Source organism: Nicotiana tomentosiformis, chromosome 2 (assembly GCF_000390325.3).
Source record: "Nicotiana tomentosiformis chromosome 2, ASM39032v3, whole genome shotgun sequence".
NCBI lineage: Eukaryota > Viridiplantae > Streptophyta > Magnoliopsida > Solanales > Solanaceae > Nicotiana > Nicotiana tomentosiformis.
In genome coordinates this window covers 186,445,293-186,515,979 of record NC_090813.1, presented here as the reverse complement: position 1 = coordinate 186,515,979, position 70,687 = coordinate 186,445,293, and the positions used below count along the sequence as shown (strand labels likewise).

The 70,687-nt window shown below is 37.1% G+C and overlaps 8 protein-coding genes and 1 non-coding gene across 9 annotated transcripts; 6 read left to right on the top strand and 3 right to left on the bottom strand.

The window, feature by feature from the left end:
• Positions 1-3,264: 3,264 nt before the first annotated feature.
• Positions 3,265-4,029, bottom strand: LOC138906257 (uncharacterized). The gene is made up of 2 exons (XM_070194789.1): positions 3,673-4,029; positions 3,265-3,606 (listed from the first exon to the last, which is right to left on the bottom strand). The coding sequence occupies exons 1-2, from the start codon at positions 4,027-4,029 to the stop codon at positions 3,265-3,267; spliced, it is 699 nt and encodes a 232-aa protein (XP_070050890.1).
• Positions 4,030-9,231: 5,202 nt separating this feature from the next.
• Positions 9,232-12,339, top strand: LOC104097351 (large ribosomal subunit protein eL14z). Its single transcript, XM_009603909.4, has 5 exons — positions 9,232-9,370; positions 9,494-9,595; positions 11,415-11,544; positions 11,670-11,782; positions 12,105-12,339. The coding sequence occupies exons 1-5, from the start codon at positions 9,368-9,370 to the stop codon at positions 12,159-12,161; spliced, it is 405 nt and encodes a 134-aa protein (XP_009602204.1). The 5' UTR covers positions 9,232-9,367; the 3' UTR covers positions 12,162-12,339.
• LOC117277021 (small nucleolar RNA SNORD34) lies at positions 10,503-10,584 on the top strand. Its single transcript, XR_004507287.1, has one exon. It is a non-coding gene; the product is annotated as a small nucleolar RNA SNORD34 (small nucleolar RNA).
• A 979-nt stretch (positions 12,340-13,318) lies between the features above and the next one.
• Positions 13,319-18,503, top strand: LOC104097350 (vacuolar protein sorting-associated protein 2 homolog 3). Its single transcript, XM_009603908.4, has 11 exons — positions 13,319-13,496; positions 13,999-14,043; positions 15,493-15,527; positions 15,720-15,770; positions 15,871-15,975; positions 16,071-16,142; positions 16,556-16,627; positions 16,739-16,819; positions 17,159-17,194; positions 17,314-17,369; positions 18,245-18,503. Exons 1-11 carry the CDS (start codon positions 13,463-13,465, stop codon positions 18,294-18,296), a joined length of 639 nt encoding a protein of 212 aa, XP_009602203.1. The 5' UTR covers positions 13,319-13,462; the 3' UTR covers positions 18,297-18,503.
• A 2,764-nt stretch (positions 18,504-21,267) lies between these two features.
• On the top strand, positions 21,268-26,030 carry LOC104097349 (uncharacterized). The gene is made up of 3 exons (XM_009603907.4): positions 21,268-21,817; positions 24,350-24,543; positions 25,672-26,030. Exons 1-2 carry the CDS (start codon positions 21,455-21,457, stop codon positions 24,509-24,511), a joined length of 525 nt encoding a protein of 174 aa, XP_009602202.1. The 5' UTR covers positions 21,268-21,454; the 3' UTR covers positions 24,512-24,543; positions 25,672-26,030.
• A 306-nt stretch (positions 26,031-26,336) lies between these two features.
• LOC104097348 (casein kinase 1-like protein 10) lies at positions 26,337-32,535 on the bottom strand. The gene is made up of 14 exons (XM_009603906.4): positions 31,919-32,535; positions 31,729-31,769; positions 31,245-31,314; positions 30,783-30,931; positions 30,585-30,680; positions 30,292-30,362; positions 28,556-28,617; positions 28,386-28,449; positions 28,195-28,279; positions 27,882-28,008; positions 27,678-27,751; positions 27,528-27,588; positions 27,302-27,435; positions 26,337-26,874 (listed from the first exon to the last, which is right to left on the bottom strand). The coding sequence occupies exons 1-14, from the start codon at positions 31,992-31,994 to the stop codon at positions 26,614-26,616; spliced, it is 1,371 nt and encodes a 456-aa protein (XP_009602201.1). The 5' UTR covers positions 31,995-32,535; the 3' UTR covers positions 26,337-26,613.
• Positions 32,536-50,340: 17,805 nt separating this feature from the next.
• LOC104097347 (uncharacterized) lies at positions 50,341-58,447 on the bottom strand. The gene is made up of 14 exons (XM_018771223.3): positions 58,208-58,447; positions 56,767-57,058; positions 56,196-56,370; positions 55,421-55,504; positions 55,101-55,342; positions 54,387-54,603; positions 53,829-53,908; positions 53,444-53,528; positions 53,140-53,271; positions 52,917-53,030; positions 52,384-52,431; positions 51,945-52,029; positions 51,345-51,401; positions 50,341-50,632 (listed from the first exon to the last, which is right to left on the bottom strand). Exons 2-14 carry the CDS (start codon positions 56,961-56,963, stop codon positions 50,601-50,603), a joined length of 1,548 nt encoding a protein of 515 aa, XP_018626739.1. The 5' UTR covers positions 56,964-57,058; positions 58,208-58,447; the 3' UTR covers positions 50,341-50,600.
• A 2,228-nt stretch (positions 58,448-60,675) lies between these two features.
• On the top strand, positions 60,676-61,214 carry LOC138906256 (uncharacterized). The gene is made up of 2 exons (XM_070194788.1): positions 60,676-60,800; positions 60,917-61,214. Exons 1-2 carry the CDS (start codon positions 60,676-60,678, stop codon positions 61,212-61,214), a joined length of 423 nt encoding a protein of 140 aa, XP_070050889.1.
• Positions 61,215-61,433: 219 nt separating this feature from the next.
• On the top strand, positions 61,434-63,490 carry LOC138906255 (uncharacterized). Its single transcript, XM_070194787.1, has 5 exons — positions 61,434-61,817; positions 61,950-62,013; positions 62,061-62,524; positions 62,782-62,943; positions 63,038-63,490. Exons 1-5 carry the CDS (start codon positions 61,434-61,436, stop codon positions 63,488-63,490), a joined length of 1,527 nt encoding a protein of 508 aa, XP_070050888.1.
• Positions 63,491-70,687: the final 7,197 nt, after the last annotated feature.

Here is a 70,687-nt window from a genome sequence, read left to right as displayed (position 1 = left end):
ATATATTGAGGACTCAACTTGCCCTTCTTCCCGAACCTCATAACACCCTTCATAGGCGAAACTCAGAGTAGTACCTTTTCTCCTACCATGTAAGCAACATTGCGAACCTTCCGGTCGGCATAACTCTTATATCTAGACTGCGCTGTGCGAAGTCGATCCTGAATCAATTTAACCTTTTCTAAAGCATCCTGAACTAAATCAGTACCTAATATCCCAGCCTTACCCGGCTCAAACCAACCCACCGGAGACCAACACCGTCTCCCATATAAACCCCCATATGAAGCCATCTGAATGCTCGATTGGTAGCTGTTATTATAGGCAAACTATGCAAGTGGCAGAAACTGATCCCAAGAACCCCCAAAATCTATAACACAAGCATGTAGCATATCTTCCAATATCTGAATAGTGTGCTCGGACTGTCCGTCCATCTGAGGGTGAAATGTTGTACTCAACTAAACCTGTGTGCCTAACTCCCGCTGCGCTGCTCTCCAAAACTGTGATGTAAACTGCGTGGCCCCGATCTGAAATGATGGACACTGGCACACCGCGAAGGCGAACAATCTCGCGGATATGAATTTCAGCCAACCGCTCTGAAGAGTAAGTAGTCCCAATTGGAATAAAATATGCGGACTTGGTCAACCGATCCACAATCACCCAAATAACATCAAACCTCCTCAAAGTCCGTGGGAGTCCAACTACGAATTCCATGGTGTTACGCTCCCATTTCTACTCTGGAATCTCAAGTCTCTGAAGCAATCTGTCGGGCCTCTGATGCTCGTACTTCACCTGCTGACAATTTAAACACTGAGCTACAAACCCCACTATATCCTTCTTCACCAATAATGCTACCTCAAGTCATGATACATCTTTGCGGTGCCCGGATGAATGAAATACCGCGAACTGTGGGCCTCCTCAAGAATCAACTCACGCAGTCCATCTACGTTTGGTACACATATCCGACCTTGTATCCTCAACATCCCACCATCTCCAATAGTAACATCTTTCGCATCACCGTGTTGAACTATGTCCTTAAGCACAAGCAAATGAGGGTCATCATACTGACGCTCTCTGATGTGGTCATATAAGGAAGATCGAGACACCACACAAGCTAGAACCCGATTGGGCTCCGAAACATCTAATCTCACGAACTGATTGGCTAAGGCTTGTACATCTATTGCAAGCGGTCTTTCACCAATAGGAATAAATGCCAGGCTGCCTATACTCATTACCTTTCTACTCAAGGCATTGGCCACCATGTTGGCCTTCCCGGGATGATATAGAATAGTAATATCATAGTCCTTTAGCAGCTCCAACTATCTCCGCTGCCTCAAATTTAAATCATTCTGTTTGAATAAGTGCTTAAGACTTCGATGATATGTAAATACCTCATAAGATACACCGTAGAGATAGTGCCTCCAAATCTTTAATGCATGAACAATAGCTGCCAACTCCAAATCATGAACATGGTAGTTATTTTCATATGGCTTCAACTGGTGCGAAGCATAAGCAATTATTCTACCCTCCTACATTAAGACACACCCAATACCAATCCGAGAAGCATCACAATATACAGTATAAGAACCCGACGATGAAGGCAAAACTAGAACTGGAGTTGTGGTCAAAGTAGTCTTGAGCTTCTGAAAACTCTCTTCACACTTATCCGACCACCCGAATAGAGCACCCTTATGTGTCAATTTAGTCACAGGCGCTGCAATAGACGAGAAACCCTCCACAAAGCGATGATAATAACCGACCAAGCCGAGAAAACTTCGAATCTTAATAGCTGAAGATGGCCTGGGCCAACTCTGAACTGCCTCTATCTTCTTCGGATCCACCTTAATTCCCTCATTGGACACTATGTGTCCCAATAATTCCACCAAACTAAGACAGAACTAACACTTAGAGAATTTGGCATAAAGTGTCTCCTCCCTCAACCTCTATAGTACAATACTCAAATATTGTACATGTTCCTCCTGGCTACGTGAGTACACCAATATATTATCAATAAATACTAGGACAAACAAATCAAGATACGACTGAAATACACTATTTATCAAGTGCATAAATGCTGCTGAGGTGTTGGTTAGCCCAAAAGACATCACGAAAAATTCATAATGACCATAACGGGTCCTGAATGTCGTATTTAGAATATACGAATCCCGAATTTTCAACTGATGATACCCGGACCTCAAATCAATTTTATAGAACACCCTCGCTCCCTGAAGCTGGTCAAATAAATCATCAATACATGGTAAAGGATACTTGTTCTTGGTTGTAACTTTGTTCAACTGCCTGTAGTCGATGCACGTCCACATAGTACCATTCTTCTTCTTCACAAACAGAACCGATGCACCCCCAAAGCGACACACTAGGCCTAATAAACCCCTTATCAAGAAGTTCCTGAAGTTGCTCTTTCAATTCCTTCAACTCAGCTGGTGACATACGATACGGAGGAATAAAAATAGGCTGAGTGCCCCGCACAAAATCAATACCAAAGTCAATATCCCTGTCGGGCGGCATACCCAGCAGGTCTGCATGAAATATGTCCAAAAAGTCTTGCACTACCGGTACAGAATCAATAGTAAGAGTGTATGAATCAACATCTCTCACAAAGACCAAATATGACAAACATCCCATCCCAACCATTCGTTGGGCCTTTAAGTAAGAAATTACCCTGTTGGGAACAAAATCTGGAGAACCTCTCCACTCGATCCTTGGTAACCCTGGCATCACCAACGTCACGGTCTTAGCATGACAATCCAGAATAGCATGACTTGGAGACAACCAATCCATACCCAAGATCACATCGAAATCAACCATACTAAGCAATAAGAGATCAACTCTAGTCTCCAATCCCCCTATAGTTACCATACACGACTGATACACACGGTCCACAATAATAGTATCGCTCACCGGCGTAGATACACAAACAGGTGAGACTAAGGACTCATGGGACATTTACAGACAATGAGCAAAATAGGATGATGCGTAAAAATAAGTAGAACCAGGGTCAAATAAAGTGGAATCATCTTTGTGGCATACTGAAACAATACTTGTAACCACTACATCTGAAGCAACAGTCTCTGGCCTGGCAGGAACATCATAAAATCGAGCCTGGCCGCCACCTGATCTACCTCCCCCTCTAGGGCGACCTCTAGCTGCCTGTGCCCCACCCCATGCTGGCTGGACGGGTGGTGAAATAACTGGTGCGGGAGTCGCAGCCTGACTCCTCTACTGAACTGAACCTCCCGACATGTGGGGACACTATCTCTTCATATGACCCAACTCTCCACACTCAAAGCAACCCCTCACTGAAAATGTCGGCAAGTATTGAGGTGGACCTCGAGAACCAGAATAACCTGGTACAGATGAACCTTGAACTGATGGTGCACGAGACGAACTCTGAGCTGGAAGTGCACTAAGAGAAGACTGACTCGGTCGAGCACTGTATGAACCATGGCTAGCTGATGCACCATGATGAGCTAGACGGGCCATCTGAGCGGGCCTATAAGGTCGACCCCTGATGTGATAGGACTGTCCCCCAGAAGGAACACCGCCAGAATTACCTGGACCACGAGACCTCTTGGCCTCCTTCTCCTCACGCTCCTGAGTACGGACAATTTCTAGCTATCGAGCACTGTCAACCACCTCGTCGAACTTAGTACCTGTTACATTCCTCAAAGTCATAACAAAACAGAACTGCTGGTTGAGGCCATTAATGAACCTCCTAATCTTCTCCCTCTCAAAGGGAACCAACCAAACTGCATGACGAGCCAAATCTGAAAACCTCATCTCATACTGGGTAACAGACATGTCCTCCTGATAGAGCTGTTCGAACTGCCTGCACAGTTCCTCTCTGCGGGTTTGTGGCACAAACTTCTCAAAAAAGAAAATGGAGAACTCATTCCATGAAAATGGTGCTGCACCAACTTGCCTACTCCATCTGAAGGCTGCCCGGTCAGTTGAAAAGTAGTAAATGAGACCCCACTGGTCTCCAGAATACCCGTTGTATGAAGAATTTGCTGGCATCTATCTAAGAAATCCTGAGCATCCTCTGACTCAGTCCCACTGAATGATAGAGTACAGATTCTCCCAAATCTCTCTAGTCTCTTCTGCTCCTCATCATTCATAATAGGACCCACCTGGGCCTAATCAGCTGCAACCGGCTGAACTGGTAGTGCCCCCGGTATCTGAAGTTCCTGCACTACCTGCTCTGGAGTACGGGCGACGTGGGTATGAGTACCTCCCCCGGCCTAAGAAGTGGTTGGTGCGGCCTGAGCCAAAACCACCTGAGCAAGGCCAGTGCAACCCGTCAATATCTGGGCTAAATCTTCCTGAAGGCCTGGAATCACAATAGGCATAGTTGGTGCTTGAGCTGGTCCCGCCGACTCAACTATATATGGAACCTGCTCTTGAGCTGGAGCAACTGGTGGTTCTACAGGTGCTACTCTAACTGTTGTACAAGCTGCACCTCGACCTCTGCCACGGCCCCGACCTCTACCACAACCCCGACCTCTCGTGGCCCTAACTGGTGGCACTAGTTCTTGACCATCCGATCCGGCAGTACGTGTCCTCACCATCTGTGAGAGAATATAATAACAAAAATTTAGTTTTCGGAATCAACAAATTCGCATGACAGAATACAAGAAAGTGAAATTTTCCTAAGGGGTTGGCAGCCTCTCGAATATAAGTACAGACATCTCCATACCGATCCGCAAGACTCTACTAAACTTGCTCATGACTCGTGAGACCTATGTAACCTAGGCTCTAATACCAACTTATCACAATCCAAAATTTTGCATATCGTGATGGCGCCTATCTCAATACTAGGCAAGCCGATAACTTCAATAAATCACTGCAATCTATTAAGTTTGAAGACATAATATTTAGATTTAATAGAAAATCCCACAAAACTGATACAAATACACTCCCAAAATCCGGTGTTACTGAGTACATGAGCATCTAAATGATAACATAATCTGACTGATAAAACACTGTCTGAAAATATAGAACAATACAAATAACTGAAAGGAAAGAGAGCCAAGGTCTGCGGACACCAAACAGCTACCTCGATAGTCTCCAACAGATAAAACTCTGAAATCTAGCAGTCGTTGTATCCGGAAGTACCTGAATCTGCACACGAAGTGCAGAGTGTAGTATGAGTACAACCGACCCCGTGTACTCAATGAGTAACAAGACTAACCTTTGGGGTAAAAGTAATGACGAGCTCAACAAGTACAGTCCAATATAGAAATAACAGTACAAAAATATAGGCATGTTCTCAAGTTCAACAGATAAGCTCAATACAAGTAAAATAGATCAATTCTGCATGATATGAGGAGTATGACATCTCTATATCTGCATGCCAAAATACATGTTGTATGTGATGTACCACAATGGAAACATTGTGTACTCCCACTCTCAGAATACTCAATCACTCAGTACTGTATATGGCCAATCCAGCCCAGGGAAGATCTATCCCCAAATATATATCACTGACGGTCAACCACTCAGTATTGTATAAGGCCAATCGAGCCCAGGGAAGATCCATCCCTCAATATAGATAATTAGGCAAGATCCATGCCAGGAAAAATCCATCACAAAAATATAAATGATTCGGGCAAGATACATGCCCAGGGAAGATTCATCCTTCAATATAAAATCAACCGAGGTCATTGTGTGGGGTGCAAACTCCAAAGGGGCTCCTTCAACCCAAGCGCTATAATAGCCAGATCTAGGCATAAATAAATAAAATATGTTACGGCGTGCAACCCGATCCCATAAATATCACTCATAATCTCCAGTCTCTCGGGCTCACAATGACATGAAAATCAACCCAACATAATGATATGATGTATCAATGAATGACAACAGAGATTGAGATATGATGTGCAAATAATAGATGTGACTAAGTACAAATTACATTTTTAAACAATTAATTCAACAGCAACACGACCTCTTTGGGTCCTAAAAATATCGTCACATAGGCTAAACATGATCTTTAATATGAGTCTCAACTCAATTTCTCTAACACGTGGAGGATATGTGGATAATGACATGATTATTTGATTATGCAACTCTACCGGAATCAATTAAGTCACGATTTATATGGTGCATGCCCACACGCCCGTCACCTAGCATGTGCGTCACCTCCATACAGTTCACATAACACAAAATTCAGGGATTTATACCCTCACAATCAAGTTTAGAAGTGTTACTTACCTCAAACCGTGCAAATTCTTTATTCCAATAAGCCTTTTCCTCACGATTCGACCTCCGAACGCCTCGAATCTAGTCACTATAATTCGATACAGTCAACACAAATTATAGGAATCAATTCCATATAAAAATACTAAGGACTCGTGTGGCCATAGATTTTGCCAAAATAAATTTGGGTTTTATTTGGCAAAGACATGTTTGGCCATAGATTTTGCCTACATTTTAGCAAAATCCCAAATCCCAAAACCAGCTCAATAGCTGGTTTTTGGCCAAAATATCACTATTACATTTTTTAAAAATTGCCCAAAACTTTTATATTTTATAAAAGAGCCCACAATTTATTATTTTGTAACAATGTTGCTTCGTCTTCTTGGTCACGTGATAGTATATCCTGTAGTTCATTATAAAAATAACAAATTTGTATCAAATTTATTTATATTCAGGACTATGGTTTGCGATAATATAATGAATGTTATTGATAATGGTATTGTTGGGTATTTGTGATAGTTTTTAGAACTTGTGGGTATAAGTCATGTTTCATATTTTTCCAAAATAAATTTGGAAAATATGTTTTGAAAACTGATGTCCAAACACATTTTCATCTTCAAACCAAACTTCACCCAATTCAGATTTTTCAGAGCAAATTTGGTAATCTATGGCCAAACGCTAGCTAAATTTTCCAACAAAAATCCGAAATTCAACTCAAAAATTATCAGTGGGGTCCACATCTCGGAACCTGACACAAGTTACGAAATATGAACGCTCATTCAACCACGAGTCCAACCATACCAAAATTACCAAATTCCGACATCAACTCGACATTCAAATCTTCAAATCTTATTTTCAAATCCCTAGGCCCAAATCCTCGAATTTCACCTCAAAAACACGTAATCTAGTCGAAATACTCAATGATAATTCAATATTATTGACTAACAATGATCACAAGTGACTTACCTCAAGTTTTTCCGTGAATTCCCTCTGAAAAATCGCCCAAAACTGTGTTGAAAGTCTAAAAATGACAAAAATGTCGGAACTCCTCTGTTTTATACACTGCCCAGTGCTTTCACACATGCGGCCAGCTTCCTCGCTTCTGCGAGACTGTTTTTGCGGTCCTGTCTTCCGCACCTGCGGACCTTCCACTTCTGCGGTCCAAAATCCGCTTATGCGGAGTCGCATGTGCGACATTTCCATCGCTTCTGCGAAGCCAACTCCCCTTCCCTTTTTCCGCTTCTGCGATTGACCCATCGCACGTGCGATCCGCTTCTGCGGTCCACCTGCCCGCTTCTGCGACCACTGCCCTCCTTAGCCCAGGCCACATCTGTGACCATTTTGTCGCTTCTGCGGTTGCGCACCTGCGGCCATTTCCATCGCAGGTACGATTGCAACAGAGCTGGGAAAATTCCAAAATTGCTTCAAGTCCCATTTTTTTTGATTCGTTAACCATCCGGAATCCACCCGAGGCCCCCCGGACCTCAACCAAATATATCAATAAGTCTCAAAACATCATACGAACTTAGTCGAGGCCTCAAATCACATCAAACAACGCTAAAACCACGAATCACACCCCAATACAAGCATAATGAAAACTAACGAATTCCAACTTCTACATTCCATGCCGAAAACCTATCAAATCAAGCCCGATTGAGTTCAAATTTTGCACATAAGTCATAAATGACATAACAGACCTATTTCAATTTCCAGAATCATATTCCGACCCCGATATCAATAAAGTCAACTCCCGGTCAAACTTCCAAACTCTCAATTTCCTATTTTCGCCATTTCAAACCAAATTTAACCACGGATTTTAAAATAAATATATGGACATACTTCTAAGTCCGAAAATCACCATACAAAGCTATTGGAACCATCAAAAATCTATTTCGGGGTCGTTTACACATATTTCATTATCCGGTAAGTTATTTCACTTAAGCTTTAAATATTAGAATTAAGTATCCCAATTCATTCTGAAACCTCCCCGACAAGTCACATAATTATAATTGAACACAAGATAAGTAGTAAATGGGGAAACAGGGCTGTAATACTCAAAATAACCGGCTGGGTCGTTATAACGACATAGAAATTTTACAGTTCTGGTAGTTATAATTTCTTACAAACTCTATTAGAGTTATAATCAAATTTATTGTCTTTGCTTGTATTTAAAATTAAATTATAGAATTTCAAGAATTTAAAAGAAAAAAATAAGGTAGAATACTTACTTTAAATCCAGAATTTATTGACGAAGGAAGTTTATGGAACAATTGACAATCATTATGCTCAATATTATATACTAATTAACATCATCATGTATCCCAAAGCCTGTGACCAAAGCAGATGCCTCTACTCAATCGGTTAGAGTCTCGTGCTGATAACGTGTTATAAAACAATAAGAGAAGAAGAAGAGTATTGAAGAGAAAAGTAAAGAGAGAATTCTTATTGATTTAGGATTAATTACAATGGAATAACTCTTCTATTTATAGGGGAAAAGTGACTTAGCCACCAAGTAACAAACCATAAAATCTCTCTAAAATATAGACATTCACCTTAAATACAATTCTATTTATAACAAATATATTATAATTTTAACTAGATAGGTCAAACTTCTTATCGCCCCTCTTACTTCATTCCGCGAGTTGAAAGTTCAACTTCCACACAAATTTAAAGCTGTGAACTGTCAAAGCTTAACTTCCACCTAGATGTTTCAAACTTTAAAACTCAAGTCTAAAATTTGATTCTAAAAGTTAATTTAGCTATATTTTAAATAGCGGGTCCTAAAAGCGACTATTTATGCGCTTCACCTAATTTTATGGGCAAAGATCATTAACTTGCGGCCGAAACTATTTGTATCCGATAGCCACAAAAGTGTATAAAATTAATATATTTTTTATATATAACATACATAAATATTTATATATATAAAAATATATATTTTTCGGCTATTATTTTGAGAACGATTATACAATGTCATTTTTTCAATTTTCTTCGACGGGAGTACATCAATCTGGGCCTAAGCCCATTTGATATGACACTACAGTAACCCGTTACCCGAAGCACAAAAACCCTAACTATATCCCTTTGTCGGAAACCCTACACTTTCTCCTTTACCTCTCACTCTCCTCCGCAGCTTCACAACTCCTTCAGATCACTGAAAATGGTGAGTTTCTCTACATTTTGTGTCATTCAACTTCTCTAATTCACTTCTTCACATCTATGCATTTTCATTTCTTTGATTTTATTTATTGAAATTTGAAAAAAATTGCTTGATTTTATTGTTTAGCCGTTCAAGAGGTTCGTTGAGATCGGAAGAGTTGCGCTCGTTAACTACGGGAAAGACTATGGGAAGCTTGTCGTCATCGTTGACGTCATCGACCAAAATAGGGTACATTTGATTACTTTTTCAGTTTTGTTACTTGATTTTAGCTGAATGTTTATGTTTAGAGTTTAAGTACTCTTTTTAGAGACTTATTGTAGTTTAAATTTGTGATTTAGTGAACCTTGAGGTGGCGTTTTGTTTTTAAGTTTGCAACAATTGAGTTTGCAGACTCAGTTTGTTTGAGTTTATGCTAATATATGTTTGCTTGAGCTGTTTTAAGATTTCCAAACTCAGTTTCCAGAATGGATATGGAGGATTCATATAGCTGACTCAAACTACTTTGGCTTTAGGTGTAGCCGTTTTAGCTTTTTTACTTTCTAGCTGTTTGAAGGGGAGCATTGGAGCAATAGTAAAGTTGTGTCTATGCGGCCTATAGGTCACGGTTCGAGCCTTAGAAGCAGCCACTAATGCTTGCATTAGGTTAGGTCACACTCCTTGGGTTGCGGTCCTTTCTCGTACCCTGCTGTGAGATGCTTTGTTCACTCGGCTGCCCTTTTACTTTCTAGCTGTTTATGCACCAGTTTGTGCACACCTTGAGTATTCCACCGGGTAGCTGCCACATCCCATTTACCCGCTGTATCTGTCCACCTAGGCTTAAGTAGATGTGAAGAAGTCACCTAGCATTTTTTGTTTGAACACTGGTTTCCAAAGTTTCACCACTTCATTGACGGCTAGGCACACCCTTGGATGCTACATCCTAGCTATTTATAAATGATATGCTCAAGACTTATGATGAAATTGGGCGAACTGATATAGAGGATTCATATGGTGTTTCCCAACTATCTTGGTATTGAGTGTAGTTGATAGCTTAACCGATTGGTCTTAGCACAGATGCAAGGTGTCTAGTCACGTCTTTGGGAACAATACATTAGATTTGTCTTTTACTTTTTCAGTTTTTAATGAAGGATCTGTATATGGCCTATGATGGAATATGATAATATGCCTACATTGTCTGATCATATTAACTTGATTGAGGAATATTGTCTGAGGCCTTGTATTATGGATTCGAGAAGAGTAATCTGTGACTGTGTAACTAGAAGCTCCCACCTCCATGACCATTTTATTATTGAATATCTGCCTTTGTTGCCAAAGCAGTTAAAGTGTATCCTTGTTTCATAAAGTTCTGCCGATTTAATGTAAGGGAGTGTCATTGTTGTAATGTTGTTGGCTCTGTTTTCTGTTATAATCTTGTACCAATATCATAGGGTTGTCACGTTTCTGGTAGTATAGCGTAGACGATTATGTTCCTTTTGGATTGAGGTGTAGATACTGGGGGGTGAAACTTTACTTTTCAAATATGAAAAAAGTCAAGAAAAGTGATGAACCTTTGCCTCTACACGGTTGTTGAACTCGCCATTGATGGGTCCAGTGATTATATCTGTTTCTGTGTTAATGTAAGAGCGAAATTTTGCTATGTGGGGCACGATTCGGTACCCAAAATGTGAAAACGCCATTGTTTGCTTGTCCTGAACTCATCATCTGATGAAATGTTTTCATTCCCCAAGGGCACATCTTATTTTCTTAAGCATTTTCATGCTTAATCAATCTCAGCAGTTAAAAGAAAAATCTCAATTGCTTCTTGATTTGTTGAGTTTAGTTTTAATTTGGACAGATGGTAGCCAATGCTTTTTTTTTTTTCTTAAAATCCCTCCCGATTAGGAGGATCTATAGTGTTTCCACACTTCCCTCCAGCATGACTCGAACCCAAACTCGAACCCAGGACAGATGGTAGCTGGTGCTTAATTGAGATAAATTAACTTTGGAAAATATGATGAAAATATGAATCTTATCTATCCTAATAATTTTGCTCTCTTTAAATTGATAGGCTCTTATTGATGCTCCCGACATGGTGAGGAGCCAGATAAACTTCAAGAGGCTTTCACTCACAGATATCAAAATCGACATCAAAAGGATTCCAAAGAAGAAGACCCTGGTTGCTGCTATGGAGGCTGCCGGTGAGTGGCTATAGTTTCTCTTCTAGACGATATGGAGCAGATATTACTTTAGCAGTTCTTTGTCTATCCTATATGTTAGAAAAGTTTACAAGGTTGACTATTTTCATTTGCTTTATGTCCTTCAGATGTGAAGAACAAGTGGGAGTCCAGTTCATGGGGAAGGAAGTTGATAGTGCAGAAGAGGAGGGCCTCACTCAACGATTTTGACAGGTTTAAGCTTATGTTGGCAAAGATCAAGGTGCGATTGCATATGTATTCAAGTTAACTTCATCTAACTGCATTTAGCGCACTCATACCAATAACTCAGTGGACTTTATGAGAAATATGGTTTACATGAAAGGGTTAAAAGAATGGTTTTCATTAATTGAAAAATCAAAATGCATATGCCAGGCTTGTGGTAGAATGTGTTTCTTACTTAGTCTCGTGCCAAGTATACTCCTGAAACAAATCTGCATGTTCTTGTGTAAACAATCCGAATATTGCTTGGCTTACTTTTAATTGCATAAGTATTTTATCCTTGCGGGTTGTATCAATCTGATTCATGGGTGTTGATATTGCAGAGGGCCGGTGTCGTGAGACAGGAGCTTGCAAAGCTTAAAAAGGAGACCGTGGCTTAAGAACTTTCTGAGTAGCCACATTGGTTTAGAACAATTTTGGAAGTTGTATTTTTTTTACCTTGGGGAATGTATTCTCAATGAAAGAACCCCTGTTCTGTTTTTCGTTTTCCTTGGTTTCTTCGATTGCTTCGAAATTATCTTTCTAATCTATGATGATGAACTGAGGATTTCTTGCTGAGTTATTTCAAAATGTTTGTCATAGATTATTACAAGTAATGAGTGTGTTAGCCAAGAATCTGAAAAAGCGTTTTATCTTGAGGCTGTCTTTTTAACACAATCATATGATAACATGTCCAAAGATCCTTATATGGTGCTTGGATTTGGTTTCTTTTGGAAATCAATATTGAGAGAAGGTAGTGTTTGGATTTCAGATTATGTCTGTTTCTAGAAGCGTTCAGCTGTAATTATTGAAAAATAAAATCTTCTTTGCATAACATTCAATTTCTGGGAACATTTGTAAGCTGAAATAGTATAGTTGGAACCTCTGAAAATTAGTTGAATTAATCATTAATTAATGAAAATAGCCAACTAGTAAAGAAAATCGGGACGAAAAGAACAATTAACTTTATGATATGTTGTTTCAAACACTGCAATATATTTGTTTCTGAAAAGAAATTATCAGCACCTACTGTTTATTCTAAACTTGTGGATGTGTGATACATATCATTTAATCACGGTAAAATATATGTATTCTAACTTTTAGAGCTAAATTACGTGATTTAATATAAATTTTTATGCGGCGATAAGTAGTTTGTCTCTTAACATTAAGATTCAACTTTATCGTAAACTTTTTATGATATTTCAGTTTTTTTGTTTTATTGCTCTGCAAAAAATAGTACTTCTACTATTATTCTCTAATCACTAATTAAGTGGGAAAGAAATGCAACCTTGAACTTTATGGCTACATTAAGGTTAAGATCAACTACGTTATTAACTTTTTATGATGTTTCAATTTATTTATTCTTACTCTGCAGAAAAGGAAAAAAAAATTCCACCATTGTTCTTTGACTAATTAAGTGGGGGGAAAAGTGCAACCGTGAACTTAGTGGCTATTTTTTGTAAAACCCAAAACTTATGGGGCTTTGAGAAAAATATTGAAGTCTCCTCTCTCTCAGCGTTGACTTATTAAATTTATCAAAGGCACAAATTCCCAGGTAGCTTCCCTTCTTCTGTTTAACCGTACAGTGTGTATATATATAGCTCACCGCGTATATACATATATTTTCACTCCTATATATATCAAACCCAGATTCCCAATTATCCATACATCTTCCTCTGTTACACTGTTGGCTCAATCAACAATGAACATCTTTTCCAAGAAACCCAATGCTAAAGGTTCAATTTTTAAGTTCTTGATTTTCATAAAAAATCAAAATTTGAAGAACCCCTTTTGTTTATTCATGTAATTGCTACCTTAGAATACACAATTACACATATATGATTTTTTTCAACACATATAGATGATTCATATGTAGAGGATTCATATAACAAATAGTGACTGGTTTGGGATTGAGGAGTAGTTAATTGATTGATTGTTAAGTTCTTGATTTTCATAAAAAATCAAAATTTGAAGAACCCCTTTTGTTTGTTTCTTTATTGCTACCTTTAGAATACATTTAGATGATTTTTATGTATAGAGGATTCGCATATTGAACACTGCCCGGTTTGGGATTGAGGCATAGTTGATTGATTGATTGTAGGTTACTTGAATCAAATTTGAGCATTAATTATTCTTCATGGAATTGACATTTGATCTTCTGCTGGATGTTGAGCATCCACAAAATTGAGCTGTGATTATATTTACCAAGTGTGCAAGTTTGAACTTTTCTTTTGGCAGAGGCGCTTCGGGAGAGTAGAAGAGAACTAACCCATGCTACCAGAGGTAAACAGTTTACAGTTTTAGCCCCCTCCCCCCTTCCCCTGGCATGAAGTACATTGATCTCATAGGTGGATTCAACAAATAAGCACATGGGCACCCACTGTCTCGAAATCAAACTATATGGATTCAGAGGTGAATTCAGGATTTAAACGTGATGACTTCAAAGTTTTTTGCACTGAACAGATTGGGCTTTGAAATTATGGTCCAAAATATTTACTTGTTAGAATTTTAGTGTTTTTTTACAAACATACACACACATTATGTTCGGTGTAGAAATAGCATGTTTGGTTGAACCGGCAGCTAATCAGCTACATTCGCCATTGTATCTATATATGCATATAAAAAATTCAAAGAAAAGTTTTAAAATATGTTAAGAGGTGCACACTGCCTTTCAATATTCGTCTTTGACAGAGCTAGCTTTTTGATTGCTTTGTAATCATACACTCTGGATGAAGCTACAAACGGAGGAGTCTTGCAGTAGATTGATGCATGGCCAATGTAAAAATAGTCAGGCTATGATCGGAATACTCTAAATACAAAGAATTCATAATGTACACTAACTAGTTTGGATTGAGACATAGTTGATATGGTATTAAATTGTTGGGTCATTGGTACTAGATGATATTGTTGGGGCTTTGTGAAATTATGCCAATTATAATTTGGATATTTGATAGAAAGTAATGTTAATTCCTATAGACAAGGAAAGTAATGTTAATGAAAACCGAAGGTATACAAGTGACATAAACAATGACTTTATGGGCTTAGGGAGTAAATAGAGTAAACCACTAGTAAGATGTTCCCATTCTTATTTAGAGATCTCAATATCCACCTACCCGAGAGCCTTTGAAAGCTCTTATTAAACTAGTGAAGGTCCATTTTATTTCTTTGTTCGAATGGGCCTGATATATCTAGTAAGATGTTCCATTCTTGCTAATAATAAATCCCAAATTGCTAAATTCAAGATCAGACAAGATCTTTCTAGGGTGTAAAAGACGTTCTTGATCTTTGTTTAGGTTGGCTTAATGTATTCGTTTATCAAATTCATTATTGTTTCTTAGAGAATTATGGAATAAAATGAGAGTGTTAAACAGTGATTCATTTGACTATGCCATCCATTCTACTTGAGTGACTTTATAAGCAGTGCGCCTTTATGTTAGCTTTAATAAGTTTGGAAACCGGATGATCATATTCAAAGGTAGGTAAAGTATAGTAAGTCTTGCTTGGGCTGCTCTATGGCTAAGTCGTTTTCTTAAATAGGGAAGTGATTTGATGATAAATCACTGGTAAGCTGTAATTTCTTACACATCAGAAGACACACAATTTCTGTGAATAGAGAAGGAAGCTTAGGAAGACTATCACATTGGTATCCACAATTTCTGTTCTCAATGTGTGAAAGGGCTTCTTTTAAGTAATTGGCGAGTAACTCATGTTAGTTTTAATATTGTGATGTAGGTATTGAGAAGGAAATTTCTGCTTTGCAATCAGAGGTATGTCTTGAGCTTCTTCCTGTTGCTAGCCTATTCTTGAAAGTATTTTGTGACTGTTCGAGAGACAGAAATTTATGCAATTTTAGAGCTTATACAACTTTTTTCCTTTATATCGCACTTCCTTTTACTTACTGTTCTGCATGCGGCATAATATCTGTAAGAGACATTTTGATGTATTTCTTGGTGAGACAGGAAAAGAAACTTGTTGCTGAGATAAAAAGGACTGCTAAAACTGGAAATGAGGTGGGTCTGAAGTGTCAGCATCGGACGCTTAATTAGCTGTCATAAATTACCTCTGTGCTTTGTAACTCATTTGTCATCTGTTTTCGCTCTGCATTTTTAGACAGCAACAAAAGTACTAGCACGTCAGTTAGTCAGGCTTAGACAGCAAATAGCCAACTTGCAAGGTAGTCGGGCTCAAATGAGAGGTATAGCGACTCACACTCAGGTACTCTACCAAGTCATTTTACATGCTTACTGATTTCAGTTCTTCTGTCCACTTTCTGTGAAATGAATTTGAAAAGCTTTTTTGCCTTTTTGCAGGCAATATCTGCCCAATCTTCGGTTGCTGCAGGCATGAAAGGAGCCACTAAAGCTATGACTGCTATGAATAAGGTTTAATGGCCATTGGCCAAATATCATGACATCTAATTTTAACTTTTCCATTTGATTGCAAGAGAGAATGAAATATAATTTTTTTTTTTTTTTTTCATTTTTGGCCCAACAGCCCAAAATAATTACAGGCGGTAGCCCAAATATACAAAACATTCAACTTCTTGTTCTCTTGAAACCTCTTGGCTCCTTGCAGATAAATTAAAAATGTGGATCTACAAGTTTGATTCTCTCGTGTTTCTTTACTCCTCTTTTCGTTGTCCATTTTGCTCCTCCTCTCCCATTGCCTCCATTATTTGGTTTACTTTCATATATTGCTCGTCAATTTGTTTTTACTCAGTGAAACATGATATTTGTTTTCTATGTTATGTCATCTTCTTGATTCCTTCTCATAATTATCAGTTGATTTTTTGCAGCAAATGGCCCCTGCGAAGCAAGCGAAGGTGATGCAAGATTTCCAGCGGCAATCAGCTCAATTGGATATGACGGTAAGACTGATTGATTGCACACTATCTGTTAAATCTTAAAATAAAATCATATGTCCTTTATGTCAACTCATTGTTACAAGTCACATCAATAGTTGGTGTTTGTATTTGTAGACTGAAATGATGTCAGACGCCATAGATGACGCTATAGATAATGATGAAGCGGAAGAGGAAACTGAAGATTTGACAAACCAGGTATGCTCTTAAAAGCCCCTTTCAATTATGATTTATGACTGGAAATAGTTAGTGGGTGTGCTTTGCTTTATGCTAGCTTAGTAGTTGATTTAATTGAAAATATCTATAAAGTTTTGATTGTTCAGATAACATTCTGGTTTTCTTCAGGATTGATGTTTTCTTAATAAAATGTGTTAGCCTGGACTCTTCTGATAATGGAACTAAGATTGAATGTAAAATTTTATTTTTAGGAATCAAACAATTATTAAAGTGCATTTAACTGTACATGTTAATATCTATAACACACGGTCACAGCTAGTTATTGTTTTCTTACAAGTTGATTTGATCTTATATTTGCAGGTCCTTGATGAAATTGGAGTCGATGTTGCCTCACAGGTTGTTTTTAATTATGTTTCATAGTGAAACAACTAGTCTTCTTACTTACAAGAAGGAAAGTAGTTTGACATCGGCAACTACCGTGTTAAATTGACAATCCCATGTTTTAATCTTGACAGCTGTCAACAGCTCCCAAGGGCAAAGTTGCTGGAAAAAGGACCGAGGAATCAAGCAGGTTCATTCTCATTTTCTTTTGATATTGTCTACTTGTTACTTTATTGCCCTTTTCCTTTACTCGCATGTTTTTTCAAGAGATAAACTTATGGAGCCAAAAAAACAAGAAAAAAAGAAGCTTAGGGCGTTGGTTTAACAGTAAAGGTTACGCAGAAGGATATGTGGTAGGCGCACATAATGAGTTCGGATTCGACTGGTGAACTAAGTTTGGTATTTACATGGAGAAGGATAGAGGGAAGGGGCTCAGTATCCACCGAGTTTTGAGGCAAGAAACAGCATATTTCGTGGGTTATTCAAAAAAAAAAAAAAAAAAGCCACAGAGCCAGGTTTCACTAACATGTGTCTTCCACTAGAAATTGCCGTGGCCTTGTTACCTTCTAGATCGCGAGCCTAGTTAAAGCTGTTCTAGTCTTCACTTGGTAAAAATGGATACTATTAACTAATTTATGAAAGCTAAGCGCACTTTGTTTCTTCACTCATAAGAAAACTTTTCTTATATTAAATTGATAGGGGTAACGGTATGGGGCGGAGGGAGAATAGAAGCTATGTGTTCGAACAAATTATTAATTTAGAACCCAACAACTTAAAAGATTTAGAATCTCGGATCCATAAGCTTCAAATCCTGGCCCCATCTCTGGAAATAGTATAATTTGCTTCAAGTACTACAGTATCCTCAAGCAAATTATTAGACATTTTGAATGCACTGCTCGCTGACAGATCAAAGTACGTGCATTTTTCGGTTCTTCAATTTTCTTCTCTTCCTGTAAATAATCGTATTAGTAAGAAGTGCATTTTTCATGTTCTGCGATGAGCTTATTCACTGTAATCTCATTAACTCTCTCACATAAGTTTTTTCTGGTGTCTTCGTACTGGCAGTTCGGGGATTGATGAGCTGGAGAAGCGATTGGCTGCACTTAGAAATCCTTGATCTCAGTATCTTGGACTAGTCCTTATGTTGTTGCCTCCAACATGAAACAGGAATTTCCATAAGTTGTGTACATAATTTTGCTCCAAGAATGATGTGATGCATCAATCCTTGGTCTTCTTTGAGGTGAAGTGTCATAATTGGTCGTCCGAAAGCTACAAACAATGTATTAGTTGTTTGATAAAATCTTGGCATGGCTTTCTTCTTTCATCTCTTGTCATGAAATTTCTTTTCTGTAGTCTGCTAGTAAAAGAAAAAGGATAGCCCGGTGCACGAAGCATCCCGCGTTTACGTAGGGGTAGTGTGCTAGTGTGTGTGCATTTTTTTATGACAGTGATGTTCGGATCAACTTGTCCACTCCTCGATTATTCACCGGGTATCTGCCATAGGCGGACCTATGTGTAGAGAAGAGGGGTCATCGGAGTTCATTAACCTCGCAGAAATTCTTGATATATATGTGCATATATGTTGGGAATGGTCATATATTTCGCCTAGATCCCTTAAGATCAAAAGTTTGATAGGACACTGGTTGAGCAGTCCGCTCATGTGCCCCCACCACCTTCAAATCCGAGGTCCACCTCTGTTATATGCTACCTCGACTAGCACATGTATCGAGTAATTATGTCACAAATATTTAGATAGATGGGAAGAAATCACCTAGTTTAACCACCTCAGAATCAATGTCATATTTGCGAGACTAAAGTTGAGATTCGCTTGTTTAAAATTTGAAATAAAAAAATGTTTTAAAAGAACAAGTTATGATATGAATACATGTTATCCAACAAAAAAAGAGAGAAAAAATTGGACAAATCCTGAAGAAAGAACTAGTGCAGGTAAAGAAAATAGTAGGGCATGTAATTGGAGAATAAGAATTTTGATGATTTATAATTGGAAATTGGTTGAGACACAGTAAAAATAGCTGTTTTGTTGCCAAAAGTTACTTCAAGAGATTATTTAGTAAAATTAATTTTGCAAATGAACTAGGAAAATACCAAAAGTGAATTCAAATGAAAAATATGTGGTGAATAAAAAAGCATTAGGGTGAACAAGAAAAACAAAAGCTCGAATTTTTCATCTTTTTAATACAAAAATTAACCAAATTGACACAACTAATATGTTTCTGACAAAGTAACCAAAATGATATAGACATTATTCACTATTTATCATTTGCTTAATCAAAAAATGTAACGGTGAAAATTTGACGGAATGTGGCAAATATCAAAGTTAAACGTGACAGACAGAAGACATTTAAATAATCGTTACCCTAAATTACGACTTACAACAATAGATTTTCTATCAAAGTTAAATGTGATTGACATAACTTATAGTTACAAAATTACTTTAAGTTGCAATTTACGACAATAGTTATTTTCTATCAAAATTAAACGTGACATGCATGTATGGGTCAAAATCTGCCTTAGTGGGATTTAGCATAAAGCGGTATCGTGAAAAACGATATGGTCAGGGTCGATTAGTAGATAACGGGGCTCGTAGCCGAGTAGCCAATAACGATCGATGTCGAGTATCAAGGGCAGTGCTAATGACTAGTTTTTGTAATAAAATATTCAGGAGAATATTCTATTGAATATTCTTGGTGTCTGTACTTTTAGGGTTGACTGAGGAATGTACCATATAAATAGAAAAAGAGATAGGGGGAGAGGGATATGTAATATTCTCTGATAAGAACATTATTTGAAAAGCATACTTTCTCTCTAGATAAAAGATATTCACTATCTTTCTAAAGAGATTTGATTGTCTACTATTCCACACATTTTCCATTAGATCCGAGAAGGGTCCCAATATTCTAATATTTATCTATCATTCATCATTATCAGAAAGAAAAATCATCCACCTCATTCAATATTGGGTGAATCATTCTCCTAATTTACTTTAATGCTATTTATCGTTATTTATTGTTTGATATTCCCCCATAATTAATGATCTTGAAATATTGAATACATCACATTTAATCTTCTCTCAACATTGCTCTTGCGTTATTTGTGTTAATCGATTATAGATCTGAAATTATTATCATTAACTAGGTTTAGCCATTCGTCATACAAAATTAATCAGTTTAATCAAAATTCTATATTTTTTGGTCAAACAAGACAAACTTCAAGTTACGACTTATCACAATAGACATTTCCTCCAAATGTTAGCTTTTTAACTAAAAACTACTAATTTTTTAATGAAAAAATGAAATTGTATAGCCGCTCATAAAATAATAGCCGATATATTGGCGAGATCCAATGGCGAACAACTGCCCAAAAGAAAAGCCGCCTGAAAGTCCGTGCAACATTTCCACGATATCGTTATGATCAATTAACGAGACTTGGCCGGGAAGTGTTATATATATATATATATATATATATATATATATATATATATATATATATATACACACATTATGTATGTTATATATAAAAATTATATAGATTTTATACATTTTTTCAATTACCGAATATAAATAATTTATGTCACGGGCTAAAAATGATAATACCCCTAATTTAAGGTGTTACACAGATGAGAAGCAAAAGATACATGTATTAAGATGGATGACTTCTAGTTTGGACAAAAAGAAATTTTGGCCAAGAGTAATCTTTTTCAAAGTTAAGGCATTTAACCAAAACTCTTAAAATAAAATAAAAGTACTTTTGAGCGGAAACAAAAGTTGTTTTTGAGAAGTTAAAAAAATAACTTCCCAAAAAGAACTTTAAAAAAAATACTTTTTAAAAACTTGATCAAACACTATTTGTTGTTCAAGTACTTTTAGAATTGATTGGCCAATCACACTATTTTTCACCAAAAATATGTTTTTTAAAAATCACATTTGAAGGAAGCCATGACTTAATCGGTAAAGTTGTTGTCATGTGACCAGGAGTTCATAGGTTTAAACCGTGTAAATATTCTCTTGCAAAAATGCAAGATAAAACTATACATTATAACTTATAGTCCAACTCTTTTCCGGAACTGCATACATGACTGCCCTTTTTTTCCTTTTTCAAAAGAAAAAAAAGTGTTCTTTTTAAAAAAATTTGGGAGCCAATTTGGCGGCAAAGTCTATTAATTTCTAGTTTAATTTTTCATTTCCGCATATTGTACGTGAGCCTAGGGTTTGTGATTGAAAGTTAATACAATCTGCCCCAAATTCTTTGTAATAGATGGCTACAAAGGTTTTCGAATGGGAAATCGTAAACGACGATGGCTTTATCTACAAGCGGAGAAAGCCGCAGCAGCTGCCAGTTTCGAGTTCTATCACCTCCGCCTCCGCCGCCCCGGCGCAGCCAAATCCGGCGGTGGCTGAACTGAAAAGGAAGAAACGGTTTCTCTTAAGAATTTCAGAGAAGTTTAAGAAAGAGATTGAAGAGTGGGAGGTCTGGGAGAAAGCAGTGAGCGACTTGAAAGCAAAGTTGGATATCCAACAGCAGCAAAGTAGTGATCCGCAGCCGCAGCCACAGCCACAGCCACAGCCGCAGCTACAGTCATCGTCGGGTTTAAGCTTAGTTGATCAGCTCCTCTCTCAGGTATTTGCTTGCTTGCCTTTTCGTCTCTTTCACGAGTTGTAGGGGTTCACAGGGACTTCAAGTTAATAGATACTAATAATTATTGAGTTCACACTCAAATATTTATAGACGTTTAGTGGATAATAGCCCTGTTGTTCCAAGCGAGAAATTCAGAAACAATCTTATTTTGAATCGGTAACTGAAATTAGATTCAAAACTAATTGAGATTTAACCACTTTTTAGGTAAAAATAATATTTGGACAAACATACCCGCGTTTCACAGAGTTGTAGGGTTTTCTACCGCGACTTTAAGTTAATAGATTCCCTCCATCCCAATTTATGTGTCACTTTTCGAATTTTGAGAGTCAAACTAGTTTTTCTTTGACATAAGAAAAAATATTAAAAAAATGAGTTCTTCTTTGACCGCTAAATTTTTATACGCCTTTTAAATATTTTAAATTATTAATTATTATGACTTATAATATGTTTTATGTTGTTTTTAAATATGTATATCATTATTTCAAAAAATTTAAAGATTAGTCAAAGTTCCTAATATATTTTGACTCTCGAAATTTGTGCCATATAAATTGAGATAGAGGTAGTAATAATAATTGAGTTTACACTCAAATATTTATAGATATATAGTAGATAACAGTCCTATTGTTCCTATGAGAATTTGACACCGACATAAGAGAAGATGCACTTTATAAAAAAATATATTATTATAGTATTTTTAATAATAAAAAGGGGTTAATACACATACATGCTCTAGGCAAAAGTTACATTGTTGATCCGTCTTCGGTTGTCTGGCAAAGTATTGGTTAAAAGGTGATTATGTTAATTGCTTTTTGCTAAAAGTGCAAGCTAAATTAACTACTCAGTACTCGCCCATTTCACTTTATTTGTCGTAGTTTGTCTTGATACAAAATTTAATAAAGGAAGAAAAACTTTTGAAGTTTGCGGTCTTAAATATGTCAAAACATTTGTGTGACTAAAACTTTTGAAACTTGTAGTCTTCAACATGTCATATCATTTATGTGGCTATAAAAGCTTCTCACTAAGGAAATATAGGAATGTTGTATTGAAATACTATAATTAATGCATTTGTGTGACAAGGTGGGTTGTTCTGATGGTAAGCACCCTCCACTTTCAATTAAGAGGTTGTGAGTTCGAGTCACCCCAAGAGCAAGGTAGGGAGTTCTTGGAGGGAAGGATGCCGAGTTTCTATTGGAAACAGCCTCTCTACCCCAGGGTAGGGGTAAGGTATGCGTACACACTACCCTCCCCAGACCCCACTAGTGGGATTATACTGGGTTGTTGTGGTTGGTTGTTTTCTGGTATTTTAAACTCTGATTTTGTTTGGGCTCCAGGTCCTGTTGAATATATTGGCAACGGAAAATACTAATAGATTGTGCAGATTCAAATGTTGATTTTTTAAAGTTTTCTTTTGAAAGTAGAGTTAGTCAAAATACTAGTATATTTTTTTGTAGGAAATAAGAATTATGGAAAAGATGTCTGAAAAAATTAGTGACCAACAGTATTGGCACTTTTGAGATGCAAGAGTAACATATTTCATGAGCTGTCAGATTTTCTCTGTTGATAAAATGGCAACCCGGAAGATTCTGTTTGTTTTGGTAACCCGAAATAGCAAATAGCAACCCGAAATACTAAGTCTGATGCTTAAAAGAGCTGAAAGAACAGGGTGAATTAGGTTTCAAGATTGAAAGGAGTGGTAATAAGAGGATGATCATTTCAGATAACCTTTATGCTGATTACACCCTACTATTGTGTGAAGCAGATAAGGAACAATTTCTCCATCTTAGAGGAATTCTGTTAGCTTTTGAAGCTGTTTCAGGTTTATAAGTGAATCTTGCCAAAAGTAGTCTGTTCAGTGTTAATGCAGACAGTAGTACTAATGAATGATCTGTAAACTATGGTCAGAATGTCAAATTGAAGGTTGGAACTTGTTAATGGAAAAATAAATCAGGTTGTGGACTGATGTTTTGTTGGGAAATGAAGATTGCTGGACAGATTCCCTATTTTGTGTAGTTTAACTATAAATAGACAATGTACAGTTGCTGAATGTTATACTGGGTCAGGTCAGAATTTCAATTTCAGGAGAAATTTCAATGATTGGGAAATAAATGAAGTCAGTCAATTATTGCTTTATTAGGAACCTCTGATTCTTGATGCCAATAGGCTTGACTCTCAGATTTGGACAGCAGGTAAGGATGGCAAATTCTCTGTTAAAAGCTGCTACAATATGTTGTAGAAACAAACTGCTACCTTTTTTGGGGAAAATATGATCCAAATGTATTATGGTAGGGTGGTTATATTGAGAAACTGAAATGGAGGGTAGATGTAGCTTATATTCGATATTAAAGGGGCAAATATGGCCCTTAAGATTTTTTTTAAATTTTTTTTCTTTTGATTTTCTGGGTGTTTCAGGGATGTAACTGCAACAGCTATGCTGCAACTTTTTATTTTTGTACTTTAATGAAATTCCCTTATATTTCATTAGCTCTCTAACTTGGTTATTATCACTTAACTTAGGCTGAAGCTCAGGAAGATGTAATTCGCAATATGTCAAATTTCTGTGATGTTGCTGAAGCCCTATGCACTGCAGCAGAAGAAAGAGTAAAACAATCTGTTTTTGATCTTCCAATTTGGGCACATTCGCCTCGCGGTCTTATAAAATCATTAGGTGAAGAATAACTACGAGAATGACACTAGAGAAAACAGTTGAGGTGAAAATCCTTCCCCTGAGCTTGTTTTACAACAGTAATTGTTTGGCTAAATTTACACATGCAAGCTGATTGACAAGAATTTTTCATTTTCTCATTATATTTTTCCTACTTTTGTTTTAGCCTGTGGTGCTTGCAGATTGAGGCATCTTTACTATTCTCATAACCCTTTTTCTGAAAAAATGAGTGCTTTATAAGTGTTCCTTTTTCCTTTCCAAAATCCATATTTTTTTGTGAAAGCTGGAGTAGGAATTGACTTCTTATATGTGCTATTTGGATTGAGTTTGTTTTTTGGTAATTTGGTGGCTTACTGTTGGAGAACCAGTTATTCCCCTTGTTCCAGAAATTTTTACATTTGTTTAGCAATTGGTTTCAAATTGTATCTACGTGTCATGATACAATTGATTTATATAAGAACCTGATAATGGAAGGATACTAACATAAAGCTAAAACTTGCCTCAAATGTTAAAAAGAAAGGAAAAGTGTAGAGATTGATTAATTGAGCATATCAATGCTTTGGAGTATAAATCAAAGGCAACCGTGAAGCAAACTGAATTAATTTGAATTTGGATAGGGTAATGGTGTTAGGCCTTGCAATTGTTCAATGTTATGATTTGATCATCTTTCAGTTGTTTAAGCCTAAAGAGTTACCCCCCACCAAACCACTTACTGACTTCCTATATCTATCGTTTAGGCAGCCTATCTTCTTCTTCCATTAGCATTTGAACTTGCTTAGGATTGAGACGTAGTAGTTGTTGTTTCTGTTCTAGCATTTGAACGTAGCGTCAAGTGAGATAACCACGTAGAGGTTGGTTCATTGGAACATAGTTATTGATTTTCTGTTCTAGTATTGATTAAACATACAGAGGAGTTTGGTTACCATGTCAGAGCATATGTCACTATTTTTTAGGAGGAAAATGGTTTGTAAATCAAAAAAGTCTTTCTTGCTTCACTCAATTAAGTGAAAAAAATAGCCTTAATTGTAATTGTAAGAACCATTCTTACTGTGCATCTTCTGGAAGATTTAATATAGATAGATAATTTCAATATCATATGGAAGTTGTGACGAGTTGTAGGTATAATTCAATATTGTACTATGACTGACAATGTCCTGGAAATTTGACGTTGCAGTTTTGCTGGCATTCACAGAATCTAGCTAAGTTGAATTGTATTGCAAGTTTGCTAAAGTGGTTGCGGAGCTCAACTTGGCAAGCTTCATGAGTGAACCACCTAAAGAACTAGATACAACATGTTTCTTAGGTGACTGATCGAGCGATAACAACCAGGAGGTTGGCTGGTTACAAACACAACTTTGTCATATTTTGGCATGTTTATATTAGTTACATATTGTTGTACATATTCTGAATGAATGCAAAACTAAATGGAAGTTCATCAACTTTGCGTTTGTCTTGTGCTTTTGTGTAGGATAGTTAGTTGAGAGAATTACATGATAACTCTTGTATAATATTGGGACAGTTTTCATGTTCTGCTGATTGTTTCCCTTAGACTGTATTTCTTTCAGTTTTTGTTTTTTGTATTTTTAGGTTGACATGTCTCTACTTTATTGGTTGGGTTGCCACATCGCATTTGGTTTTTTGAACTGATTGTTGGTTTAGTGTTAAGTAGGCACATTTCTTACAAAAGTCAGGTGTTAAATAGGTCACACGCTTACTTAGTTAAGGTTCCAGGGGCAGCATATGTATTCAGCCAAATTATAACCATCACAGTTTAATTTCCATAACGAAATTCCTTCTCCCAAACAATCTAAATACTTGTATATGAGTTAAAAAGATACATTCATGGTACAATAATAATATTTATTACATCTATCCGAGTGTACATGTGTAAAACTCTAGCACTTTTTACTCATCATTTCTTTGGATGAGTCTAAAGGCTTTTACAATGGCACAGAAGCTCTAAATCAAAACCAAAACAAAGGGATAATGGAAAGTTGGATAAGCTTTAGTTGTCACATAGAACATTTTCAATATACAACACTTAAAAAGACATCCGTAAATAGGATAGCAATGTTCCAAACAAACAGGAAATTCTCTCTTTACAAGTGCATGCCTTTTACTTTCTGATCGAAAGGAACTCAAAGCTCCGAAGAGGGTCATCACGTGTCCCCTTACGTGAGAATGGTGATGGTTTTGGTTCGATGCCAGGATGAATTCTTTGTGTGGTAGACACGCGGCCATTGCTTGACACTAGTCTGCTCGAGCGACTATCAGTGATGGTGGGATCACCAGAGGAGCTCGGTCTGCTGCTAGAAATGGCAGCCCTTTTTGAAGAGCTTCCATTTCTCGAGGTACGGCCTCTTTCCGAATCAGGTTGCTGCAACATACAAGCAGATTTATTGGTACTACTTCTTTGGCAAGCATATAATCCAGTCAACAAAATGCAGTGACGGAACTAGGAGGTCTAATAAAGGGACTAAAAAGCATGCAAGAATACAACACCTGCGATTCAGAACTGCAACCTAAAGCAATTTTTTGCCACCTTTGGCTCTGCACTAGAAGCTTCCCTTATGTCAAGGGGATTCTATATATATATATATATATATATATATATATATATATATTATATAAAATTGTAATAAATGAGAAGCTCTAAACTATTTATTCACACATTGGCTAGTCATTGTTTTTTTTTTTTTTTTGAATACACAGGTCAGCTAGTTACTAAACTGAGCAAGAACAAATAAGGCAACTAAAACAGCACCAACTCCAAAATACAATTGAAAAGAGGGAATGATCAATACCACATCTTTAGATGAAGTCATATCCTCTGAAGTCTTATGTCTGGAATGTTCCCCATGCCTTCCCGTACCCGAAGCATTCCTTCTCGAAAATGCTTCAACAGCACCAGAAAACCTGTCTCGAATATCTTGTCCAACTGGATTACAGAAGCAAAACATGTCAAGCGTCAATTGACAATAAATTGTCAGTAGCAATGGTGCCATTTACTACTTCGTTCAAATATAATACCTGTCCTTCCTGGTCTTTCAGCAGATGGCCCAGCATTTAGTCCGGCACTTCCACCTGGATTCTGGTAACAAGACAATGCATGACTATCGTTCATAATAAGCGAGAAGAGTGAAAAGTAATAATCGAAATGAAAGTTTGACAAGCACTAACTCGTCCTCTAGAACTGGCACCGATCTGAGGATACTTCAAAATGGTCCAATCAAAAACATAGTCAAATTGATAACCTGATGCAATGTCAAAGATTAAGGTTAAGAGACTAGAATACATATCAAATAAAAACAAGAATCGAGTAGTTACAAACAGACAACCGTTGGACCCAAATTTGTAAAAGAAAAGAGCAGTAGTATTATTTACCTTCACGGATAAACAAGTCTCTGAAAAGCCTCTTCAAATATGAATAGTCAGGTTTATCCTCAAATCGTAATGACCGGCAATAGTGGAAGTATGATATAAATTCTGATGGATAGGATTTGCATAACACCTGTTACAGTAAAATTGAATCATGTGTTAATTGCCTCATTGCTTGTAGTGAAGAATTTCCATCATAGCTCGACAAGATAATACGACATAAGGATGGCTGGAGGTGTCATGACAGACGCTCTCGTAATTTACAAAAGGTGATGATGGTGTCACATAACTAAGACCCTCTGATGATCATAACAAGTACCTCTATTGGAGTTAACATCTTCTTCTCACTGATTTTGTCGTATTTCTGCTTCTTGGTACCAGCTTTCAGTCCTTGCCATGGAAGGCTAAAACAAGAAGAAGGTGTCGGAGGTCAGCGAACAAGTCTACAATTTACATTAGGAAGAAACAGAGAGATGCTAAAACGAAAAGGTGAAACCCCTAAAATCCAACCTTCCTCTAAGAAAATACATAAGCACATAACCCAGAGATTCCAAATCATCTCTTCTGCTTTGCTCTGTCCAGGAAAAAGAAAAAAAGAAACACAACAATTTATGAGTTATAATTGATTCTAAAGCTTCAGTAGTGCCCCTAGTTTGACAACCTAAATAATATACACCTACCAACTCCAAGGTGTGTGTTGACACTGGCATAACGAGCTGTGCCGGTCAGATTCTTGTTTTCTCTGGAAAAATATTGAAAAAGAAAATGTATCAGCGGCAGTCCAGATACAAATTCATAATTGAAGGAAAGAAACAAAGTGTATAACCAAAATTAGATCGACATAAGATTTTATGATTTGAAGGTAACACAATCTAGTGGTGACAGTCAGTTCAAACAATCAACGGTTGCAAAGGCCATCAATACTGAAGAACTTTCTGAAGGTTCTTCCTTTTAACTAATACTTGGAAGCAAGAAAAAGTTTTGGCTACAACAATGTCAATGGGATACAGTGGGAGATGAATTGAGTTTCATACTCTGCTAATCACTACGGACAAGGGCTGCGCAGGAAATAGCGATCATACTAACTGCACTACCATGAATATCCTTCGTCCCTTATCTCCTCGTCTTCGAGGAAGGGTCTTTTCCCTTCTCATTTTTTTTGGTGTTCTTGGCTTCGCTTCTCTATTACTACAATCTTTTGGTCTAAATTTTGATATCTTATTGGGGCGCTTATACCAACGAATTCTTGTTCACTTGGTTGTTAGTCGGTTCGGGTGGTATTCCGGAGGTTTCCTACTTGCAATGGTTTTTGTGGGTCTTGATCTGGAAAATAAGATGATGATGGCTCCTTCGGGGGCCTCTGGCTCAGGATCAGGTGAGAGCGCTGGAGGAAGGGGCTTCAGGTGGACTGATTTATTTGGAAGCAGTTCCCCTGGTAATTCCGAAGCCAGTCTCAACCAACCGGCCCCGGACTCTCCCAACCCTGGTGAACCCGCAGCGCCTATTGCTGAGGTTTATCATCCGTTACAGGAGGACGGACAGAGGCGTCGGGAGCTCAGTGATCGTCTTAGCATAAATACTATCAAGCGTCCCTTGCCCGAAGATATTTATGAGGCAATAATTGAGACCCAATTCCAAACGGAGCTTAAGATAGAGGAAGCCCTTCGTTCGGACAGGGTTCAAGAAGATTCCATTTTAGAGAAAAGGCACCAGATTAGGGGGGTGCTCTTCTATCCTAAAGGTAGGGCATTCTCATTGGATACGTACTTGGACCACCTTAAGCAAATAGAGAACCAGGGGACCCACCGGAGCCTGCCTTATAAAAGGCTTATGGATGAAATTTCTAAGGAGAAATTAGAACTGGCCTTTGATGGAATAAAAAAAAGGAGAGACTGGTAGAGCTCATCTTTGTCAGCGGCATTCTCCCTTCTATCTATCTTGAATTGAATTATGGAGGTGCAATTTATTTGGAGGAGGTGGGTTCGAGAAGAAAAGCCATGTACTATTATATGGTGTAATTCTAGATCTCATTCGTATTCCAGTGGTTTGGGCTTAGATGTGGCCTTTCATTCCTTAGACACACACAAAATAATGCTGTACTAAGAAGTCATTTGCCAAATATTTCCTTGCTAATTTTTCACGGTGGACAAAGAATCTCCAGAAATGTTGACTTCTCCATTAAATGTCACCATTGCTTGTAATTAGTCCTAAGCAGGCCTTTCACCTAAAGTGAAGAAAGCAACAAAAACATTTATGCCTCAATCCAAAGCTAGTCCGGGTCGGCTATGTATATCTTCATTATCCATTTTGCTTCATTGGACCCCCTTCATTCCACAATGTTCAATAGTTTGGGTTCTCTAACTCTGGATTCTCTCAATATATAAAGTGAAAAAAAAAGGAAAAAAACAAACAGTACCTGTATGGTATATGCTTGTGAGTCTGTAGGTCCCTATACTTTTTGGCAAGCCCAAAGTCGATCGCGTAAACCTGCCATTAGTGTGTAGAATCAGTTTTATTGCAATATAACGACTGTCATATTCTGCAACATATCCTTTTCACTTGAAACCCTTACCTTCAGCACTAATATTTGGTAAGAGTATCACAAACATTGAAGCACAATAGATAGAATTGTTTTATAGTTTTATAAAGTAAATGTTCGCTTTAGAATTGCATTTCCTATTCAAGAATAAAAATAGCATGAACAAATACCTGATTTGCTTTGCGACCTAGGCCCATTAAAAAGTTGTCTGGCTTTATGTCGCGGTGAAGAAATCCTCTTGAGTGCATATACTCAACTCTATTAATCTGAAAATGACACAGATCAAGATTATTACGTAAGACCCATACTCAATAGTTATAAAAAAAGCTAATCTATGAAAAGAAGTGCCATGACAATGAACTACTTACTAGTTGATCTGCAAGCATTAAAACTGTTTTCAAAGAGAACTTCCTATTGCAATAGTTGAAGAGGTCTTCCAAACTCGGTCCAAGAAGGTCAATAACCATTACATTGTACTCGCCCTCAACTCCAAACCATTTGAGGTTGGGAATCCCGGCTTCATAATTAATGGAAGAGATAAGTAGTCAATTTTCTATACATAACATTCCCATCCCAAAAGTTCTTTGATTAGACGAAACACATAGAACTAATTGGTTGCCACTTCCACTCTACCAAATATTTTCAAATCAGAACAAACTTCATGTAAAGCGGACAGAAAATAGCCTATTAAGAAATTAAAAGGGCCCATTCAAGCTAATAATTAGCGAAAAAGGGGTCGGTGAGTATGAACTTCCAACAAGTAGCATATAAAGCAGTTGCATCATTATTAGAAAGCTGGGGATATGTAAAGGACATGAAGAAAGACTTACTTCCTCCTTGGAGAAGCATATATATTTTTGACTCGTAATGAAGTTGAGGGTGCTTCGTCTTGACAGATTCCTGATATTTGTGGTAATAAGATGAGATGAACAGCTCCACTAAGTAGGAAAGCAATCTATTATGTAAGATTTTAGATTTAGGAAGAGCAAAACAATAATCATCCGTAAATGCAATGCAGAATCAGGAGAAAAGTTGTTCCTTAACATTTTAGTGCTATTACCCTAATAATATTAAAAAGACGAGCTAAATGTCATATCAATAAAATACAGCTCAATCTCAAGTTAGTTGGGGTCGACTATACGAATCATCTTTTCTTTGAATGAGTATGAATCATCTGCATTTATTCCCCTATATTCCGGTTCTCTAAATCTAAAGGTTCTCTAACTTGCACACAAATCTCTATATAGACATAACACAACAACAAAGAAACAACTTAACAGTATGAAGCAAACACTAAGAAGCAAAAGCCATTACCAGCTTAATGGCAACTTCTTCTCCATTCTGTATGTTCACACCTGAACCAATAAAGCAACAACAAACAGAAAAACATAAGAAACACAAAAACAATAGATAAAAAACTACACTAAAAACACAAAGAAAAATCAAAATCAAAGGAAATGGAGTTGACCATAGAATCAAAATCTACCAAGTGACATACACATACCTAAATAAAGCTCACCAAATGACCCACTACCAATCTTCCTCCCAAGCTTAAACTTCCCACCCACAACATGATCCATGTTGATCAAAATTCAACAACCCCACTTCAAAATTTTCACCAACAACAATTTTCAACAGCCAAAATAAGAAAAAATTACTCAGATTTTCACCCCACTTAGATTAATCCCCCAAAAAACCAAGAAAATCCAAGTATCAATAACCCCATCAAAATCAGGAATCCACTGTCAAAGTTCACAACTTTGAATTAAAAAAAAAAAAAGGAATAAAAATCCTATATTCACAAAGAAAGGCCTAAAAATATTGATCAAGATTCAAGAAAATTATTTTCCAGCTACTTCCTTAGATAAATACAAACACCCATCATCTAAAAATACAAAAAAAAAAAGGAATAAAAATCCTATCTTTATGAGCAAAATCACCCCATTGATTAATAAAAATCAAAATCTTTCTGCAAACCCAGATGTAAAAACTAAAAATTTGTATTTGGGTTCTCTTCTTTTTTTCTGCCTTAAAGTTTCTGTTTGACAGATGAATCAAAGAAGGGTCAAGAATTCTCGGCAATGGAGAAAAAGAAAGAGAAGGGACAAATGAGCTAAGATTGAGGAGAGAGAGATTTAAATAAAAATAACAATTAATTTTGTGGGAAATAACATTTAATTTTGTGGGAAATAACATTTAATTTTGTGTTGTGGAAAAAGCAAGGAGGATAGAGAGAGAGAAGAAGGATTGATTGGATTAATAATATTTTGTTTGTTTCTTCTTCTGTTTTTATTTGTTTATTTATTTCTATATTGTTGTTTAATATATATTTAAAAATATATAAAAATGAAAAATTATTAACAGGGAATACTACATTATGTGAGTGATTTATTTAATTAATAGAGTGCAAATGATGATTTGATGAAAGTTTAGAGCTTTGTCTTCTCAATTTGTCTGCCGCCTAGCACGTCTCTTTATGCTCTGAGAAAAGAATACATTTTTTAATGTTTACACCAAACTATATATATATATATCACATAATTATTATTAAATAATATATATTTTCACTTAGATTTAAAATTTAATTTTTAAATTTAAAATTAAATTGTTTGATTGTATAACATCAAATTTGAGTAAATATTTACCATCACCCGCCACCCACTTGATCCATTCATCACTAAAAAATGTATGCTTAAAATGTATCTTCCTTGAACATTTCCCTTTTCTTGATTTTAAACTTTTTCTGAGCATAAATTTATTTTTATATTACTTCATTCGCCTTATTTTATTCTGCAGTATTTGACTTAAGAAATAAGTTTACAACTTTACTGTTAACTTATACAAATGTTATTTTAGTGATCCTGTAAAAATATTACAGTTAGAAATATTGATTTAATAGAGAGGATATTACATCAAAGTTTAAAATTTATATTATGGTAAAATATAAACGAGATATAGATTAAGATACAAGTAGAATGGTAACAATTTCTTAAATGTTTAAAATGAGAGGAACATACAGATGTATACATATGTAACAATCTCACCACGTACTGATTTTGAATCCTGAATTCATATATACTAGCAATAGTAATGTGATCACTTTTGGTGATATATATATATATATATATATATATATATATATATATATATATATATATATATAAAAGTATTAGATAGTCTGTTATTACAATTTGATTTGCAAGCTGTATTAAAGTTTTTTTTTATGTCCTACGTTGATAGTTATTTAGCATTATCTTTTGTAACGAAAACGTGACTCAATGTTACCTAAGTATCATAAAAATTACTAGCTATTTTTATTAACCAAAAAAGTAACTTTAACTTGGTCTAAGTAGAGACAGTAGAAGGACCAAGACAATATTATATGTGTCAAAAGAGTTAGGAAAACGTGGATATAACAACTGCCCAACAATCTCATTAATTAATACTTTGATTAACTGTAGCAGCAGCAATACATAAATGTCCCAAGTCCCAGCTGGTGATTTGTATAGTGTTGTCATGTCTTGCAAGAAATGCATTATTAGAAATCCTAAAAATGTATCACCACCTTTAGATCTTGAAACTTGATAAGTAATACTGCTCCCTTACGAATTAGAAAATGCTTTGTTGTGTCTTGATTGCAGTGGCGGAGCCAAAATTTTTACTAACGGAAGTTAAAATTGGAGGAAAATATTTTTTATATCACGATAAGGGAAAATATTTTTCAAAACTCTTTACAAACCTTCCTCCCATTCCCCATCCCCACCAACCCCTACCCACCCCACCCACCCCAACTCCACCTCCACCCAACCCCGCCATAAATAGAAATAATATTAATAGTACTTTCTTTTCATGTTGTAGATAGATTATTTATTTTTTTCATTTTAGCAAATGAGTATTTTCTTTTCATGAGATAAAAAAAGTTTTTTTTCATTTTAACAAAAAAAATTACTCTCTTTTCATGATGTAGAAAAAATATTTTCTTTCATTTCAACAAAATGGTGTAGTAAACAGTATTTCCTTTCATTTCAACAAAATGAGTACTTTATATTCAAAACTATACATGAGACGACACTTGTCTATGAGCCTCTAAAGAAATATAAGTGCTGGAACATTGCCGGAACAGGTCCCCGACATACCCATAATGCCTATAACAAAAATGCATACCAAGAACACGGCAAGTCCGGATAAGGGATCTCGCCAATAGCCGCTGAACTGGGCAGCCTATTGTGGTAGGGGAGCCTCGTCTACATGTCTATCAGGGCCTGCAGCACGACATGCAACGTCCACATACAAAAGGGACGTCAGTACGAATAAAGTAATGAGTATGTAAGGTAAGAAGCATAAATAAGAATAGTAATATAAAGAGGGATAGAGAATAGACAACATGTAACATCTCACTCCCTCTAAGGGCGATTAACAAGAAATGCATCATATATATATATATATATATATATATATATATATATATACACCTTTAAAAACATGCGCCTTTGAGGGCAAAATCATCATCGTATCGTACCCGGCCTCGAAGAGGACTCGATAAAAATGTACCTGGCCATCATAAGGCTCGATAGAATCGTACCCGGCCACGTGGAGCTCGGTAAAACTCAACTGATCAATGGTTGTACAATAAGTGTCGTACCCGGCCGACTATAGTGCGGCTCAGTAGAGTAATATATATATATATATATATATATATATATATATATATATATATATATATATATATATATATAACGCATGCTGGACTCATGGGATCCCGTTCTAAACTTGTCGGAGTGACGTAAGGTCGGTAACCTCCGTATACGTTATTAGAGCTAATCCGTCATTATGAATCTTATAGGAATCCGGAAATACCAACAATATTTGATACATACGAATAAGAGGATCAACATCAACATCAATTTTTCCATAAGAAAGGGAAACAATGTGAGTTATGAAAATGTTGGGTATTTGGAGGGGAGGAAGGGAGAGCACAATAAACATGAGTCCGGAACCAAAGTGTGGTTGTTTTGAACTTAAACGACAAAAATAGGTGAAAAAAATTGACTACCATTTTATACGCGCTATATTTGAACTCAAAATCGGCGGGAGGTATAGCGCATATGTAGGAAGCGCTATATTACAGCGCCTCCTATATATGCGCTATACCTACTTAAAAAAGCGGGTCATCTCCTTCCCTGACCAGAAACCAGCAGCAAACCCAAACCCCCAAACCAGCGTCCCCCCCTATTTTTAAGCAAAAAAGCTCCATTGGAGCCCACCCATCCCACAAAAAGTGTATCTTCTCTGTATTGTAGCAATCTAACACCGGATCCAAGGCGTTGTCGTGTAGTGGATCTCGTATATTACTAGTTTCGGCCCCCAAATCATCAAATTTTCACATTTCAAAAAAGTTAAAATCGAGATATTCCGACTTACTTTTTGGTAAAACTCATATATATAAAATGCTTAGTAGTTATTTTTTACTGTGGTCTATGTCTTTTGTGATTTAATTAATTTATTATTTTTTATCCGGATTAGATTATTTATGTGCTAAGAAATTAGTAAAAAAGGATAAATTATTATTTTATGAATAATTAATGTTATATGTGACTTTGTGGAGCTACTCAGGCGCAAGTTTATTTGTATTACTATTATTTCAATTTATTTTTATGTCATTGATTAGTCAGTAATATCTAAAGTGTTTATATTTTTTTAAAGATTTCGTCATCGCCCGTCATGGAGGCCACATTGTGCGATACTGACTTGTCGGAGACGAATGATTGTATTCAGGAGCCCGTTGAGACCATGATATGACCATTAATTTTTTTTTTTGCTAACACGTATGTTAGTAATTTATATTTCATATACCAAAATATCTTATTATTTTTTAGGTTATCGTTGGCCCAACAGACGCTTCTACCGAGTCTGCCAACCTTGCTGACGATCATGCTGCAGTGCATCCTCCGATAAAGAGGCGACGTGATGAGGATGATCCTGATAGCATAGCCGGGCGGGATATGATGCGCCTCAGGCTAGCCAATGCTTTAAAGCATACGTGATGTGAAACTCATTGATATGTATTATTAGTTGTATATATGACATTAAATATATAATAACAACATTATTTATGTTTTACATAATTTGCGCATGTGTGTTTTATTTCTAGGGTTATTTATTAGTTTAACACTAAAACACAAAAAAACGACAACTTAACATAAATTTAAATTCGTTACCAATTAAAGATAATACATGACACGTACAACATAAAAATAAAATACTACACTAAACGCATCCATGTGTTTGTTTAGTCACTATCGACCATTATTCTATGCTTCAACTACTTAAATTTCTTTTCAACCTATTTTTTTTTCTTCTTTTGCCTCTTTTAGTTTCTCTTTTACTGTCGCACGTTGTTTCGCGTGATAATGATTCTTTTGGGTACAAGTAGGTCCAGCTTTTTCAGGTCGACATGACAATACACATAGCACATATTGGTGAGGCGCTATGTTTCGCGTGATAATGATTCTTTCGGGTACAAGTGTGTCCATCCTTTTTAGGTCGACAACCTTTTCAGATCGATAATTTTTTCAGGTCGACATGACAATACACTTAACGCATATTGGTAATGCGCTACGTTTAATATACAAGTTCGTGCAGTATAGTTCTTCTTAAGTTAAATAAAGAGATCAGTATTCAAAGACCATTTGAAGAACCATTACATCATCCATTTCAGAAATGCCACTTACATTTAACAAGTGATTTAAGAAGAGGCAAAAAGATAAAGGTAGTTCAAAAGATCCACATAGAACATGTCATAACACAATCGATCCTTACCTTGAAAAAAAAAATGCTAGGTTGCTATACAGATTTGGTTGATGACAAGTGGTATGGTATTCTACGTCCCTTGAAAAAATAGGCCTATTAATACACACATTGATCTCAAAGTTGCAGGGCACATTATTGAGGGCGAAGCGCATTCTACTGTTACACCCCATGTTTTCGTACGTGGAAGTACGCCATAAGTAAATTGATATAAGCTCGGAAATGAGATGTTACATTTCGCATTTTCGTACGTTAAAGTTTCGTCGTAAGTTAATCGACGTAAGTTCGGGAATGAGACTATTTTGAAATTATAAGCATTATGCTATTTCAAACAAGTGACGAGTAAATTCGTGAAGGTGAGAGGATAAGCAAATCGAAAAAAATAAATTTCGTCGAAGTTTGACATTTTGGGATAAAATACAGTCCAAACTATAATACCCGATATTTATGGACTTGTGCCCTACAAGGTACCACATGACCATGATAGTAAGGTGTATAAGGTATGCTAAAAGTAAGTAGTATTTTAAGTAATTTGAGATAATTCTTAATTATGTGCATAATTAGGTTACTTAATAATTTTGATGGGATAATTAACTAAGAATTAAAGTCTTTGGATTATGTTTAAGGGCCCCAACATGGCAGCCAAGAAACTTGGTTAAATATGACTCTTAAGTCATAAAGTAACGTGGCATCCTTAGAAAATTATATGGATTAGTCATCTTATCATGTGGGGCCCACCTAAAGGTTAAATAACCTTTCTAATTCACAATTGAATTGCTCATTTCTTAAGAACAAAATTCAGCAAGGTCTATGAATTGCAATGGCAACGTGAGTATTTCAAAACATTTCATACAAAGTAAACATTTCTTTAAGCCTTTGCACGTGAATTACATAGATGCATTCACTTTAGCAATGCAAGCTAATGTTTGCTTACGCCCCCTTAAAAATTAGAAGATACAACATCACGTTGCAGAGAGATTGCATACGTGATTTACAATGGTCAGAGCTGTAATGTGATATTTTGCGATTCTAAGAAAGTACGGTGTAATCTTTCTCGAGAATATCATATGAATTTTCCCCTACTTTGATCTGCCATTACGTGTTTTCCCAAAAGACGCGTGTTAGAGGAATTGTCAAGAGAATCGGCTCAGATATGTTAAGGCTATCCCTTCTTTCTTTTGGCATGATCCAAATGATACAAATGAAACGAGCAAAATACGCAACTTTTATAAATGACTCTATTCATATAAGTATTAGGGGTGTCTATATTCTTGATTCCCCATGTGAATTATTATTATATCTTCTGTTCATGGGTCTCAGAAAAATACGTATTTGATAAAGTTTATCCGAAAGGCATATTGATTTTATGACATTCCGAAAGATCTTATTAACGTATTTCTCATGCATTGCATATATTTATACATGTATATTGACTCATGACCAGACGGCGTTATATACGCGTATATTATATGTATATGGGATATGAAAAAAGGTTACGGTGTTATATACACACCACCACCTGATCAGGTGGTATACGTTGATAATTTGCCCACAGTGGCCGAGATGATATGATGGGATGCCCTCAGAGGCTTGATGATAATATGAACGTATATACCTATGCATGGCATGATATTTATACGCATATGCATGGCATTATAAATATGAAATAATTTACAGAGCTATTCAGACATACGCGTTGAGTCTTGTACTCCATGTGTTCTCTCATGTCTATTATTTACTGATTTTCATTCCTTACATACTTGGTACATTATTTGTAATGACGTTCATTTGCCGGGGGACGCTGCGTTTCATGCCCGCAGGTCCCGATAAACAGGTTGAGAGCCCTCCAAGTAGGCTATCAGCACATCGGAAGATGTGGGTGCGCTACATTTGCTTCGGAGTTGTTATTTGGTCAGTATCATTAGGACATGTATTGATTGGTATGGTGGGGCTCTGTCCCGACCATTATGATGTTTATGTACTCTTAGAGGCATGTAGACAGATGTCAGGTATATGAAAGATTGTACGGTCTTGTCGGCCTATGTTCAATATAAGAGTGCTCATTTTGGCCTTATATGCCCGTATGTCTTAAGTATAAGTTGGTATTTCATGTTGTATTTTACTTGTCTCACGGCAGCCTCTCCAGCTCAGTTATCTATGATAGTATGATACGAAAAGATACGTTATGTTGGTACTCGGTTGAGTAAGATACCGGGTGCCCATCGCGACCCATCGGTTTGGGTCGTGACAAAAGTGGTATCAAAGCAGTTCTGTCCTAGGGAGTCTACAAGCTGTGTCTAGTAGAATATTGGATGTGTTGTGCATCACACTTATAAGCAGGAGGCTACAAGGCATTTAGGACTGTCACTCTTTCTTCTTGCTCTAGATCGTGTGGTAGAGCTCAGTTGTAAGAACTCAATTTCCTAAACTCTATCTTATTCATAATACAACGATACCTATATCCAAAAAGACGGTTGGTAAGAGATATAGCTGTGGAAGAGTTGAGCCAGAGGAACTCAGTTTTTGCATCATGCTTATGATGGATAAATATGATATATTCAACAGATCATGTGTGTACTAAGATGTGTAAGCTTCTTGATAAGGATCCCTAAGGCAAGAATGTCTATCCACTCTTACGATAAAAAAGAATAAGAGAATCAATCGGAAGGTAGACACAAGTTTCAGCAAGTAAAAGAAGCAAGATGAAAAAGGGTACGGGCTACCCAGCTAATAAAGATTATCGCAGAGAAATATAAGCATTTTGAGTTACCTTCAACAATAACAGAGATATGTACAATTGGCCACACCCATCTCATTTATGCCCTATGGGGGCTAACAGAATTAGTATAAGAGAAGGCAGGATGTCAGGATTTAGCTGGGGTTAGGGTAATCCAAAATGGTGGATGAATTGTTAGCATTAGCTGACATTTCCGAAGGATATTACAAATGTGCTAATATATCTCCTTGTAAGACACCCTGAGGGTGTACTCTAAAATAGTACAGCTAGATATGAACACTACAAAGACATGCACTGGAAGCCTTGAAGGGATAAATATTACCTTAATGTAGCTCATGTCCCTAGTAGAGAGAGAATGTTAGGCAACCCGAAAAGCCAGTAGATGGAGCAAGGGGAGCTAAAAGCAAAAGAATGTCTTATTAAAGTTTTCAGAATAAAGTGATAGACATAAATGTTAGCAGGGAAATAAGAGAGAGTTAATGAAGCATTATGAGTAAGATGTGATACATGGATGACAACGGTAGACCAAAAAGATGATAGTATTACAGAGTCTATAGTCAAGTGAAGGAAAGGACGAGAGGTGACAGGCCTTGAGACAACAAAAGAGTATAGGTCGTAAATTCATATCCTCATTTCGAGAAATAAGTTCTTGAGTCCAACGTGATTACCAAAAGGAAAAACTAGACCCCAGAGTAATAAGAAATCAGCATGGACTGATGAACAATATAAGCTAAACATGAATTAGGGACTGAGTGATTTGATAATAGTTGGCATTATGAGAATTTTAGATTTGCGTCCCGACGATAATGGAATGGACGACAGAAGAATAACCTTTGAAGGTCATTTAGGAAGATGCTTCCCTAAAGCAAGCAAGGTGAGCAAAGTTAAGCTTAAGGGACTGTATGTGCCAGTTACACTAAGTGTCACCTTCGCGAGTAAGGAATTTCGTTATCCTTGGTACAAAAGAATTACCGCGAGTCGAGTAAGGATCATCGATGATGTGAAAAGATACCAAAAATGAGAAGGTAAAACATCCATACGTAGATCATCGTAGCACTAAATCTTAGTGATCCCCTAAAGGGGGGGGGGGGAAGAATATGGAGTGATGTGGAATTAAGTAGTTCTAGTAACTATGGAATGGTAAAGGAAGAATGCGGAAAAAAATAAGAAAGAAATGAGATTGCACTTATCCAAATCCTACAGATATGCTACGATTCTGGAATATTATGCAAACACGACGTCAAGGAGAGGAAGTAAGGGTTCCTGCTAGAGATGTTATTGATAAATAAGGAGCCAGTGCGAGACGTAATTTAAGACAAAGAAAATAATTCAAGAAAGATTACAGGGAATATTGATATGAGAGTAAGCCAACGAGTGGTTAGTAGTTGATTCAGAAAGAGCCTAGTCATGGCTAGACAAGAGGTTACAGGCAAATCAACAGATCGTGCAAGATAAACATAGTGAACCCCTAACATAGTGAATCCAGTCTCGCAGATAATGATATCGTGACCCTTGAGATATATTCAGATAGGAGTTGGGGTAGTTAAAGGTAAATAAAAGAGAATGTCACTGGGAAGACAGTCAAAACTTCAGTTCATGAGCAACCCTACAAGTACGAGGGTGTGGAAATAAGTAACTACGGATAATTATAGGCAAGGAAGAACATCAAAAATTCCGTCAAATATACGATGTAATAAGCTCGCAGCTTTACAAGAGTCAGAAGGTCTTCCCTAAGTACTACAACGAAAGACTAGCTGAAGAAATAAGGAAGAAGGCTTCAACCTAAGTACAGTGACCTAAAGAGGAAATGGTCATGTAAAAAAAAAGTCTCACTACAATATTGTATGCACTCCATAAGAAAGTGGCACCTACCATGGCTAATGAACGGGAAGTAAAATCAAGAGTAGGATTCGAGATCATATGAGTTGCACGAAAATAATTATTCGATCAATGATCCAGAGTTAGTTACATTATGAATGCACTTAAGATTTCAGAGTATCATCCATGCAGCATATATGTTGACAATCATACAGCCGTAGAAGACTCTGGTATAAGTTAAAAGAAAAAATTAAGCCCAGGTCATAGACAAGAGATTGACTTGTTAAAAGATTGTATCATGGATATTCCATAGTGCCCATAAAAGGCTAAAGTAATTGCTAATACCAGAAGCCGTAGATCGGAAGATAGCTTAAGCCTACATAAAGGCAGATCAGAAGGAAGAGAAAACTAAAGAGTTACATCAACAAAGTAAATCAGGAGTCTGATTATTGGACCCAGAAAATTATAGAAATCGTGATTGAGAACATTGCAGAATCACTCTTAATATCAGGAGTACAAGAGTACAACAACCATATTCTATAACGGCTCTACGAGAAAGCCAGTTAGAAAAGTACCAACCTCATAAGAAGTCAGTATGAAGCTCCCACCGGATTATGTATGCACCAGAGGTGCAAGTATTATAATAGAACTTCAAATTATGGATGTAAATGATACCTATGTGGAAATGAGGTCATGAAAGAGATAGAAGATGCGATGCGAGACTTTAAGGTAAAGTAAGGTAAAGGTGGACAACGTACGAGATACTTAAACATAGAAGTTTGTGGATAGTCCATATTTCGGATAGAAGGCTAAAAGCACTGAGATTCAGTATCAAGGAATAATAGCGGCATCGTCAGTAGCATATCTTCCAGCCTATGGTTTCTAGGTACCGAGATATCTAGCCAAGAGAGTAAAGAAGAGTTAGAGATGAGGCGATGTCTCGCTTGATGTTCCAGGATAACATAAGGAAATCTATGGTGCAAAAAAGTTGAAGGAAGGTTGTGAATAGTATAAATAGATACGTATAGATTGCAAGCTAAAGTATAGTAAAACGACAAGGTTTTATGACAGGAATAAGGATAAGAAGGGGCGTGAGAAGGTGACGAGAATGGATAAGTCCTCAGGATTAAGCCCATGAAAACAAGAGAGCTGATGATTTCTCTAAGTTATATAAAGCTCAGTATAGCCTGAATGAACTTAAAGAAGTCTAAGACTAATGGCATTTAGAATAGATGGAATGTCGCTCTGATAGTACAATGAGGGTGTAATTGAGATAGATAAAGGATGACGATTGGGCCTTCGATTGAGTAATGATTTGAGGAATTGTACGAGATTAAAATACCCATGTAAATGAGTCATATTGGGATGCTACAAAATACAGTTATGGAAGAATAGTATCGCCCCTAGGTGGATCAATCTAATTACTCCAGATGTCCCCGATGAGACGTGAGCCCCAGCGGTAGTGTTACATAAGAGATCAAGTTATCAATGGTAGATGATAGATCAACATTAAGGTGAATCAACAATGGATGGAAAAAAGTCACAAAGTATGAGATGAGATTAGGCCGTCATTCTTAAGATGAATAGTAATGAGGAAGCATTAAAGGACATAGATTTATACATATGGGATAAGCAACGAACGTAACCTGGAGTTTGGTAGCAGACCTCAGAAATAATAAATGGAGGCAAGAGTTATGGTATATTATGACCTACTTAAATGCAGTAAATCATGCGGATAGATAACCGGATCTATGAAATAAGGTATAGCAATATTCGTAAGTTCGACAAAGTACCGATCGAAGGACTTCAATATATATATAGATGCCCAGATGGACATCTTGTCAAGTTCTGTATATGTTCACAAAGTGAGGCCTAGAGATCGGCTAAAAGCTGAAGGAAAGAGTCGCATAGGTGCATTTACAAGGTCAGGGTCGTACAAGCTGCATGATAGAAGGTAGTAATAGTTACGAGATTGGAAGGATTCCGACCACAAGTCGTGGTATGAGAAAGAGGCCTAAAGGGAGGGGATGTCCTAACCTTTGGATTTATTCAAAGAACAGTTTCCTAGATGGCAAGGAGAGTACTAAAGTATTCAAAAGACATAAGTTACGAAAATGATAAGTGCATCAGTCAACATTCGAGGACGAATGTTCCAAAGGGGGGAATGATGTTACACCCCATGTTTTCGTATGTAGAAGTACGCCATAAGTAAATTGATATAAGCTCGAAAATGAGATGTTACATTCCGCATTTTCGTACATTAAAGTTTTGTCGTAAGTTAATCGACGTAAGTTCGGGAATGAGACTATTTTGAGAGTATAAGCATTATGTTATTTCAAACAAGTGACAAGTAAATTCGTAAAGGTGAGAGGATAAGCAAATCGAAAAAAGAATTTCGTTGAAGTTTGTCATTTTGGGATAAAATACGGTCCAAGTTATAATACCCGGTATTTATGAACTTGTGCCCTACAAGGTATCGCATGACCATGATAGTAAGGTGTATAAGGTGTGCTAAAAGTAAGTAGTATTTTAAGTAATTTGAGATAATTCTTAATTATGTGGATAATTGGGTTACTTAATGATTTTGATGGGATAATTAACTAAGAATTAAAGTCTTTGGATTATGTTTAAGGGCCCCAACGTGGCAGCCAAGAAACTTGGTTAAATATGACTCTTAAGTCATAACGTAACGTGGCACCCTTAGAGAATTATATGGATTAGTCATCTTATCATGTGGGGCCCACCTAAAGGTTAAATAACCTTTCTAATTCACAATTGAATTGCTCATCTCTTAAGAACAAGCTTCAGCAAGGTCCATGAATTGCAATGGCAACGTGAGTATTTCAAAACATTTCATACAAAGTTAACATTTCTTTAAGCCTTCTGCACGTGAATTGCATAGATGCATTCACTTTAGCAATGCAAGCTAATGTTTGCTTACGCCCCCTTAAAAATTAGAAGATACAGCATCACGTTGCAGAGAGATTGCATACGTGATTTACAATGGTCAGAGCTGCAATGTGATATTTTACGATTCTAAGAAAGTACGGTGTAATCTTTCTCGAGAATATCATATGGATTTTCCCCTAGTTCGATCCGCCATTACGTGTTTTCGCAAAAGACGCGTGTTAGAGTAATTGTCAAGAGAATCGGTTCAGGTATGTTAAGGTTATCTCTTCTTTCTTTTGGCATGATCCAAATGATACAAATGAAACGAGCAAAATACGAAACTTTCATAAATGACTCTATTCATAGAAGTATTAGGGGTGTCTATATTCTTGATTCCCCATGTGAATTATTATTATATCTTCTGTTCATGGGTCTCAGAAAATACGTATTTGATAAAATTTATCCGAAATGCATATTGATTTTATGGCATTCCGAAAGATCTTATTAACGTATTTCTCATGCATTGCATATATTTATACATGTACATTGACCCATGACCAGATGGTGTTATATACGCGTATATTATATGTATATGGGATATGAAAAAAGGTTACGACGTTATATACGCACCACCACCTGATCAGCTGGTATACGTTGATGATTTACCCACAGTGGCCGAGATGATATGATGGGATGCCCTCAGAGGCTTGATGATGATATGAACGCATATACCTATGCATGGTATGACATTTATACGCATATGCATGGAACTATAAATATGAAATGATTTACAGAGCTATTCAGACATACGTGTTGAGTCTTGTACTCCATGTTTCTCTCATGTCTATTATTTACAGATTTTCATTCCTTACATACTCGGTACATTATTTGTACTGACGTCCCTTTTCCAGGGGATGCTGCGTTTCATGCCCGCAGGTCCCGATAGACAGGTTGAGAGCCCTCCAAGTAGGCTATCAGCTCAGCGGAAGATGTGGGTGCGCTCCATTTGCTCCGGAGTTGCTATTTGGTCAGTATCATTAGGACATGTATTGATTGGTATGGTGGGGTTCTGTCCCGACCATTATGATGTTTATGTACTCTTAGAGGCTTGTAGACAGATGTCAGGTATATGAAAGATTGTATGGCCTTGTCGGCCTATGTTCAGTGTAAGAGTGCTCATTTTGGCCTTATAGGCCTGTATGTCTTAAGTATAAGTTGGTATTTCATGTTGTATTCTACTTGTCTCACGGTAACCTCTCCGACTCAGTTATCTATGATAGTATGATATGAAAAGATACGTTATGTTGGACTCGGTTGAGTAAGGTACCGGGTGCCCGTCGCGGCCCATCGGTTTAGGTCATGACATCTACAAAGCCTGAAGGTATGCCAATTTGGGGCGAAAAACTACAATGGGTTTCCTTTTACTCAAAACGATGTGATTATGAAGTACTATGTCACTGGCATGGGCTTGTTGTACCACAAGCACTGCCTACAATGGATGAAGGAGATTCTAGAGATAAAACGATGTGATTATGAAGTTATTCAGCATTTGATGAAGGAGATTCTAGAGATGGAAAAGGCACTAGCCGTTCATCATGCAATGGATAATCTTAACTACCTGGAAGGAACGGAGGATTACTATTGGGATTTATTAGAAAATGAAAAATTGCATAGAGACAATGATTATCCTGTTTTCCCAACAATTGTCGAGTGAGAGGGACTACCTAAGTTTCTATCACAGACGTTGGACGTAGGAGTCCCATATTATTGTAGAAATCAAGTAAGTGGTCTTATTGATGATAGCGATGAAATACGAGAAATGTGTGTCAACTGGGGCCTAGATTACGATGCCCCCGGTCCCGAAGGGTGCGTACAAGATGTTGATGAAGAAGATGAAGACAGTGACAATGAAATAGTGCCAAATAGTGAAGATAATGACGAATGAAAATTGCTATTTATTTCTTGGGGCGTATGTTAAATTATTGTATTGAATCTTTAATGCTAAATATCAATTAGATTTAACCCCATTGGAAACATAATTTTATTTTATAAATTTTGCAAATTGAACATTTACAGACATTTAGTACAACAAAAATACTGCAAAAAAAACACTACATTTATCCTTGATAATTGGGCACATTGGATGAACTGCCACATGGAGCTGAATTACCATCGCTTCCCAAACCAGGTGAAGGACATTTACGGCAGTCGTGTCCTGTTTGGGAACATATGCCACATTTACGCGCATAAACGGTATAACTAACATCCATTTGGTTACGTATCCGCATTTTTTTTTTTGCACTTTTTGTTGACGCACATAATCCTTGTTACATACCATTTTAAATGGTTTCGGCAGCCAATAATGTTCAGCACCAACTGGTTGCAACTGTCCACTATAGATGTTTAAGTATGCAACAACACTATATTCTTTATCAACATACCCCGTTGCCACGAAACCTATATGTTGAAAGCTCTGCATGGCATGCGAGCATGGCAAGTGATAGATTGACCATTTTTCACATGAGCATAATCTTCTGGTTTCATTGACGGTGTGTGTATTATTCCTGCGGTTGTGATGCACACCAGTGCGAACTTCAAAAATTTTTTGCTCGCTGCAATACTGCAAAAATGAATGCCATTGTGCTCGCTTCCTATATTTCTCACATCGTTTCATTAGTTGTGGCATAAATTCAACACCCATTTCCATCAATGACGATGCACTTCTAGATCTTTCAACAAACTTCTCCGCCATCTGCCTGAATGACATCCGCACCATGGCAATGACAAGCAATCCACGTGCAGACTTTAATAACTCGTTGAAAGACTAACACATTTGTAGTCAGAATTCTCCATCTTCTATCACCATCCTTATGCAAATTTCACTTGTCAAGCTCACACTGCATCAACCAACGATAGGCTTCTAGGTCTTCCTGCCTTATCAATTCCATTCGCCTTATGAATTTACACTCTCGGTGATCTATTGCAGCCATCCACATTAAATCATATAAGTCCTTGTTCGCATAAGCCCTCTGGAAGTTGGCCTTCAAGTGCCTAACACAGTAATGGTGGTAGGCATACGGTTCCTGCCATGCACGTAAATTCTGTACAGAACTTAAAATACCGCCATGCCGATCAGATATTAGACAAATACTTGAACGTTGTTTGACGACGTGCTCCTTCAAGTGGTTCAAAAATAATGTCAATGTCTCTTGGCTTTCATTGGCACAAATAGCAAATGCTAGGGAAAATATACTTCCATTACCATCTACTGCAATGACGATCAACAACTTAATATCATACTTTCCATAGACATGAGTGCCGTCTATAGATATTACCGACCGACAATGCACAAAACCATCAATGGCTGGTTTAAATGCCCAGAACACATATTAAATATGTATTCTGGTATTTCCGGACTCCGCTCAAACTTCCATTCAATAACAGTCCCAGGGTTAAAATATTGCAATGCAGCCATGTACCTGAGTAGAGCGGCAAAGGACTTATCCCATTTACCATAAGCAATTCAAACACACGTTTATGCCTGAGAAATGCCTTTCTTTTGATAGTAGTACATCCATATACCTGGTGGATAGATGTTATACACTCTTTGATCTTGTACCTTATGGACGCTTTAATGTGTGGAATCAAGACAAGAGAAATCAAGTCAACATTCAAGTTAAAATGATTCCCACTGAATGTGTCCATTTCACAAGTGTGGGTGCCAATGTATTTTCCCACAATCCACTTATTTGTTTTTCACTTTCTTGCACGTAGCATCCAATTACAACCTTGAAACTATCTACGACAAATAACCTAGTATACTTCCGGAGATGACTCATGAACCACGTTCTCACGACACTCTTTTATGTTGTACATTCGCACCGCCCTGCTTAGGCGCGCTTTATCAGCAAAAAGCATGCCCTTTGACAGCACCATTGCTCTAGATTCATCCAACATTGTTGTCCGAATTTCGTCAAGATGCCTTATGAGGGCATCCACATCCGGCATACTTGGCAACTGATCAAGGTAGGGAATCTCCCTTGAATGAAACGACACATGGGACTCATACATTCTTGGTCTAACGGGAGGTGGAGTATACTCCCTCGTCAAATCAGGTTCATCATTCCCGTCCTCATCATCATCACCCTCATCAGGGAAGGGTGTGTCATCTCCAGACTCATCAACATTGTTGTCATAATCAATATCATCTTCCTGACTTTGCACATCAGCCAAATCCCGATTAACTATGTCGTCTTCGGGCAATTGAGTGAGGACATGACCTTCAAGTTGCTCGTTTTCACTGCTCAACTAATAAAATAATGAGTTTCTCAAATTCATCCAAACATTACATATAAACTTTATCACTTAACTTACAAATCATAATGTGTTGATATCTCATGATTCACATTATCTTGTTGCTAATGACTCCCGGATGGACCACCATGATCCAACACACCAAAACTAGGCATATTCCAACTGTCCGTTGGTTCATAACTTGTAAAATTCATATTTGGCCGGTACCCTCTGTGGAATATATGAGTGTTAATACAAATTCATTACATAAAAATAAACATCGTAACACAAAGGAAAATTGAAGTTTACCACTCGGCTTGTAGATTATGTAAACTTGGGGGAGAAATTATGTCCTCGCTCTTCATTCGCCCGTGGAGTTAAGTTTAAATCTGGCCAAACTCTTTCACCCGGAACCTGTTCGGATAAAACTGCTCCAAAAACACCACCTGATGATTGAGGGATATCCCTATTTTGCGGAACCTCATTATTACGAACGTCTTCAGCCTTACGTACATTTCCAACATTTTTATCACAAGAAGTTCCCGGTGTTCATCCGAAGTCCTCAAAAAATATGTCAGAGTTTCATCGTCATCGATGTTAAACTCAACATAACAAGCAACCCCCTTGCGGAGTAACAAAATACGGATATCTTCCGATTACTTTAATATTAACCGAACGTTTGTTCACACTCATTTTTTTTACATAACAACGATACCAATCTATCATACTCCATTGTAAGTGGCAACTTAACATAATACTGTGGAGAACAACTATAGCGTACTGAGTTATTCTCCACCACAACCTCACCTTCCCAATATAATGGAACACTAATTTTTCACTCTTCGGACATTATGACAAAATGCGAATATTTCGAAAGATCTGAAGGATCCTGAATGGATTTTTACCAAATTTTGAAACTCCTTAAATAAAAAAACAGTCCCAGGGTACAATTATTTGATGTATAGCTTATGCATAATAGGCGTTATATATGTAGCATGTATACTGCATATGCTATGCCCATATAAATTATTGGTGGGTCAGTAAAGTGTAACTGAATTATTAGTGGGGCAGGAAAGTTCAAATATAGCGCGGTTATTCACCGCGCTATATATAAAATGGTAGTCAATTTTTTTTCTCACCTATTTTTGTCTTTTGAGTCCAAAAGAACCACTTTGGTTCTGATAAGGACTTGGGGGAAGGGGGTGAGGAGAGTAGCATAAAAAATTATTTTCCTAAAAAATATTTTCTACTCTCTAACCAAATACTAGAAAATATTTTCCGAAAAAAAAGTTTTCACTCACTAACCAAACAAGGGAAAATAAGTGATAAAATCACTCATTTTCCATGAAAAACATTTTCCTTCGTACCAAACACACCCTAAATGCAAAAAGAATTTAACTTACAAATTAAAGCCGCCGATTATTACATCTAAATCTTATAACAAACAATGTTAATCAATGGGTGAAAAAGGGTAAAGAGGACTTTGTCCACAATATACAACCTATTTATTTCAACATATTTCCATTCTGTAAATAGTTATTCCAGAACTAATGGTCACTAACCTACTGCCAAAACTTGTACTCAACTCATGCTAATGAGCAGATTCAAGGAGCTCGCGCAACAATAATGCTATTGTTGAACATTAGTTGTCTTCCGATGCTTCTGACTCGTCCCCTGTTGAAAGACAAATATTCAACAGATAAAAAATGTGTTTCACATTTGGTGTTATATAGAGGAAAAGGATACTGAAAGTAAAGTTGCCAAACAGACCGTTGGGTGTCAAGCACAAGATAGCATGCAACTAGTGGCGAAGCTAAAAATTCTAACAAGGGGATCGAAAATATGCAAGAATGTCATACCTAGAATTCAATCTTGCTATCTAAATCAATTTTTGAACAATCTTTGTCGTTACACTAAAAGCTTCCTTTGTCTAAATGAAGTTCACCAATTTATAAAACAACTACTACGTCTTAGTTCCAAACAAGTTGAGATCAGCTATATGAATCCTCACTAACTATGTTTCTCCATTTAAGCTCAAGCCATGTCATCATCATACCAATTCACCAATTTATATATACACCAACAAAAGGGATTTATTGAACCCCGTTTGGACCACGTAATTGTGCCTTTTCATGTAAACTACTTTAATTGTTTAATGTTATTGTGGTCTGTGCATAATATCTAACTCTCAAGAATCATGAAGTGACAACATTAAGGCATATTAGTTGCAGCAGTTGTAACATAGATCAGAGGACTCATTACACATACAACTTTATTCAAATATTCCAGAGCATAAAATCTAGCGGACAAGAAGAGAAAGAAATCTGAAAAGAATAAAGTCATTATATTGCTTTCATAATAAGCAGATGAGAGATATAAGTGTTACCAAACAGTGATTTGATTGTCGGCTTCTTAGGCTTGGTATTTGTCTTCTTCAGTTCAACTGTTAAAACAAAAAAGAGACATCAAAGGCAATGAGTTCAGAGATCAATGCCCGTAAATGTCAGTCAACGCTTTATAAAGGGGTTTATAATAGAGAAACATGTCAAACGTCTAGAGATTAACGGACACAACCCTCGAAAAAGAAATAAAAGAAGACAGAAGTAAGGCAACCAATTGTGTCCTTTCTGCTCGTGATATCCGAAACATTTGAGGAATCTCAGATATATCAATTTATTGAGAAAATATGGCATCATTGAATGAAGAACAACCACTACGGACATAATTTATGTTCAACTAGCCTAAATCCTAAATCCTTCAACATTTTAGTACTCAAAGACTTCAGCTTTAATCTACGTACTTTAGGCTTGGCTGGAAAATACTGGCAAAAGAAAGAATAAAAGCAGAAAATAGCTACAATAGGAAATTAATAAATGAGGTTAGACTATTTAAATATTGGGACATTAAGCTTGATATTTTTCCGCTTTTGTAAGAGTAGTATGGCCGATTGAAAATGCGTACAGAGAGGGACAGATAGAGAAAGTACCCATTCCAGGTACTTGATATTCATTCACGACTTTGAAATTTTTGTACGTGTATCCGACAAAGTTGATGTCCTTAGACGAGAGCATCTGCATGCAGGGTAAGAATAAGATAGATAGGTCATACAAGAAAATGCGGAAACCCAAATTATACAAAGTATGAAAGGAACAACAATAGGAAAAAACGAAGACTTAGAACGCAAAAGAAAACTAATCAAATACAAGAACAAGAACAAGTTCCAAATGCATAATGTGAATAACTCATTCTGAAACTTCAGTAAGCAATTATGTATGTATGCATGGTTATGACAAACACTTTTTTTAAACAATGTCATATTCATCACTGTGCCCGATGTACATGACCAAAAATTACCAAAATTGCTAGTAGTAGGTAAGTGAATTTAGAATCAAACTACATGCCCACATGATTATGAGAGTGAATACCTTTCTCCATGGACCAGATCTCGATCCACTCTGAGAATGAGATTCAGACTGCAGAGCAAACAAAAAAATTTCAAAAGGCAGTAAAATATTTAAAAATAATAATTTAAGAGAACAAGGGATATTCCAACCAACAAGGGTTGTAGTGGAGTGGTAAGTACTCCTTCATCCTTAACCAGAAGGAGTTGCCTTTGTTGGAGTGCTTTTACCCCTCCCCCCCCCCCCAAAATGTGGGACTTTCTGGTGCAAATCCAGATTAGTGGGGTCTCCAACGCGAGTACCAGACACCAGGTAGGAAATCAACAAAAAGGGGGACATTCCGCCAAGGCTTTGGTCTAGTGGTAAGAGCATAGCAAATGATGTGCAGGTTAGGCGCAACGGGTTTGAACCCTGCCGCAGACAAAAGTCTGGTATTTAAGTGGAGAAGGGTAGAGGAGTGGGCTCATTATCCACTAAGGTCCTAACCGTGCGCCACTGCCCCTTGGGGATTTCTCGGTTATCAAAAGAAAGAAAGAAAGAACAAGGGACAGGGATACCTCCTCAAACTTCTCAAAATTTTGGGTGTCCAACTCATCATTAACTTCAGGAATGAAGGCAGCTTCCATCTGATAGATTCTATCCCAATCAATCCCTTTAAACCATGAGTGGACCTGAGATGGAAAAGGAAAATGGAGAAAAGAAAAAGAAATCACCAGGTTACGGTTGCAGTTAATCCCTAGACCGGCTACAGGACATAGCATAGGACACACCATACAACACCTTTATTTCATCTGCGCCATTGGAACCAAGTCTCTCGGTGACATTACAAAGAAGTCTGCTTATAATATCTTTCGCTTCTGGAGATAGCTTTGCTTCTTCAGGAAACTTTAAATGATTTTTCCAGTTTACTATCTGCATGTACAAAAAGTAAATTCCTGAGATGATAAAATTCCATGGGAGCTTTCATATAGTATTTTGTGAAAGGAGAAACTGTTTGAAGAATCAATAGAATTTATTAGGGCATCCAGAAAACCAAAAAGGGGAAAAAATGAAGGAATGTATACAGGTAGTCATAATTGATCACCTTCCTACATGTTGACATGGGATCATCAGAATAAAAAGGTGGATAACCGACAAGCATTTCATACATAATAGCACCGAGGGACCACCTGCAGAATAAAACCAAATTTACAGCAAATTGATGCGGAAAGGAGAAACATATAAAGCGTATCAACTAGAATCCACCCCTCCCTAAGACAGTTCCCTTAAAAAGATAACATAAAGGGAAGAGAAAATGAGAAAAGGACGAGAGGGAAGAGAAGGGGTGGGGCTGAGCAGGGAAAGAACCACTTGAAATTGCACATGGAGCTACTCCTTTGAAAGACATACAATCAATGTTTCCCCAAATTTACGAAAACCAAAAAATGTGCATTCAAACTCCTCATTATTTAATACAGAAGTGTACTAACCAGTCACATTCCATGCCATAACCTTTCTTCAGCAGGACCTCAGGAGCAATATAGTCTGGTGTGCCCACTGTGGAATAGGCCTGGATTTCCCAAACACGGACAATTAAATAAACAAGGGGAACAACTTCAATAAACACTCATAAAAATCACATAAAGAATGTTGCTTCTAAGGTCAACAATTTAAACAGTACATGATACTCCCTCCGTCCCAATTTATATGACGGTGTTTGACTGGGCATAGAGTTTAAGAAAGAAAGGAATATTTTTGAAACTTATGGTCTAAAATGAGCCATAGATATTTATATGGTTATAAATCATCTCATTAAGGGTAAAATGGGGGCATTTAAAAGTTAAAATTGTTACTAAATATAGAAAGGTATCATTCTTTTTGGGACTGACCAAAAAGGAAAGAGTGTCACAGGGACAAAGGGAGTAGTAATGATTGTTTCATCTTCATCACCAACGAGGGAATGACATAAAGTAGAGTCCCCTAAATATTATAAGAAATGGGAAAAGAAGTACGACGAATGGGAATACCCACATGGTAAAGAAACTTACAAGCATCCTCCTATTTTTTTGCCAGTGTTCTAGCTGCTCTTGCTGAGTGCGTTTGGGAGCAGGAGGGCTATCACTCCTGGAGCCTCCATTGGCATTATCCCCGACTGAGAAATCCTTCTCTTCCAGGGTACTACAGTCTAACGGCTTACATAATCCAAAATCTGATAGTTTTAAATGACCATATCTATCGAGTAGCAGGTTATCAGGCTTAATGTCTCTGCAACAAATAAAAGGTGGCTGCACAAAGTTAGAGTGTTTAATTGTGTTATCAAAGACGAAAAGCTCAAAAAAGCTCTATGGTCCATTGGGGCTTTAAGCGCGCAAATAAAGTGTGGGCTTTAATGAAGAAAGGTGCAAATGGAGAAAAAGAACATACATGTATGTATATATAGTCCAAGACTAATAATTATAAGCATGAATAACAAAATATATGGACAAAAAAATTGATTTTTTTTTTGATAAAGTGAAATATCAATTGTTTAGTGTCGCCTCTTCAGGATTAAGCTCATTGGCAAGGAAAAGTATGCCTTAGAGCCTTGATAAATACACTGAAGCGCCAGTTAAGCGAGGGAAGCGCTCAACATGTTTTATGCCTCGCTTCCAGGCTTAAGCGTACTTTAAGCGTGTCTTTGACAACAGTGTTTAAAGAAGTCCAGAGCCAACATAAAAGAAGATCATAACAAACTGCATCGCTGTATCAAATCAAGTCACAACCTATGTATGTAGTTATGTTTATGGATAGATTCAATTGCCAAAACAGTCTCGGCAACATAAAATCTAGCTTCGTCTTCTGTTAATATATCCTTCCTCATGAGCAGTGTCATCATATCTCCACCAGGCAGATATTCCATAACAAGATAAAGGTAGTCGTCATCTTGGAAAGAATAATACAGTTTGACGATGCAATCACTGTCAACTTCCGCGAGAAGATTCCTTTCCGCTTTTACATGCTCAACCTAAAATACGAAAAGCTAAGGACCAGTAAATATAGTTGTCGAATCAATTGTAGCATTTTGATGACCATAATCGTGTACCTGTCCTCTACGAAGCATTTCTGATTTCTTAAGCTTTTTCATTGCATATACCTGACCAGTTGTTTTCTCCCTACAAATTCTGACCTGTAATAACAGAGAAACCAATCATGCAGATTGGCTTTTTTTCCGACAAAGAACTAGCTTTAAGTACCATTAATAATTATGACATTAACAACATAGTTAACCTATGAATATTAATACCGCAAACCACAAATATACCCTCGATAGTAACTGCAGGAAATTAGTACCATAAACCACAAATAGAGATTACACTGTCATAAAATATTAGCACAAACTAATTTCTGGATACTTATGCCTTAAAATATTCACACAAGGAGCAATAAAATGCAATTCATCATCTATATTTTCTCAAAGCAATGGGAAATAAGGAACTGTAAATTATACTCCCTCAGTCCCAAATTTATGTGGCGGTGTTTGACGCGGCAAAAAGTGTAACAAATAAAGGAAGATTTTTGAAGCTTGTGGTCTAGAACAAAACATAGATATTTGTGTGGTTGTAAATCAATCCCTAAAGGGTAGAGTAGGAATTCTAAAGATAAATTATTTATAAATAAGGAAATGTGACATTATTTTGGGACTGACTAAAAAGGATAGAGTGTCACATAAATTGGGACGGAGGGAGTACTAGTTACATAAGAAATTTTAACTTCCAAATACAGAGTAAAGGCAAAAAGAAAGGCTGTGGAGAACAGAAAATTGCACCAGTAACAGAACAAATAAACAGGAACTTAGTTGTTTTTTGTAGAAATATTACCTCTCCAAAAGCACCCTTTCCAATCATCGTTAATAACTCAAAATCATCAGCTCCCATTTTATGCCTCTGGAGTCGCATGTATTCAGTTTCCTTCTTTTCTAAGAATTTCAGTAGGTTATTTTGATCTTCCTCTGAGACGTCGGCATCTGCCAGCTTCTTTTCTAGTAAAATTCGACTACAGGATAAAAGAGAAAAAGGAAACGAAATAGAATTTAAAGCAGTGTAGATGACAGAAAAGTTGAGAAATATCAAGTTATAACTCTTAAACAAAGCAAAATAGTAAAAATCACTCTTGTAATAATATAATGAGGCTAACCAAAGACAAAAGTGTCCGACCAACCTCTATGAAGAAAAAGAAAAGAGGCGATAAAGAATGTCAATGTCTTGCTTATCAAAAATAAAAATAACTGTCGACGACTTGAAACAGTGGATACTGATTCAGCATACTGATTGAACCTCTCCATCTATGGAGGAACATGTCTCTAATGAAACTAAGGAACAAAGTAATGTTTGCACAAAGACTAATAGGTCTAGTAACAAGGAAATAACAAAACTAGCATCAATGTCGTACCGCTCCCTTCTCTCCTGCAAATTTTTCATCTGCTCTCTGTAATGTTTCTCAATGTATTGCTTTGCTGCAGCGACTCTCTGCTTTGTTATATTGGAAGCCTCTTCAGCCGACACTGGCTTGCCATCTTCTCTTCCACTAGCCATTGGATCCTTCTTTGTTGACGACAATTTTTGGAACCAACCTCTTGCTGAATCCATTCACATATCCTCAGCACATGAAGCAAAGCATAAAGAATCCTCAAACCACATACTCGTTGTAATCCGACTTAAACTCATACCCGAAAGTTGAAAACCTATTAACAAAACATCACGGCATCAATTTAATGCAGAACATATCAAAGTCATCTGCTCTTGACAATAATAACAGTAGTTAAATCCAACTTTTGTCTGGTTTTCCACTAAAATCAAGATTTCAATTTTAAACCATCATAATTACCAAAAACACATATAGGAATCAATTCAATGCAGAACAAATAAAGTAATCTGTTTTTGACATTAACACTAGTTAAATCCAACTTTTGTTTGGTTTTTCCGCCAAAATTAAGATTTCATTTTGAACCATCATAGTTACCAAAAACACACATAGGAATTGATTCAATGCAGAACATATCAAAGTCATTTGCTACTACTGATAAGAAAATGGACCTTGGGTCTAACTCAACCTCAAAATTTAGCTGGCTCAAAATCATAAAAGGAGACAACTCATTTCATCAACCATTGTGGTAAAATCTAACCTTTTATTTGGTTTTCCACCAAAATCATGATATTACCAAAAATAGAATAATGAGCAATAATAAGGGCCCGTTTGGCCATAAAAAAATCACTCTTATCGGAATCAGTGTTTGGCCATGAAAATTCAAATTTACTTAGAAGTTGAATTTTGTATTTTTTCGGAAATTTAAAAAACTCCAAAAAGCTATTTTTCAAATTTTTTCTCTTTCAAATCACTCATAAAAATTCAAAAGCAGCTCCAAATTGTATTCATGTCCAAACACAACTCTAATTTTCAAATACCATTTTCGCTTGATTTTTTTTTTTTACCTTTTTCCAGAATTTCACAATTCTTATCTCCAAACACCCACTAAGTCTTTTCTCATAAAGATGTATAAAATATGATTATTAAAGTAGCAGATCCAATCCTTTTATGAGTACTGATGCAATTTTCTTCAAGGATCAAAATTTTATTTCAAATTAAAACAAACCCAACAAGGAAATAAAGCATCTTGCAAAACTCGCATTCATTTCTGATGATTTCTTGAGATTATGAGCACATGCAAATTTGGCAAACTCCCATATTAACATTTATTTCACACATTAAAACAAATGAAGAATTCATGTAACATAAATTGTATAATAAACTTGCCCACATGATTTTAATAAAACCAAATGCAAAAGAATATGAATAAAAAACACCCAAAAAATAATAATACAGACCCACTTACTGAAAAATCTTGGTGAAGGAGAAGATGAGATTAACAGTAATCAGATTGCATAAAAGGGTGTACAATTATATAAAATGAATATGAATATGAATATGGACAAATAGAGAAAGAGATATGAAGGTGAATAAAATCTTTGTGTTATGTACAGAGTAGTAATTTTTCTCTTTCTTTTGTTTTAATTTTGTTTTTTAAGTTGAAGTTAAAAATGGGGCAGAAGAAGAAGAGACAGTTAAGCGGCAGTTTCGCTGGTTAGAAGTGAGTTTTGGAAGATATTGGATCAGCTCCCTCCGCTTCCCTTTTTATTGTATTTTTTTTAACCAACTATTATAGTATTTTAATTTAATATAGTAAGTTATTTGCTTTATTAAATTACTAGATTAAGTTTATTACATATAGTTACATGTTATTACAGGTTTTGTTTATTTAATAGTATAAAATAACTTTATATTGCCACTTGTCAGCGTATTGAAGTTAAACTCGTTTTATAACAATAAATTTATGAATAATGATATTTAAATTCACGAGGGTGAAACTAAGTCATTCCCAGTAATTGAGCATGAAATAGAGACCTTTCGATAAAGGATGTTTTGTATCTTTTAGTGGGCTTACTATGTGAAAATTCAAGGTGAAATTCTGCGAGCTATCCCTTTTTGTATCAACCATTTAATCAATTGTCTTTCTTTTAGTTCTCTTGCGACAGATGAACTTTTTATTCCACTGTCTACAAATCGGGTTGGAGCAAACTGAAAATATTATGAGAAAATGTTTGACCACCGTCTAAAAATCTGTAAGTTATTACATACACTAGATCACAGTCTAATATTTTGTGAGCAAACTGATAATTATATGAAGTGGAGTAATAATTTTCCAAGGGCTATATTTGTACGGCTTTTCAAAATATAGACAAAATCTAAACAGTAATCTAAAAATGGGACATTTATATAAATCAATCAAATCCGAATTAGTCAAGCAAATAAAATTTAATATCAGATGATTAAAAAATATGTTCCACGTTTTGTCGTTCCATGCCAATCAAATCAAATTTTTTCAGCTTCTAAGAAGTTTATTTAGTAATGAAAGTTGACCAACTTTACTATCTCATGGATGTGTACATGGGAGCAACTAATCATGTGTAAGTTGATAGGTAATATTTTATCCATTTGCCTTTAATACCTTAAACAATTACAGATGTTTTTCATGTTGTCTTCCTTGCACGATGCCCACTTGTCTATATCCAGTATCCTAATATTTAAACTTATTCAATTTGAAAATGTTACATGTCCAAGATCAATCTTTGATATAATTTCAGAGGTTTATTTAGATCATGCGCAAAAGAATTGGCATACAGTAAATAACTTATTCACACTCAATTAATATTTATATCGAACCAAGCAATTAGCTTTAACAGTTAAAAACTAATGTGAGAAAATATTTTTTAACTATGGTTATAATAAATATGTGTATAATAGGTTATATGTACATTGTTATGTTTTGATGATCTAACAAACTTAATGATAAGAACCGGATAAGGAACCTGATACACATCCTCAAGCATGTGAAAACAACAAGACTTAAGCTGGAATTGTAAATCAACGCTTCATGAGTCAAAGAATCAACAACAGTTCACATGGTGATCGTACTAGTCAACTCTCCAACAGCTGTAAAGTTGATGTCTGTACACGCAACAGTGTGAAACAGTGCAGCAGTCAACTTCATTGGGAATGATCCTGTACCATCCATGCTTGCATCATTCAAGTGATGTCACCAATGTTATATTAACATTAAACCAAAGACAAAACATCACTTGAACTTTTGAAGAATCCATCAAGCACTCTCTAAGTGACCAATCAATCTGGCAAGCGATTCTCAAAGAGCATCAAGAACAAAGAACAACATAATAGCGGACCATTTCCCTGTATTGAGTAATTATATGTCCTTAGTTGTGTTGCACCTTTGTTAAAAATTTTCACTTGTAATTCCTACTTAGCTTAGTTAGAAGTATTGTGTAGAAAACCTTTGTAAATCATAAACTCTTGTGTTTGTATCTTGGCTAGTTTAGTCGAGTTAAAAGTCTTTGTAATAGAGTTATTACAAAGCGGCTTGTAATAGAGTTGTTACAAGTTAGTGAAGGATTAAGAGGTTAATTCCTAGATTACAATAGGTTGTAATCTAAAGTTTGCTCAGTAGTGAAGTTGAAATCCTACAAGGGTAGGTCGTGGTTTTTAATCCCGTGAGCTGGGAGTTTTCCACGTAAAACTTCTTTGTGTCATTAACCTACTGCAGTGTGCGTGTATTCTGTGGGAACTAATAGAGAACCTGGTTCTCTATATAGTTTGGTGGACCCTTAAATTCTATCAATTGGTATCAAAGCAGGTTCTTTCTATCAGGCTAACACCTAGAAAGGATCCTCATGGCTGCTCCACCAAACTTCGAAGAAGGTCAATCTACCTACAGGCCACCAAGATTTAATGGCCAATACTATGGATGGTGGAAGACTAGGATGCACGACTTCATCATGGCTGAAGACTCAGAGCTCTCGGACGTCATCTGCGATGGACCTTTCATCCCCACAAAAACCAGTGGCGACCCAGCTGTAATAATCCCCAAAACAAGAAAGGAGTTCAATGATGCTGACCACAAGGCCATATAAAAGAACTTTCGTGCAAAGAAATTTTTTTTCTGTGGTATCGGTCCTGATGAATACAACAGGATCTCAGCATGCCAATCTGCTAAGAAGATCTGGGAAACTCTCCAAACAGCCCATGAGGGAACAACACAAGTTAAGCAATCAAAGATTGACATGCTTACCACAGAATATGAGCTTTTCAGAATGAAAGATGATGAATCCATCCAGGACATGCATACTCGGTTCACTTATATCATCAATGAGCTTCACTCTCTAGGAGAAATCATTTCAAGAAACAAACTCGTCAGGAAAATACTCACTGTTTTGCCCAGTTCCTGGGAAAGCAAAGTGAACGTTATCACAGAGGCAAAGGACCTGTAGAAGCTAACCATTGATGAACTTGTTGGCAATCTGAAAACCTATGAAATGAAGAAGAAGAAGAAGAAGAAGAAGAAGAAGAAGAAGAAGAAGAAGAAGAAGAAGAAGGACAATGAGAGAAGAGAGCCCAAAAGGGAGAAGAACTTGGTCCTCAAGACGGACATCAATGATTCAGGTGGTGAGGATGCTGATATGGCTTAACTGACAAAAAGATTCCAGAAAATGGTTCGCAGAAATGGAGGCATTCCAAAAATGGGCAGTTCCAGCAAGCCAAAAAATTATGACCTTTGTCATAAGTGTGGTAAGCCAGGACATTTCATCAAGGATTGTCCTCTCCTCAAGCAAGATCAATACAAACACAACCCATACAAAGCAACTAAGAGGAACCCGGTTCCTGACAAACGCTTCAAGAGGAAAAATGTCGATGACAATGTTGTAAAACAAGCTCTTGCTGCATGGGGAGACTCTTCCAGCGAATCTGAAGAAGATGATGATCAAGGTGACAGCTCCATGATGGCAGTGGAAAGTGAAGCAGTTGAGTATGACTCCATCTTTGCCTTGATGGCACAGTCCGATGATGATGAAAATGATAACGATGATGATGAGGTAAATTTTCTAGATGTTCAAAGAAGTCTGAAGTCCTATTCTCCTAAAAAAAACTTATGTCTCTGGCAAATGTTTTAATTGATTCTTATCACAGTCTTATGAATGATAAAAATGCACTGATTCTTGAACTAGGAGAAGCAGAATTCGAGAGATGACTTAGTAGTTGTTGTGGTAGATTTAAAAGAAACCATTGAGAGTCTGAAGAAATAAAAGGATATTTTAACTGAAAAATTGCAAACGTAGAACATGAGAGAGATGATCTAGTGGTTGTTTTGGTCGATCTAAAGGAGACCATTGAGTGTGTTAAGAATGAGAAAGAAGCCTTGACTAAAAAGGTTGCTAGTATAGATCATGAGAGAGATGATCTATTAGTAGTAGTCCTAGATCTGAAGGATACAATTGAAGAACTAAAAGGAGAAGGTAGGCATAAGATTCTTAAAAAGGGAAATGAAGTTGCGGATGAAACACATCTTAGGCTTGAAGATGAGATAAAATCAGTGAAATCTAGTTTGTGTGTTGAACTCGAGAAAAACAAACAACTTCAGGAAGAACTAAGTAGAGTCAAGAGTGATCTTGAAAAATCACTCAAGTGGACCTGGTCCTCTGAAGCTATCACTGCCATGTACACGAACAATGGGGGAAACATGCAGGGAATCAGGTTTCAAAGGGAAAAAATTCCCTACAACCCTCATAGCAAGTACGTTACTGTACCTGACAACTGGCTCTGCACTCACTGTAGTAACACTTGACACTTTAAGAAAACCTGTAAGGCCAAGTTTCGATCTCAACAGAAAAATAAAGTTTTTGCTAAAAAAAGTAATTACTGGTAGAGAACGTGGTCCCTCATATAAAAGACGCATGATGCCTGCTTGGACCAGAAGAACTCTTACTGATCCCTTTCCTCATTACAAGGGACCCAAACTTGTCTGGGTTCCTAAATCTAACTCTTAATTTTTTTGTGCAGGGAATAGTGAAGGGGAGCGACCAACAATGGTACATGGATAGTGGTTGCTCAAAGCACATGACTGGAAGAACATACGATTTCCTTTCACTAAAGGCCCTGCAAGGAGGGAGCGTATCATTTGGAAATGGCAAGAGGGGATATATTCTGGGAGTTGGAAGGATTGTGAAGTCTCTCTCTCTCTCACTCTATTGAAAATGTGTACTATGTGAACGGATTGAAGTACAGTTTGCTGAGTGTTTCCCAAATCTGTGACAAGGGAAACAAAGTGGATTTTGTGTCAAAGATATGCACAATCACAAATCTTGTGACTGGTGAAGTGGTGCTAGTGGCGAAAAGATACAAAAATATCTATGTTGCTGATTTTAAGTCCCTGCAGAGTGGTGATCTCAACTGTCTAAGTATTGTTGATGATGATGTTGAGTTATGGCACAGAAGGCTCGGTCATGCAAGTTTCTCACTGATGAACAAACTGGTCAAAAATGACATGGTTCGTGGTCTGCCCAAGTCAAGCTTCAAGGATCACAAGGTGTGTGATGCGTGTGCTAAAGGAAAGCATGTAAGATCCTCTTTCAAGCTCAAAAAGGAAGTTAGTACCTCAAGGCCACTTAATCTTCTCCATATGGATCTATGTGGACCTATGAGAGTGCCAAGCAGAGGAGGAAAAAGGTACATCTTCGTCATTGTGGACGACTACTCCAGATTCACCTAGACTTTGTTTCTTAGAACCAAGGATGAAACCTTCCAAGTATTTGTTGCATTTTTCAAGATGATCCAAGTGAATATGGGTAATAATGTAACATGTATCAAGTCTGACCATGGGATAGAATTTGATAATGCCAAATTCGATGAATTCTGTGTTGAAAATGGCATTACTCACAAATTTTCAGCTCCAAGAACGCCACAACAAAATAGTGTTGTGGAGAGGAATAATAGGACTCTTGAAGACATGGAAAGAACAATGTTGATTGATAGTGGTGTTACAAAAGGTTTCTGGGCAGAGGCAGTTAACACTGCATGCTACTTGGTGAACAAGTGCATGATCAGGTCCCTCTTGAACAAAACCCCGTATGAACTGCTGAATGGGAGAAAACCTAAGCTAACACACTTGAAGACATTTGGTTGTAAATGCTTTATTCTCAATAATGGTAAGGAAGCTTTGGAAAAGTTTGATGCCAAGAGTGATGAAGGAATATCTCTTGGATATTCATCACAAAGCAAAGCCTACAAGGTATACAACAAAATAACTCAATGTGTTGAGGAAAGCATACATGTGATTTTTGACGAAGCACAACACCCTCTTGGAAAAGCTGCACATGATAAGGCTGATCATAATGGAGAGCTATCAAATATACCTGGTAAAGTTATTGACATGGCAAATGGAAAGGCTGACATGATGAGCCACGTCAAGGAATCCAATGAAGATGGTGCGACTATGTCTCCAACTGATAGAGAGGAACCTGGTCCCACAATCATGACAACTGAAGCTGAGAACACAGTTGTTGATGTTGTCCAAAGCACCCCACATGCTGAGATGAGAAGCGGCCAAGAACCACAATCAGATATACCTGGATCTTCTATTAATGAGATTCAGGTACCAAATTGGAAGCACAAAGGTTCACACCCTCTTGAAAACATAACTACCCCTCTTGATTCAGGAATTCAAACCAGATCAAAGGCTAGAAACACACTTGCCTTCTCAGCCTTTCTTTCTCAAATAGAGCCCAAAAATATCAAATAAGCATTAAAAGATGCAAATTGGATTACTTCCATGTAAGAAGAGCTCTATCAATTTAAGAGAAACAAGGTGTGGCACCTGGTTCCACGACCTGTGGATCGTACTGTTATTGGAACCAGGTGGGTATTCAGGAACAAACTTGATGAGTTTGGAAACACCACAAGAAATAAGGCAAGGCTAGTAGTTCAAGGCTACAATCAGGAAGAAGGGATTGATTATGATGAAACTTTCACTCCAGTCGCTCGAATGGAGGCTATCAGAATTCTTATTGCCTTTGCATCACATATGGAATTCACATTGTTCCAAATGGATGTCAAAAGTGTATTTCTGAATGGCTTTCTAAAAGAAGAAGTCTTTGTCAAGTAACCTCCTAGATTTGAGAATCATGAGCATCCTGAGCATGTCTTTAAACTTGACAAGGCTTTATATGGATTAAAGCATGCTCCTCGCACTTGGTATGAAAGGTTGTCAAAATTTCTTCTAGAAAATGACTTTACAAGAGAAAAAATTGACAACACCCTTATTCTGAAGAAACGCGGGAGGAACCTGCTCATTGTGCAAGTTTATGTTGATGACATTATTTTTGGAGCAACAGTCGACTCTTTGTGTGAGGAATTTGCAAAACTCATGGGAAGTGAGTTTGAAATGTGCATGATGGGGGAATTGAATTTCTTCTTGGGTTTACAAGTGAAGAAATCTCAAAAGGTGACTTTGATAAGTCAACAGAAGTACATCAAGGAGTTGCTGAAGAGATTTGACATGGAAGCATCAAAAATCATTGATACCCCCATTGCCACAGCCATTCGTCTAGACATGGATGAACCCGGTTTCCCTGTGAATCAGACCATGTATAGAGATATCATAGGGTCACTCCTGTATCTCACAACAAGCAGACCAGATATTGTCTTCAGTGTGGGACTTTTTGCCAGGTTTCAATCTAATCCAAAGGAATCTTATCTGAAGACTGCCAAGAGAATCCTGAGTTATCTCAAAGGAACACAGGACTTGGTTCTCTCTACCCATCTGGAGATAACTTTGACTTAGTTGGGTATGCTGATGTTGATTATGCAGGGTATCTAGTGGACAGGAAAAGCACGTCTGGAATGGAACATTTTTTGGGTTCATGTCTAATTTTATGGGGTACAAGAAAACAAAACTCAGTGGCCCTCTCCACTACAGAAGCAGAATATGTGGCAGATGCATCTTGATGTGCTCAACTACTATGGATTAAGCAGCAATTGGAAGACTTGGAGTGTTCTCTGATTGTGTTCCCTTGCTGTGTGACAATACAAGTGCACTCAATATGGCCAAGAATCCAGTCCAACATAATAGAACAAAGCACATTAATGTACGTCACCACTTTCTCAGGGACAATTTGAAAAAGGGCTCAATGTATGAAATTTTGCAGCACGGAAAATCAAATTGGAGACATATTCACCAAAGCACTGAGCATAGAGTACTCTGAAAGAAATCGCTTGGTACTAGGGCTGATAAAACCGAGCTGAGAACCTGGTCCCTTGATGCTTGGCTATGAAAGAAATGTACACGTAGTTTAGCTAAAAAGTGTTTTTCGGCAAAGTCTAACTCATTTCTATACCGTTACAGGTAAACACGCATGATGATTACAGAGTAAACAAGCAGCTAATGCATTGCACGTTGGTCAAAGGATAAAGCTTACATTTGCAAAATCCGTCTAGGAACTTGGTTCCTTTGACACAGGTTAGTAGTTTCTCTGTACTCCCATTCACAATTTTTAAACTGTTCAAACGGTGCCACGTCATCACATTGTCAGTTTCTTTTCTTTCCTGATTTTTGAACCCAAGCATCTCACCCGTTAGGAAGCGACCCGACTACCCAAACTGCTGCTTTTTCTTAACCTGTCCATCATCCCTCTTAAATACATCCTTTCACCATCACTTCCACCACTATTAACATCAAAAATCCAAAAATTCCCTTTTCTCTCTTTAAACCAAAACTATCTGTTCTTCAACTCACTGCTTCCCACCATGTCTGAACACCAGGAAACTCAAAATGTTCCAAGTGCCACCCCCCACAGAGCCCTCACCTGTTGAAACGCCAATCATAGAACCCACACTCTCTACACCAACCAGTCCAAACCCCCTAAGGCAGAATCATCACCACTATCTGCCTCCTCTCCTACCCAATTGAATACTGGTTCTTATCGGAGTCACAAAACTTCGACTCCTAAGAAGTTTGTGGCTACAACTTCTCCTTCTGCCTCGCCGAAAAAACTGGTTGAAGCGGATACAGTCAAAGAAGAAGAAAAACAAGAAATCTCCAGTCTACCAATGGAAGAATACACTGATAAAGACCAAGTTGTTGGTCATGTCCATGCTGAATCAACAATGACAGCCCCTAGTCTTGAGTCTACAGGTAACATTCCTTCTTCTACCGGGTTTTCCATGGGGTTACAAGAAAAAGAAGCCATAGAAAATATGTTGTTGATAGCTGCTGAGGGTGTTGTTATTGAGGATGAAGAGGGTGTGTCTGAGTCTTAGGGGGAAGAAAATAGGACTCTAATGGAGAATAGGGAACTTGTGCATGTTGAACCATCGGCACCGGACAATACTACTGGGGCACCTACTGAGGGACATGTTCCCTCCATAGAGGAGCCAACTCTTGGGTTCTCTCCAGAACCCCAGGTCAGTACCGATCCTGCTCTCACTCCTCACTTCTACGTTGAGCCTTTATCTATGGTTGTTCCTGAAATGAGATCTTTATCTGAAGAAGAGAATGAGGATAGTGAAGATCATTATGATAATGTGGCTATTGCTAGTTTTATCAGGGCTAGAAGTGGACAGGCCACTACTCAAGTGCCAACTCCTAAGAGACTTATCACTAGGTTACAAAAGAATGAGGCTCTTGAGTCTGTTATTAGGAAAATCCAAGAACATCGAAAGAGGAGAAGATTGGTAAAGGATGGGAAGATTGTGAATGATAAAGCAGTGTCTGTTGTCAATGTTGATGAGAAAGTGGACGAGGAATCTAGTTCCTTGACTCTCAAGTTCTCACAGAAGCATTCTATCTCCAAGTCAAAAAGGGATCCTCTGCAAGTGCTGCGAGTCGGGGAAAAAGTGCAGGTGATAACTCTGGTGAAAAGTTAGTAGAAGAATCTATAGAAAAAGTGATGGAAGAATAAGTTGGAAAGGTGTCTGAGAAGACAGTGTATGAGAAATAGGCTGAGAAAGGAAAGAGTGCTCGCAAATCAGTGAAAAGGAAGGGTGATGCCGGTGAGGAACCTGGTTCTTCCAAGAAGGCAAAGATTGATGATACCCAGGATGCTGGGAAGGAAAAATTGAAAAATCAAAAGGTGTTGTGGGCCCGTACATTTGCCCCAGATATTCTAGATATGGCTTACATAAGACAATTGGTGGAGATCTGTGAATTTCAACAATGGACGCACTTGTTCGCAGGTGATAGTCCCAAAGTGTACGAGGAAGAAGTGCGCAATTTCTATGATGACTTCTTCACAGTTGAGGATGGTCATATTTGCATGATGGTGAATGGGGTCAGTTTTGTGATGGACTCTACTGTGCTGGAATCTATTCTGGGTGTGCCTGCTGAGGTATTATCTTCGATTCAAGGCTCATGCTCCTTAAACTTTAGAAATGCTATCGTGAAGGATAAGGCAGTTCAGCAGGGGGAACGGGTACACAAGAAGGTCCTCCTTCCAGTGTACTAATTGTTGTTTGAGATGGTGAACAAGGTTTTGCTCCCTCGTGCTGAGAGAAGGTCAATTATATCTTGAGCAGACTTGGTTCTCATGGAAGCACTGGATGGCTACACCACCATCAACCTGCCTGGCATTATGATATAACACATGCAGAAGGTGGTAGAGTTTAAGGATGGTAATCATGGGTTACCTTATGGGTTCCTTCTCACCAAGGTGTTTGAGTTCTTCAAAGTCCCTTTGGGAAAAGCTAAGGTAGGTACTGCAAACCTTCTCTAAGACCACTCTAGAAGAGTGTGAGTGCATTGATAAAGTTGGAGGGGTTGGCAACACTTCTACTATCTCCCAGTTGATCAACGCCCAAAACAGTGCCACTGATGAGATCAGGAACCTGAAGGCAAGGAATGCCATTCTTGAGGGTTAGCTAAGTCAGCTTCAGGAGGCACCTGATTCTAGTAGCTCTCAAAGCACAAAGGTTGCCCGTCTGACCAAGGAGAATGCCGATCTCAAGAAACAGGTTGAGGACCTGAAGGAGAAACTGCTCAATGAGCATATGTCAGCAAACGCTCGAATGGACATCGTCCTCAAAACCCTTGCCTCTTCCTCTAAGCCTTCCCCTTCCAGAGCTCCCTAGAAAGTGTGCCCGTTCCAATATCAAGTCCTAGTGTATGTCCCTTGTTTTCAGTTGTGATGATGTTTATGACTGGTACTTTTGTTTTTCTATTTTTATTTTGTGGATGTGTTGGCAACAATGAAACTGCTCTTTGCTTAATATCCAAATGTTAATAAAAGCTTTCTCATTTTGCTGTGTATGCCTTTGCTCTTATGTTCTATTTTTTTTTATCATGTTTGTGTGCACATATGTGACATGAGTTAACCAGGCTAGACTTCTTTTTGCCTATTGCTTGTTGCTGCTCTTTTTATGATGCCAAAAGGGGGAAGAATAATTGAGGGGGAACATATTCAGGGGGAATACAAGATATGTGTGTATTACAGGATATGTGTGTATGTCATTCTGGTTCTTAGAATGGAACTTCAATTATAAGTTTGCCATCATAAAAAAAGGGGGAATTGATAGGTTATATGTACCTTGTTATGTTTTGATGATCTAACAAACTTAATGACAAGAACTAGATAAGGAACCTGATACACATCCTCAATCATGTGGAAACAACCAGACTTAAGCTGGAATTGTAAATCAACGCTTCAGGAGTCAAAGAATCAACAAGGGGAACATATGAACATCGGTTCCCATGGTGATCGTACTAGTCAACTCTCCAACAGCTGTAAAGTTGATGTCTGTACACGCAACAGTGTGAAACAGTGCAGCAGTCAACTTCATTGGGAATGATCCTGTACCATCCATGCTTGCATCATTCAAGTGATGTCACCAATGTTATATTAACATTAAACCAAAGACAAAACATCACTTGAACTTTTGAAGAATCCATCAAGCACTCTCTAAGTGACCAATCAATCTGGCAAGCGATTCTCAAAGAGCATCAAGAACAAAGAACAACATAATAGCGGACCATTTCCCTGTATTGAGTAATTATATGTCCTTAGTTGTGTTGCACCTTTGTTAAAAATTTTCACTTGTAATTCCTACTTAGCTTAGTTAGAAGTATTGTGTAGAAAACCTTTGTAAATCATAAACTCTTGTGTTTGTATCTTGGCTAGTTTAGTCGAGTTAAAAGTCTTTGTAATAGAGTTATTACAAAGCGGCTTGTAATAGAGTTGTTACAAGTTAGTGAGGGATTAAAAGGTTAATTACTAGATTACAATAAGTTGTAATCTAAAGTTTCCTCAAAAGTGAAGTTGAAATTCTACAAGGGTAGGTCGTGGTTTTTAATCCCGTGAGCTGGGAGTTTTCCACGTAAATATTGTGTGTGTCATTTACCTACTGCAGTGTACGTGTGCTCTGTGGGAACTAATAGAGAACCTGGTTCTCTATATAGTTTGGTGGGCCCTTAAATTCTATCAGTGTATAAAAGGCAAATGTCTTATATTTATTGATTTGGTATAAAATTGGGGCGTGATTAAATTAAATTCGTATCCGCTATCAGGAAGTCCTATATTGGGGGTAAAACGCTCTCTAACAAAGACAACTTTATAGCAGACTCGAACTTGAAACCTCTAATTAAGGATGAAAGAGTAATTACTAATCTATCACAACCTTTGTTGGTCAAACTAACTTAATATATGATCAATTATCTTACTCAATTGCCTCATAATAGCCCATACAAGACTAGGTTGTGGTAATCACGGACATGATCGGAAATCATACAGAGGATTCAGCCAACCTTAATTAGATTAGTTGATAATTTGATAGATTGATTGAATCATGTTCATCATAAAAACAACAGTTTCCTTAGCATAACCAGTGAAGTAGAAAAATAAACCAAATTAGAACAAGAAAATCGAAAAACGTCAAAATGACTAACGACACACAAGAGGGGGAAACAAGAGGAAAATTGCAA

Coding starts and splice junctions, on each gene's coding strand:
- LOC104097351 (XM_009603909.4), top strand. Junction 11,545..11,669: donor TGCTGCTATGGAGGCTGCCG/GTGAGTGGCTAT, acceptor TATGTCCTTCAG/ATGTGAAGAACAAGTGGGAG. Junction 11,783..12,104: donor TTATGTTGGCAAAGATCAAG/GTGCGATTGCAT, acceptor TTGATATTGCAG/AGGGCCGGTGTCGTGAGACA.
- LOC104097347 (XM_018771223.3), bottom strand. CDS start 56,963: ATGGATTCAGCAAGAGGTTGGTTCCAAAAATTGTCGTCAACAAAGAAG. Junction 55,505..56,195: donor GAAAGGGTGCTTTTGGAGAG/GTAATATTTCTA, acceptor CTGTTATTACAG/GTCAGAATTTGTAGGGAGAA. Junction 54,604..55,100: donor AAACATAACTACATACATAG/GTTGTGACTTGA, acceptor TATTTGTTGCAG/AGACATTAAGCCTGATAACC.
- LOC104097350 (XM_009603908.4), top strand. CDS start 13,463: ATGAACATCTTTTCCAAGAAACCCAATGCTAAAG. Junction 15,976..16,070: donor GTATAGCGACTCACACTCAG/GTACTCTACCAA, acceptor GCCTTTTTGCAG/GCAATATCTGCCCAATCTTC. Junction 17,370..18,244: donor AGGACCGAGGAATCAAGCAG/GTTCATTCTCAT, acceptor TCGTACTGGCAG/TTCGGGGATTGATGAGCTGG.
- LOC138906256 (XM_070194788.1), top strand. CDS start 60,676: ATGGCCAATACTATGGATGGTGGAAGACTAGGATGCACGACTTCATCA. Junction 60,801..60,916: donor AAACCAGTGGCGACCCAGCT/GTAATAATCCCC, acceptor TGAATACAACAG/GATCTCAGCATGCCAATCTG.
- LOC104097349 (XM_009603907.4), top strand. CDS start 21,455: ATGGCTACAAAGGTTTTCGAATGGGAAATCGTAAACGACGATGGCTTT. Junction 21,818..24,349: donor TTGATCAGCTCCTCTCTCAG/GTATTTGCTTGC, acceptor CACTTAACTTAG/GCTGAAGCTCAGGAAGATGT.
- LOC138906257 (XM_070194789.1), bottom strand. CDS start 4,029: ATGCCAGCAAATTCTTCATACAACGGGTATTCTGGAGACCAGTGGGGT. Junction 3,607..3,672: donor TTGTTATGACTTTGAGGAAT/GTAACAGGTACT, acceptor GTCCGTACTCAG/GAGCGTGAGGAGAAGGAGGC.
- LOC104097348 (XM_009603906.4), bottom strand. CDS start 31,994: ATGGATCATGTTGTGGGTGGGAAGTTTAAGCTTGGGAGGAAGATTGGT. Junction 30,932..31,244: donor TATGCTTCTCCAAGGAGGAA/GTAAGTCTTTCT, acceptor TTAATTATGAAG/CCGGGATTCCCAACCTCAAA. Junction 26,875..27,301: donor TGACTTCATCTAAAGATGTG/GTATTGATCATT, acceptor TGTATGTTGCAG/CAACCTGATTCGGAAAGAGG.
- LOC138906255 (XM_070194787.1), top strand. CDS start 61,434: ATGGTTCGCAGAAATGGAGGCATTCCAAAAATGGGCAGTTCCAGCAAG. Junction 61,818..61,949: donor ATGATAACGATGATGATGAG/GTAAATTTTCTA, acceptor TTCTTGAACTAG/GAGAAGCAGAATTCGAGAGA. Junction 62,944..63,037: donor TTCTGGGAGTTGGAAGGATT/GTGAAGTCTCTC, acceptor ATCTGTGACAAG/GGAAACAAAGTGGATTTTGT.